The sequence below is a fragment of the Cyprinus carpio genome, chromosome B19 (assembly GCF_018340385.1).
Source record: "Cyprinus carpio isolate SPL01 chromosome B19, ASM1834038v1, whole genome shotgun sequence".
Classification (NCBI taxonomy): domain Eukaryota; kingdom Metazoa; phylum Chordata; class Actinopteri; order Cypriniformes; family Cyprinidae; genus Cyprinus; species Cyprinus carpio.
The window spans coordinates 19489540-19551788 of record NC_056615.1 but is presented as its reverse complement, the minus strand read 5'-3'; the positions used below and the strand labels follow the sequence as shown (position 1 = coordinate 19551788).

The window sequence follows — 62249 nt, the reverse complement described above, 5'->3', positions numbered from 1 at the left end:
CACTAAATTCATTGATGAACTGTCTTTAACCGAACATTGAGTGTTTACTATTGTCATTTTGCATTATTGACACACTATTTTCCTATTTAATGCCATACAGTTGCTTTGACAAATCTGTATTGTTAAAAGTGCTATATAAATTAAGGTGACTTGACTATAATATATCATATAGTAAATGCAGCAGCTGGAGCACTGTATTGACTAATGAACATCTAAGCTTGGAACGACATCTTACTGTAAGCTATTTGTATTACTCTCATTTCTTTGCACATTTGGAAGACACTTGAACTGCAATACACGCATGTTTGTATTCTGAAGGCTTTGGTAATTTGTAAACTAACAGAGGATCAGTGCAATAATAATAATGTTAGTTTTCAGTCATTTATCAACTTACTGTAGCTGTTTTCCCCCCAGATATCTTTACTGTGTTCAAGAGTTGTCCAGGGGAAAACATGACTGAAACTCTTTAGGATATGTTGCAACCCTATGAAGTATTTAATTTGATTATGAATTTAGAATTCAAAACAATTATATGTATCACTAAATATAATTAAAATCACATAATGTTGACATAATCAGTTGTTTTTATTCATTTCATTGTAGAACAATTTATGATTTTCCCCCTTATAATTTCCTCTGGCACAAATACAATTAAATCAATAAGCTTTTTTTTTTTTTTTTTTTTTTTTTCCCCCAAAAAAAAAAAAAAGCTCCTACAGCTTAAGGCTAAATTTATCCTTTCTGGCATTTTTTCTACTTTTTAAAAATTATTTCATTAACCATTCATGTATTTTTAATCGTATTATTAAAATAAAATGTGAGACATCTCTATATAGGTAGGCTATATACAAATACTGCGACATCAATGGGCTATATATAAATATTTTTTAATAAAAAAACTTTTTCACACACCCTATTTTGGTGGAAAATAAGGGGCCCTTATAAGACACATAAGGGACCTCAGCCTTATCAAAGATTTTTGTTCTTCACAGGAAAGAAAACATCTCCTTCAGACTGTAAAACTGCCACACCTTGCTTCTTTTCGCCAAGTCTTACGTAATTGTTCTGTCAGTTCCTCTTGACTGCATCTGCAATATAAATGTGGGAGGGGTGGTTCACTGAGTGATCAGATAGACATCCAAGAATTTGATAGTTGTTTGAACATGTATGCCGTGATTATGAACATCTCTAATAAAAGAAAATGGCACATTGTGAAAGTGGTTTTAACACTTGAATCTATTGTCTCTCAAACCGCACTATGCATGAAATCACACATACATATTAACAGCCACACCTTTCACTTTGGCAGAGCTCTGCCTCTACAAAAATGATTACAAAATAATTTCCATAACACGCAAATAAAATAATGACAAGATAGTTGAAAAGGTCTGATTTCTGTTACTAATCCCCATAAATGCCTCAAAGATCTGTGCAGAAACTGCTTAGTCAGGACTAGTTAATAATGTTTATCAGAAACCAAAAAATTAATTTTTCATTAACCTAATAAGTCTAAACCATCCATGCCATCCATTCTTTTGAAACATGCAGTACTTTGCTTGCTCAATTTAATGTTCAGTCACTAATGTGTGACATTATTAATGAATGGTCTGACCATCTTAACCTAGAATTAACATTTTCTTTCTTTCTTCAAGACATGTTAAACCAAAAACCAAGAGCGACAGGTAGAGCAGGATCTCATTTTATTCTCACTGAAAGTGTCTCCACCAAGATTTAGAGATAAGACTTAGCATGCAGTCCAATGCAGTCTCCATCAACATACTCTAACAGTCAACATACCAAGCCTTCTTCACTGAAAGATGAGGAATTTAAAATACTTGAGAAGTCTGGAACAGCTACAACATGTTGCCTGTAATGGCTTCAACAACAGAAAGTGACAAGAGGAGGGGAGATGTGGGTTTGGCAGACATGCCCAGTGTTTACTTTCAAGGATTTCTGCTTAGCCTGTTCTGTCAAATCAGCAACATGAGCCTGTCTTTAATATGCAAATATTTTGCACGTTAAAGGCTAAAAGAGAAGTGTTAAGATAAAAGGTCAAGCTAAGATATTCATTTCTCAACCATGTCAGCAACATGGATTGGGAAACATGTAAGAGGGTTTTGGGAATTAACTCCTGCTTTTGAAGTTCAGCTGAAGTTTGGTTTAAAAAATAGGTCAGATAAAAAAATAAATAAATAAATAAAGTCCTTATGAAAGCTCTTTTATAAGCAACTAAGTAAAAAAAAAATAATTGTCAGCGTTCATATCTCAACTAAGGCATTAGCAAAAATTTTACTTCAGTAAAACAAAAAATGAATTGTCTTAATATACATACAGTACATAGATGTTTATATCAGTAATCCCATATTCATAATTGTGACTGCAAAGTTTAGTGTCTACTATTGTAACATGTTTACATCTACCAATGTCTGTAAAGTGTGTGCATATATATATATATATATATAGAGAGAGAGAGAGAGAGAGAGAGAGAGAGAGAGAGGGCATATCTAATATATACATAAACATACTGTACATCATACATATGGGCCATTCTGCAGAATTGGTGCAAACTGCTGTCTCACTGCTGATCTTAGATGTTTACTATGATCCTTCTATTATCTTTTGAAACCCACAATAATATTTAAAATATTAGTAAGCCAAATTTATATATATAATCATATTGGGTACTTTCAATTGGGGGGGTGGCTGTCCTGAACCCTAACCTATTGAAATAATTTTAGATTTTTTTTCCATTGTTGTTTTTAAAAGTCTCTTTTTGATTCTTATAAAAAGTCAAGTTAAAAATATATATATATATATATTTATTTTGTTTTTTTTTTGTGGATTTTGAAAACTTTGTTTGTATTTTAAATTGTGTCCCGCATTTTCATGTCACTACCGAAACAGTGTATGTTTTAGTCTATTGGCTGAGACTGATTACACTGGCTGAGAACTACACCCCTAAATTTATGATCAGGAAAAAAATCCTGTGTCCCCATCTCTTCCTAAGGTTAGAGTAGATAGGTCCCCTCATTTTGAGGTAAAAGTTTTTAAAAGCCTGAAAAATCTGTGTGTACCTTTAAGGAATGTCACTACCGATCACCTTTTTTTTGCAATTAAGTACACTTTTTGGGGAGTTATTCCATAACATTTAGTTTTTATATCTGTATCACTGTTCAGAACTGTGTTAGCTAACCATGTGCTGATTAGCATCTTTGAGCTGGGTTTAAAAGTATTTAAAATGGTCACTACCGAAACAGTCACAACCGAAACATGTAATCATTGTCTCGGTAGTGACAAAAGGGCAGTAGTGTGTTTATCCCCCACAAACACCCCAACCCCAATATATATATATATATATATATATATATATATATATATATATATATATATATATATATATATATATATATATATATATATATATATATATATATATATATATATATATATATATATAGTAGGGATGTCCCAATCAGGTTTTTTGTGCCCCCGATACTAGTCATTGAATATTGAGTATCTGCCAATACAATACTTGTATATTCCTATAGGAATATATGTTTGGTGCACACTTCAAGTACGTTAAAGTTATTAAATTCAATGTATACAGAGTTGTGCAGAGAATAAAAGAAATCTATGTATGTTTATGAATATATAAGATATACACTCTTTCTCTATGTATATATGCACACACTGTATACAGACATTAGTAGATGTAAACGTGTTACAATGGTAGACAGACACTTTAAACTTTGTGGTCACAATCATGAATATGGGACTAAACTTCTTGTAATTTATATGTACAATAAGCAGAAAAATTGCAACACTGGAATGACAGCTGATGTAAAGTTGAAAAAATGTTTGATCAGCCCAGATCATGATCCTTGAGACATCTCTTATATATATATATATATATATATATTTCAAATGATGTAAATTTATATATATATACATATTTAAATGGTAACACATTAAATTTATTTTTGTCAAATAACACTTTTCATTAAGCTACCCAAATGTCTTCAACATGTTTCTTAAGCAGCAAATCAGCATACTGGAGTGATTTCTGGAGGATCATGCAACACCAAGGCTGGAGTTACAGCTTTGTTATCACAGGAATAAATTGCATTTTAAAATATATTCAGATAGAAAACAGTTATTTTAAATTGTGATAATATTTCACAACAGTGCTATTTTTTTACTGTATTTTATCAAGCAAATGCAGCCTTTGTAAGTATAAGAGACTTTAAAAGAAAAAATAAATTCTTACATGAAATTTTGAATGGCAGTGGTTTTAAATCTATTCTACTTAAAACTGTTCTTTAAAATGGTACACTGAATAAGCAGTATATATAACAATATTGTCAAATACTGTAATACTGCTGCTACCCCTTCTTCAAGGACATTTGCACCACAAAACCTAAAGCTTCAGGTCGAGCAGGATGTGCCAACAGAGATAAGACATCACATGCAATATATTTACATCATTTGAAATGATTACCAGAAACTGTTCGCAAACTTAATAGAATACTAGTGAAATACAATGATGAAATCATTCATGAGAACTCGTTTTCATAAGATTGAACATGAGCGTGACACATTTCTCTACCACAGTCTGAAATGTCAGAGAGCAACTGTGAATGCACTGTGGGAAAAAAACTGGCAGTCAGTTCTTTCCCCCAATAACCCTATTTAAAGTAACATGCACAAAATTCATAGCGTTTGCATACGTAAAACATAAAACGTAAAACAAAAACAAAACAAAGGGTTAACATGAATTCAATTTTTAATCACAGCTACTATATATGCTTTGGGTTCCTGTGCATATTTCACAATAAGGAGAGAGCCATTCCTTTACTTGGCTGCAAGGTATTTGTCTTATCTCCACCGAGAGAGGGGAGTGCTCCTGAGGGTGGAGTTTGGTCCTGACTGATCAGTATATTAAACAGAAGAAAGAAAGGAAACATTCTCTTTCACTGGGTGTCCGCAGTGTTCTTGACCCACATTAACCCTTAGTAAGCAGAGAAAGACAGCCTTAACAGGACTCTAACTTGATCCTGACTGAAAGTTCTAGCAAAAACCACCAAAAGAGGTAAGAATGATTTCAGGTATTGTAAAACTTTTTGTGGTCTCAGATAACAATTTAAATATTGTTCTTTTAATTGTGTTGTCATTTAAAGCGGCATCAGCTATAACTCATTGTAGAGCAAGGATCTTCAGGTAACTGAATGCATGTGCCGTAATTCCTGCTTTTATGAATGTTATGTTTAACATATGCTCACTTATTTAACCACACCTCTTAGAAATAAAGAGCTAAAGTGCTTTATAAAATGGCCAATATTTGCAGACTCATTTGAACAGGGATGATTATATAAAGTAATGTAGGGTAGACCAGGTAGCCTACTTCTTACTTGGTTAAAGAACTGGTCAAAAATTTACATTATGTATTTAGACATTTTTTCAAAAGTGACTTTCAAATGAAGGAGACTAAAACATAAGCAAGGTGTTCCCAAATTACAACAGTGTTGCAATAAATAACTTTGCCTGGTACTTCATAGTTGTGGGGCAAGTAAACAAGCTATCCACAGAATTACAGAAGTACAATAAGGTTTTTTATATACTGTAAAATGCATTATGAAATGAATGTACACCAAATATGTTGTATGTTGTTATATATATATGAGAAGTATTCAGTTATATATAAAAAAATCTGTATAAAGTGTCAAAAAGTGTACTTGAAGTAGTGTTCACCTGAAGGCTCTTGAAGAAAGTGTCTGAAACCACAGAGTCTTGTGACTTTATGGTTTCAGAAGTCCTTATTTAGCCCTGACACTGTCTGCATCCAAGGAATTTGGACAGGAAGAGGCCATTAGCAGCCCTTCTTTATTGTGTAAGGGTTATTGTGTAACCCCCCACTTGCTAGGAGAATGCTATTCATGGCTGTCTGCAGCAGCGAGACTTCATAACTAAGATATAATTTAAAGCAAACATCCCTGCACGAAAATTTACATAAAACATTCAGTGTTTACATAAGGATGTTCCGTCCTTGTTATAAAATCATTAAAATAGTGACATATGAAAGTCAGTATAGTCAGGGCAGGATTACAAAAGGGCTAGGTGGGGCTGAAGCCCTAGGGCCCGAGCAATGATTGGTTGTGGAGGAAAGGAAAAGTAGGCGTAGATTGATTGTCCAGTGTCTGCTCTATTTCTCTCAAAAAGTTGAGAGCAATGCAATGTCTTTGTACTCATTTAATCTAGAGTTGCAGGTATCTTTTAATAACTTCAGCTTTACTGGAGTGCATAAGTAACAAACACCAAAACAGCACTACCTGATTAAACCAGGGTTGCCAACTCGCACACATTTGGTGTGAGATCTGCTTTTAGGCTCTGTCTCACGCTGTCACACTCCCCAAGTAAATCTTTTGCCAAATAAAAATGCCCAAGTGCTGTGCAGACCAAATCTCACGGTATTTTGAGGTCATACACCATTCGGTCTGCACAGCGCCACATTAAGTCGAACAAAGGTATTGAAGACCTGCTGCAACCTCTTAATTAGACCCCACCTGAGTGGCGTGAAACATAAGAATCTAATTTCTTCCCACATGGGGTTGGGCAATAAAACAATATCATTTTGAGTCATGATAAAATACATTTTTTATGATTACAATTACAATGGTTTATGATTTACGATTACGATGATAAGATCGGGACATTTTTAATCAATATGGATTAATGTAACAGCAGAAATAAATGCATCAACGGCCAGTGAGTGATTGTCGCTAATACGTAGGCTAATAGACTGTCCTGCGTCTCTCTGTGTAAATGAATGGCGTTTCATTTGAGAAAAACTACAATCACATTGAAAGTGAAAGTAAAACTGAAAGACCTTCAAGACAACCCGTCACAATAAAAGTCTGGTTTAACTTGAAGAAATTATGACAGAAATATGTTACTGCAGTAGGTCTACTAAAATGTAATTCTCAAGTAATGATAATATTTTAAGGAATATCATACAACTACAGTATTTTTTCATTAATTTACAGTTACACTGCTATTATGCAGCATGTTGTTTGACAAAAAATAAAAATGCAATGTTTAATGATAAATTATTTTTTTTTATTACAAATGAATTAATCTAATTAGACACCATTTGTTTATGATAGATTTGTATTAAATCATAAAACACAGAATCCATGAAAAAATAAAAGGGAAAACAAATTATCTTTACATTCATTCTCAAGGCTTGGCAAACATGTGGAAAGCACTTTCTTCACCATTTATGGTACAAACCCGATTCCAAAAAAGTTGGGACACTGTACAAATTGTGAATAAACACAGAATGCAATCATGTGGAAGTTTCAAATTTCAATATTTTATTCAGAATACAACATAGATGACATATCAAATGTTTAAACTGAGAAAATGTATCATTTTAAGGGAAAAATAAGTTGATTTTAAAATTTCATGGCATCAACACATCTCAAAAAAGTTGGGACAAGGCCATGTTTACCACTGTGTGGCATCCTTTTTTCTTTTTATAACAGTCTGCAAACGTCTGGGGACTGAGGAGACAAGTTGCTCAAGTTTAGGAATAGGAATGTTGTCCCATTCTTGTCTAATACAGGCTTCTAGTGTCTCAACTGTCTTAGGTCTTCTTTGTCGCATCTTCCTCTTTATGATGCTCCAAATGTTTTCTATGGGTGAAAGATCTGGACTCCAGGCTGGCCATTTCAGTACCCAGATCCTTCTTCTAAGCCATGATGTTGTAATTAATGCAGTATGTGGCCTGGCATTGTCATGCTGGAAAATGCAAGGTCTTCCCTGAAAGAGACGACGTCTGGATGGGAGCATATGTTGTTCTAGAACTTGGATATACCTTTCAGCATTGATGGTGCCTTTCCAGATGTGTAAGCTGCCCATGCCACACGCACTCATGCAACCCCCCCATACCATCAGAGATGCAGGCTTCTGAACTGAGCGCTGATAACAACTTGGGTTGTCCTTGTCCTCTTTAGTCCGGATGACATGGCATCCCAGTTTTCCAAAAAGAACTTCAAATTTTGATTAATCTGACCACAGAACAGTTTTCCACTTTGCCACAGTCCATTTTAAATTAGCCTTGGCCCAGAGAAAACACCTGCGCTTCTGGATCATGTTTAGATATGGCTTCTTTTTTGACCTATAGAGTTTTAGCCGGCAATGGCGAATGGCACGGTGGATTGTGTTCGCCGACAATGTTTTCTGGAAGTATTCCTGAGCCCATGTTGTGATTTCCATTACAGTAGCATTTCTGTATGTGATGCAGTGCCGTCTAGGGCCTGAAGATCACGGGCATCCAGTATGGTTTTCCACCCTTGACCCTTACGCACAGAGATTGTTCCAGATTCTCTGAATCTTTGGATGATATTATGCACTGTAGATGATGATAACTTCAAACTCTTTGCAATTTTTCTCTGAGAAACTTCTTTCTGATATTGCTCCACTTTTTTTCGCCTCAGCATTGGGGGAATTGGTGATTCTCTGCCCATCTGGACTTCAGAGAGACACTGCCAATTGACCTAATAAGTTGCAAATTGGTCCTCTAGCTGTTCCTTATATGTACATTTAACTTTTTCAGCCTCTTATTGCTACCTGTCCCAACTTTTTTGGAATGTGTATCTCTCATGAAATCCAAAATGAGCCAATATTTGGCATGACATTTCAAATTGTCTCACTTTCAACATTTGATATGTTATCTATATTCCACTGTGAATAAAATATAAGTTTATGAGATTTGTAAATGATTCCATTCCTTTTTTACTCACAATTTGTACAGTGTCCCAACTTTTTTGGAATCGGGTTTGTAAATGAATATTGTAATAAAGATTGATATTACATAATATAGGAAAAAAATATTGTGATGAAATTTTGGCCATATAAGCCTGCTCTTCGCAGTGTCTACCAGTAAACAGAAAATGAAGAAACAGAGGTGAGACACGTTTGTCTTCCAAAAACACAAACCAGGACACAAAATGAACACTTACTCCAAGTGCTGTTTGGTTCTGTTTGGCTGCTCCATTATTGCAAGTGATAATTTCATTGTCAGTTGTGTATGTCAGTAACATCCCTTTCAGTAGTGTTTGTAGTGCAGTATTGAAATGGACACAAAAAATTAGACTAAAATATGCATTTTTATATACATTATTTTTATAAGCAGAGCCAGAAAAAATATATAACAGTTAATGTTTTTAGAGGAGTGTATATGTATGACATGTTAACATCTAGATTGCTTTTTTTTATTGTCTATAATTTAGTGATTTAAAACAGCCCTTCTTATTTACAGCTGTTGACAAGCAAGCTATTTGCAGTTTATTTTGTAACATTTATATACTATACACTTTTTGCCACTATAGACTTTTTCAGTAAAATTACCTTAGAAGTAATATTAGGCATCTAATAAGCATAGATATGAGGAAAGTTTCTAAAAAGTGTGTCTAGTACCACATTAATCATATGGTAATTTATAGTATTAAGATGAAATTAAAAATACAGTTTTGGTTCCATTGTTGCATACTAATATAAAATATTGGATAATATAAAGGCAAATCATAACATAGAGTTCATTTTAGTTCCCTCTCGAGAACGGTCAACGACATGGCGTTAACGCCTTGAGGACTCCCTTCCTTCCTAACCTACCTGAAATCTTATTGCACAATGCCAGTGAAGTTGCAACTCTCACTGGCCAATGCCAGCCAAGACAGAAATAGGGGTGGGGCAAATCGGCTCGCACTCACGCTGGCAGGTCGGAGATCTTCACTAAAGTCGACGTGGCGGAAGCCCGAGGATATACGTGCATTCTCCCCGTCAAGGAATCCATTGTATCTGCCCCTCTTCTGCCTCCCTGAAGACAGGTGCTACTACGCTGCTGTCAAGGCCCTGCTGCACACGATGGCAATGCTCCAAGTTTTTCAGGCACAGCTTGAAATCCCTGGACCAGGGTGGGGCAGATCCGTCTGAGATATTCTCAGGAAGTCCCCTTGGCAGTTGCAGTTGACTACGAGAATGTCTGTGTTGTGTATGTTCAAAATGCAAGTCTGTGACACCCTCACAAAAAGAGCTTTTTTCTCCTCCTCCAGTGATAACGGCTTTACACGCAGCCGTGAAACCGTCAATAGAGTCGGGCTCCCAGCTTCCAAGTGTATCTGGCAATGCTCACGCCCCGGTGTCAGGTGTTGGACCCCCGCAGCCCTCGACATCTCGCACATTTGTGTCGCTCAAAAATTCAGCAGAAGGCTGGCGCTCCCTGTTGATCAGCAGGCAAGACCCTCTTTAACATATAGCGCCCCCACTCATCCCATGAGCTTTCTGAATACGACCCCGGTACGCAGCAGCATTGTTCAGAATTCAGAGGTTGAGGCGCTTCACCCTCTGTGTCTTTTTGTGAGTGCATGGCGGTCCATTCCGGGCATTTCGGTTTGGTTGTGGAACATCATAGAGAATGGCTACATGCTTCAGTTTCGACGCAGACCACCCTGGTTCAATGGCGTGGTCATGTTGACAGTTATGGCACACAACGATCCGGATCTGAGGCAAGAAATTCTCAATCTCCAATAGAAGTGGTCCCGCCGAGCGAGAGAGAGCATGGGTTTTACAGCCGGTACATTGTCGTTCCAAAGAAAGATGCTGGTCTCCGTCCAGTCTTAGATCTGAGACCCATCAACCATGCGTTGTAGAACGCGCTTTCAGAATGACGACACTAAAGCAGATACTCGCGCAGATTCGACCCAGAGATTGGTTTGTTTCGGTGGACCTGAAGGACGCATATTTTCATATGCAGATCACCCCTCGTCACAGGCGCTTTCTGAGATTTGCTCTGTTACTTCACCTGGAGAGTTTGGGTCTCTGTGTGAACAAAAAAAAAGCGTGTTACGCCCCAGCCAGTCAGTAATGTATCTGGGGGTGCAGTTGGACTCGATCTCAGTGAAAGTGCATCTGAGCCGGGAGCGCATACTAGATTTAATGTCCGCTCTGAATGCATTCAGACTGGGTTGTCCTGTAGCAATCAGAGTCTCTTGGGACAGATGGCGGCAGCCGCAATGGTCTGTCACCTCGGTCTACTCTATATGCGCCCCCTCCAGATAAGGCTGAAAACACAAGTACCGAAAAGGGCGTGGAAAACGGGCCGTGCCCGCGTTGTGGTCACTCGCAGGTGCTTGAGCTTGCTGAAACCATGGCAGAACCCCGACTTGTACCAACGTGGTGCCCAGATGGGTCTGGTCCCGCGATGGAAAGTGGTCACAACGGATGCATCGATGATGGGCTGGGGAGCTCACTGCGACAGCGTAATGGCCTCGGGTTACTGGACAGAGTCGGAGGCGTTACCCCCTGCTGAAGATTTTGTCACAAGTGCTGCACAAAATCAGAGAGGAGAAGGCATCAGTGTTATTAGTCGCTCTGTTCTCAGTTGGAAGATTCTGAGTTTATGACGGCAATACGGCACATTATATAGTGTCGGTGCCCCGCCCCTATTCACCATCTTGGCTGGCATTGGCCAGTGAGAGTTGCAACTTCACTGGCGTTGTGCAATAAGATTTCAGGTAGGTTAGGAAGGAAGGGAGTCCTCAAGGCGCTAACACCATGTCTCGTTCCCGTCTCTCAGGGAACCGAGGTTACGATAGTAACCGGAGACGTTTTATATATTTAAGAAAATATAAAAAATATCTAGGCTTTAACCATAGCTAGAAGCTAATTGATGTTCGATCATACAGTAAACATTTTATTTAGGAGCTACATTTTCAGTCACTCACTCTAATCAGAGGCCATTCTTTTCCATACACATACCTGGGAGTGACTTCTGGCTTGAGTGAATGTCAGAAAATATCAATAATGCAACTGTGCAACAACAAAAAGGATGTTTATACATGCATAATATTCCACCTTTTGTACAATATGCCAAAAAGATTATGAGAAATATATTTGTGTTGTTGTTTTGCTAGTTACTGAGGGAGAGAGGGAGAGAGAGAAAGAGAGAGAGAGAGAGAGAGAGAGAGAGAGAGAGAGAGACCTCATACACTTTTGATGTATGACTGGGTAACTGACAAGTGATAAGCCTGTCTGGGTCATTGATTCTTTATCCTGACATTCTTCAAGAACACATCAGAATCCTGTATTTCCAGTTTTCCATTGCTTACAAGGTTCATGCTAAATAAAACACATGCACACTTTTCGAAGTGACGCAATGCTCAAGAAGTTTTTTCCTGTAAGGACAAGTCATAAAAGGGGTGAAGGGTGCTTTCGTTGTTAGCACAAACAAGTTTCAACAGGGTTCTGTGGTGTACAGTTTGCCTTTTCTACAGTAAACAATATATGGATAACTTAAATGATTAGGTTAGACTAGTTTTTTAAATGTGTGACTAATAATTATTCCTATGTAATCCACAGACTCTGGAGCAAGAAAATCCACAAAAAAAAAAAAAAAAATGCCAGCTCAGGAAAATTGCGGTTCTCGGGGTTCAGTAGCTGGAGTGTTCCTTGAACACTCAAATGAAACCCTTACAATATACCAAGTCTTCAAGAAGCGCTTGCTGAAGCCAGCAACATGTCTGGCACTGTTAGAAGCTCAAGCTGCAACAGGAGGGATCATCGACCCCATCAAAAACTGGACATGGTCTGTAGATGATGCAGTAAAGGAAGGCATTGTGGGACATGAAATGAAAGAGAAACTTCAATTAGCTGAGAGAGCAATCACAGGCTACACAGACCCATACAACAACCAACAAATCTCACTCTTTCAGGCCATGCAGAAAGATGTAATCCCAAAAGAATATGGCATTAGATTACTTGAGGCACAAATCTCTGCCAAAGGGATCTATGACCCTATTGAAAAATGCTATCTAACAGAAAAACAAGCCTATGGGAAGGGTCACTATGACAAAGATATTTTTAGAGAGCAAGTGGATGCTCTAAAAGTATTCTATGACCCAAACTCTCAAGAAAACCTGACCTATGCATCACTGATAAAGAAATGCACAGTAGCCCCAGAAACAGGTTTGCTGCTGTTCCCCATCTACATCACATTTAAAGGCCTCCGCAGAGGCGTAACCTCCGCTGAGCTTCTGGCATCAAAAATTATTGATCAACAGACATTTGAAAATCTGCATAAAGGTAAAACCACCACCCAGGATGTGATGTTAATGGAAACAGTGAAAGAATATCTAGAAGGTAAAAAGAGCATTGGGGGAGTAGCTGTACTCTCCACAAACAAGAGAATGAGCATCTATCAGGCAATGAGACAAGGTATAATCATGCCTGGATCCGCTTTGATTCTGCTGGAAGCCCAGGCTGCAACTGGATTCATGATTGACCCTGTTGAAAACAAGACATACAGTGTAGATGAAGCCATTAAACAAAAACTTGTAGGGCCAGAGTACCACGCAAAATTGCTTGCAGCAGAACGTGCAGTAACTGGTTACAATGATCCATACACTGGTGAAACCATATCTCTTTTTCAAGCTCTGAAGAAGGAACTGATTGTAAAGGAACATGGGATCCGATTGCTCGAGGCACAGATTGCAACTGGTGGAATTATTGATCCAATAAACAGTCACAGAGTTCCTGTGGATGTAGCATACAAGCGTGGCTTCTTCGATGAGGAAATGAATGCCATCCTTGAAGATCCTGGAGATGACACTAAAGGTTTCTTTGACCCAAACACAAACGATAATCTGACATATCTGCAACTGCTGGAACGTTGTGTCATCGACCCCTCTACAGGACTCACGTTATTACCCATTCACGATCCATCCAGTAGTCTGAATAACACATTCATTGGCTATGACATCAAAAAAGTCTTCAAGGGTGTCATGGTAAAGGTGACATGTGGAAAATACATGGGAATGACTGTTTCGCTCTGGGAATTACTTATGTCTGAATATTTCACTGAACAGCAAAGGCAAGCTTTCATCGAGCAATACAGAAACAAAACACTCACAATTGAAATTATAGTCACCAAAGTCCTGGAGATCATTGAACATTCAGTGAAAACAGCTAATGTTTTTTTTGAAGGTATAAGAGAAAAAGTAACTGCAAACCAGCTCGCTGAAGCTGACATCATCACTGAGAATGATCTAGCAGATCTCAGAGAAGGAAAAAAGACAGTAAAAGATGTTACAGAGAATGAATCTGTGCAAACATACCTACAAGGTAAACCAAGCATTGCTGGTGTGCTGCTTCCTGACTCCCAAATAATGTCAATCTACCAAGCCCGACAAAAAGGTATTCTGAGGCCAGGAACATCACTTGTTCTTCTTGAAGCCCAGGCTGCAACAGGATTCATAATTGACCCAATTGCTAATCAAAAGTTTTCTGTAGATGATGCAGTGAAGGCACGAGTTATAGGGGCTGATCTTCATGCAAAATTAAGCTCAGCAGAGAAGGCAGTGACAGGTTACCAAGATCCTTACACTGGCAAGAAAATCTCATTGTTCCAAGCAATGCAGAAAGATTTAATTGTGAAAGACCATGGCATACGTCTGCTAGAGGCCCAGATTGCCACAGGGGGCATCATTGATCCTGTAAATAGCCATCGCATTCCTGTTCATATTGCTTATAAACTAGGATATTTTGATACAGAAATGAATCAGATCCTTTGTGATCCAACTGATGACACAAAAGGATTCTTTGACCCAAACACTCATGAAAACCTTACTTATATGCAGCTGATGTCCAGATGTGTCATTGACCAAAGCACAGACCTTTGCCTCTTGACAATCAAAGGAAATGACAAAAGAGTCAAAATAGGGGGCAGTGCCAAAGAGGTATTCCAAACAACGTATGTCTCTGTGAGATACGGCAGATTCAGCAACAAGAAAGTGACACTCTGGGATCTCATCAACTCTGAATATTTGTCTGAGGAGAAAAGGCAGGAGCTGTTAAAGCGCTACAAGTCCAAAATAATCACGACAGAAGAAATCATAACAATTATTTTAGAGATCATTGAGAGCAAGGAAGTACAAAGAAATGCTGACCTCAGTGTAAATGGTCTTAGGGGAAAAGTCTCTATTTTGGAGCTGCTGAATACGGCAATAATAGATGAAAAAACATACAAAAATGTGCTTGAGGGGAAGCTAACAATCAAAGATCTCACTGAGATGGGCACTGTAAGAAACTTCCTTAGTGGAACAAGCTGTTTAGCAGGTGTAATATTGCAAAAGTCAAATCAGAAAATGAGCATCTACCAAGCCAAAAAAGAGGGCTATCTTACCCCTGGCACTGCCTTGTGTCTTCTTGAAGCACAGGCTGCCACTGGTTTTATTATTGATCCAATTCAAAACAAGAAACTCACTGTTGAGGAGGCCTTGAAGCAGAAAGTCCTTGTTCCAGAGTTGTACGAAAAACTCTTGGCTGCTGAGAAAGCGGTGACTGGTTACAAAGACCCATACACTGGCAAGACAATATCACTTTTTGAAGCCATCAAGAAAGACCTTATTGTAAAGCAGCATGGCATACGTCTACTTGAAGCCCAGATTGCTACAGGTGGCATCATTGATCCTTTAACAGGTTTGCATTTACCACTTGAAGTTGCTTTCAAAAAGGGTTATTTTGATGCTGACTTAAACAAGATTCTTGCTGATCAAAGTGATGACACTAAAGGATTTTTTGATCCCACCACAAAAGAAAATCTGACCTACATGGAGATGTTGGCACGATGCATCAAGGATCCTGATACTGGTCTTTTCCTTCTTCCAGTCACTGAAAAAGGGAAAACACAAGAAAAATCTAAAAATATTCTCTCAGATGCTGAGATCAAGGAAGAATTTGAGAAAAACAGTGTTATTGTTCCTGTTGGCCATTTCTCTGGAAAATCACTGTCTCTTTGGGAAGTAATTCATTCTGTATACTTCACAGATGAACAGAGGCAGCAGTACTTTGAACAATATCGTCTGGGCAAGATAAACATCAAGGATGTTGTCACCACAGTTACCAAAACTATTCAAACAATAGAACAGAAAGAAGCAACTTCTCAAACAACTATGGGCCTGAGAAAACCTGTTTCGATGCAACAGCTGCATGACTCTGGGATCATTGACACCAAAACGTACAAAAAGCTGCAACATTGTAAGGAGACACTTGAAAATGTGGTTAAACTTGAATCTGTTCAAAGGTACTTGAAAGGCACTGGAAGTATTGCTGGAGTAAAGCTTCATCCATCAGGAAAAGTGTTAAGTTTATACATGGCAAAGACTGAAGGTGTACTCACTTCCGATGCAGCACTCTTGTTGCTTGAGGCTCAGGCAGCAACTGGATATGTTATCGATCCAATCCAAAACACGCATCACACAGTCATGGAGGCTGTCAGAGCTCAAATTATTGGACCAGAGATATTGGAGCACTTACTATTGGCTGAACGTGCTGTCACTGGCTTCAAAGACCCATACACAGATGAGCAAATATGCTTATTTGAAGCAATGCAAAAGGGTCTCATCCCTCGAAAACATGGATTGAACCTCTTAGATGCACAGCTTGCCACAGGGGGAATTATTGATCCAATTGGCAGCTACAGGCTGCCTGTTCAAAAGGCAATAATGAAAGGATGCGTGAATAATGAGACCAGTGATCTTTTGGCAAATCCTATAAATAGTGAAAAGGGGTTTTCTGACCCAGAAACTAAAGAACCTCTTACTTACCAACAACTCGTGAAGAAATGTGAAAGGAATTCAACCACCGGCCTGCTGCTTCTCCCAGTAACTGAAAATAGTTCTGAAATCTCAACCTACAGTGACAAACAAATAATAAAGGTCTTCAAAGAAAAATCAGTGATCATCAATGCTGGTAAGTTTGCAGATAAACGTGTATCACTTTGGGATGTGCTACACTCAGAGTATGTCTCTACAGAGAAAAGGAAAGAATTTCTTGACCAATTCAAACAAAAGAAACTGTCATTAGAGGAAATAACAGAAATGGTGACAGCAATGATAATTGAAGTAACAACAAAAAAGCATTCATTTAAAGGTCTGAGAAAACAAGTGTCAGCAAGTGATCTATTTAGGGCAAAAATCATCTCAAAAGAAATGATGTGTAAGCTTATCAATGAGGAAGTAGATGATGACGATATCAACCAAATGGAATCTATTCAAAAATACCTTGGAGCAACAAACTGTATTTCTGGTGTGTATGTCCAGTCTACAAAACAGACCATGAGCATCTTTAATGCCAAAAATAAGGGACTTCTGACACCTGGAACATCTCTGGTTTTGCTTGAGGCCCAAGCAGCCACTGGCTTTATGATTGACCCAGTGAACAACAAAAAGCTTTCAGTAGACCAGGCTGTGGCTGAAGGCGTTGTAGGGATGGAATGGAAAAGTAAACTGCTCTCTGCAGAACGAGCAGTCACTGGTTACAAAGACCCCTACACAGGCAAAACTATCTCTTTGTTCCAGGCCTTGAAAAAAGATCTAATCGTCAAAGACCATGGTATTCGTCTGTTAGAAGCTCAGATAGCCACTGGAGGCATCATTGATCCTGTGCACAGCCATCGTGTTCCTGTGGAGGTGGCTTACCAAAGAGGGTACTTTGATGAGGAGATGAACAAAATCCTCGCTGATCCAGATGATGATACCAAAGGGTTCTTTGATCCCAACACACAGGAGAACCTCACATACTTGCAACTTCTGGAACGGTGTGTTAGAGACCCCAACACTGGCCTGAGCCTCCTTGTGATTGTGAAAAAGGGTGAGCACTACTTCTTCATTGATGAACATACAAAGAATATTCTTAAGTCTACAACCACAAAGAATGCAGGAGGTAAATTCCAAGGACAGCTGGTCACTCTTTGGGATCTGCTGTACTCAAATTACATTTCTGAGGAAAAGCGGAGAGAACTGGTCCAGCAGTTTAAATCAGGTACAATAACTATAGAACAGTTCCTAGAAATAGTCCTGACATTGATGTCACAGAAATCAGGAACAAGCACCCAAACCATTACAACAATAACAACAACAACAACAGAGACAACCCAAAAACAAAATTTTCAAGGTATCAGAAAGGATGTGAGTGCTGATGAGTTGCTGAAATCCAAAGTCATTGATGAGAAAATTTACAAAGACCTAACTTCCGGAAAAGTAACCGTTGATCACGTAAGTGAAATGGACTCTGTGCGAAAATACCTGAAAGGAACAAATAGCATCGCTTGTGTGTTTGTGCAGTCTACCAAACAAACCATGAGCATCTTCAATGCCAAAAATAAGGGACTTCTGACACCTGGAACATCACTAGTTTTGCTTGAGGCTCAGGCTGCTACTGGCTTTATGATTGACCCAGTGAAGAATAAAAAGCTGTCAGTAGAGCAGGCGGTGACTGAAGGACTTGTTGGGACAGAATGGAAAAACAAACTTCTCTCTGCAGAACGGGCAGTCACTGGTTACACAGATCCCAACACAGGAAACATAATCTCCTTGTTTCAGGCCTTGAAAAAAGATTTGATTGTCAAGGACCATGGTATTCGTCTGTTAGAAGCTCAGATCGCCACTGGAGGCATCATTGATCCTGTGCACAGCCATCGTGTTCCTGTGGAGGTGGCTTACCAAAGAGGGTACTTTGATGAAGAGATGAACAAGATCCTCTCTGATCCAGATGATGACACCAAAGGATTCTTTGATCCCAACACTCAGGAGAACCTCACATACTTGCAACTTGTGGAGCGGTGCGTTAGAGACCCCAACACTGGCCTGAGCCTCCTTGTGATTGTGAAAAAGGGTGAGCACTACTTCTTCATTGATGAACATACAAAGACTATTCTTAAGTCTACAACCACAAGGAATGCAGGAGGTAAATTCCAAGGACAGCTGGTCACTCTTTGGGATCTGCTGTACTCAAATTACATTTCTGAGGAAAAGCGGAGAGAACTGGTCCAACAGTTTAAATCAGGTACAATAACTATAGAACAGTTCCTAGAAATAGTCCTGACATATATATCACAGAAATCAGGAACAAGCACCCAAACCATTACAAGCATAACAACAACAGAGACAACCCAAAAACAAAATTTTCAAGGTATCAGAAAGGATGTGAGTGCTGATGAGTTGCTGAAATCCAAAGTCATTGATGAGAAAATTTACAAAGACCTAACTTCCGGAAAAGTAACCGTTAATCACGTAAGTGAAATGGACTCTGTGCGAAAATACCTGAAAGGAACAAATAGCATCGATGGTGTGTTTGTGCAGTCTACCAAACAAACCATGAGCATCTTCAATGCCAAAAATAAGGGACTTCTGACACCTGGAACATCTCTAGTTTTGCTGGAGGCTCAGGCTGCCACTGGCTTTATGATTGACCCAGTAAAGAATAAAAAGCTGTCAGTAGAGCAGGCGGTGACTGAAGGACTTGTTTGGACAGAATGGAAAAACAAACTGCTCTCTGCAGAACGGGCAGTCACTGGTTACACAGACCCCGCCACAGGGAGCATAATCTCCTTGTTCCAGGCCTTGAAAAAAGATTTGATCGTCAAGGACCATGGTATTCGTCTGTTAGAAGCTCAGATCGCCACTGGAGGCATCATTGATCCTGTGCACAGCCACCGTGTTCCTGTGGAGGTGGCTTACCAAAGAGGGTACTTTGATGAGGAGATGAACAAGATCCTCTCTGATCCAGATGATGACACCAAAGGATTCTTTGATCCCAACACTCAGGAGAACCTCACATACTTGCAACTTGTGGAGCGGTGCGTTAGAGACCCCAACACTGGCCTGAGCCTCCTTGTGATTGTGAAAAAGGGTGAGCACTACTTCTTCATTGATGAACATACAAAGAATATTCTTAAGTCTACAACCACAAGAATGCAGGAGGTAAATTCCAAGGACAGCTGGTCACTCTTTGGGATCTGCTGTACTCAAATTACATTTCTGAGGAAAAGAGGACAGAACTGGTCCAGCAGTTTAAATCAGGTACAATAACTATAGACCAGTTCCTAGAAATAGTCCTGACATATATATCACAGAAATCAGGAACAAGCACCCAAACCATTACAAGCATAACAACAACAGACAACCAAAAAAAACAAAATTTTCAAGGTATCAGAAAGGATGTGAGTGCAGATGAGTTGCTGAAATCCAAAGTCATTGATAGAAATTTACAAAGACCTAACTTCCGGAAAAGTAACCGTTAATCACGTAAGTGAAATGGACTCTGTGCGAAAATACCTGAAAGGAACAAATAGCATCGCTGGTGTGTTTGTGCAGTCTACCAAACAAACCATGAGCATCTTCAATGCCAAAAATAAGGGACTTCTGACACCTGGAACATCTCTAGTTTTGCTGGAGGCTCAGGCTGCCACTGGCTTTATGATTGACCCAGTAAAGAATAAAAAGCTGTCAGTAGAGCAGGCGGTGACTGAAGGACTTGTTGGGACAGAATGGAAAAACAAACTGCTCTCTGCAGAACGGGCAGTCACTGGTTACACAGACCCCGCCACAGGGAGCATAATCTCCTTGTTCCAGGCCTTGAAAAAAGATTTGATGGTCAAGGACCATGGTATTCGTCTGTTAGAAGCTCAGATCGCCACTGGAGGCATCATTGATCCTGTGCACAGCCACCGTGTTCCTGTGGAGGTGGCTTACCAAAGAGGGTACTTTGATGAGGAGATGAACAAGATCCTCTCTGATCCAGATGATGACACCAAAGGATTCTTTGATCCCAACACTCAGGAGAACCTCACATACTTGCAACTTGTGGAGCGGTGCGTTAGAGAGCCCAACACTGGCCTGAGCCTCCTTGTGATTGTGAAAAAGGGTGAGCACTACTTCTTCATTGATGAACATACAAAGAATATTCTTAAGTCTACAACCACAAAGAATGCAGGAGGTAAATTCCAAGGACAGCTGGTCACTCTTTGGGATCTGCTGTACTCAAATTACATTTCTGAGGAAAAGAGGACAGAACTGGTCCAGCAGTTTAAATCAGGTACAATAACTATAGAACAGTTCCTAGAAATAGTCCTGACATATATATCACAGAAATCAGGAACAAGCACCCAACCATTACAAGCATAACAACAACAGAGACAACCCAAAAACAAAATTTTCAAGGTATCAGAAAGGATGTGAGTGCAGATGAGTTGCTGAAATCCAAAGTCATTGATGAGAAAATTTACAAAGACCTAACTTCCGGAAAAGTAACCGTTAATCACGTAAGTGAAATGGACTCTGTGCGAAAATACCTGAAAGGAACAAATAGCATCGCTGGTGTGTTTGTGCAGTCTACCAAACAAACCATGAGCATCTTCAATGCCAAAAATAAGGGACTTCTGACACCTGGAACATCTCTAGTTTTGCTGGAGGCTCAGGCTGCCACTGGCTTTATGATTGACCCAGTAAAGAATAAAAAGCTGTCAGTAGAGCAGGCGGTGACTGAAGGACTTGTTGGGACAGAATGGAAAAACAAACTGCTCTCTGCAGAACGGGCAGTCACTGGTTACACAGACCCCGCCACAGGGAGCATAATCTCCTTGTTCCAGGCCTTGAAAAAAGATTTGATTGTCAAGGACCATGGTATTCGTCTGTTAGAAGCTCAGATCGCCACTGGAGGCATCATTGATCCTGTGCACAGCCACCGTGTTCCTGTGGAGGTGGCTTACCAAAGAGGGTACTTTGATGAGGAGATGAACAAGATCCTCTCTGATCCAGATGATGACACCAAAGGGTTCTTTGATCCCAACACTCAGGAGCACCTCACATACTTGCAACTTGTGGAGCGGTGCGTTAGAGACCCCAACACTGGCCTGAGCCTCCTTGTGATTGTGAAAAAGGGTGAGCACTACTTCTTCATTGATGAACATACAAAGAATATTCTTAAGTCTACAACCACAAAGAATGCAGGAGGTAAATTCCAAGGACAGCTGGTCACTCTTTGGGATCTGCTGTACTCAAATACATTTCTGAGGAAAAGAGGACAGAACTGGTCCAGCAGTTTAAATCAGGTACAATAACTATAGAACAGTTCCTAGAAATAGTCCTGACATTGATATCACAGAAATCAGGAACAAGCACCCAAACCATTACAACAATAACAACAACAGAGACAACCCAAAACAAAAATTTCAAGGTATCAGAAAGGATGTGAGTGCAGATGAGTTGCTGAAATCCAAAGTCATTGATGAGAAAATTTACAAAGACCTAACTTCCGGAAAAGTAACCGTTAATCACGTAAGTGAAATGGACTCTGTGCGAAAATACCTGAAAGGAACAAATAGCATCGCTGGTGTGTTTGTGCAGTCTACCAAACAAACCATGAGCATCTTCAATGCCAAAAATAAGGGACTTCTGACACCTGGAACATCTCTAGTTTTGCTTGAGGCTCAGGCTGCCACTGGCTTTATGATTGACCCAGTAAAGAATAAAAAGCTGTCAGTAGAGCAGGCGGTGACTGAAGGACTTGTTGGGACAGAATGGAAAAACAAACTGCTCTCTGCAGAACGGGCAGTCACTGGTTACACAGACCCCGCCACAGGGAGCATAATCTCCTTGTTCCAGGCCTTGAAAAAAGATTTGATCGTCAAGGACCATGGTATTCGTCTGTTAGAAGCTCAGATCGCCACTGGAGGCATCATTGATCCTGTGCATAGCCATCGTGTTCCTGTGGAGGTGGCTTACCAAAGAGGGTACTTTGATGAGGAGATGAACAAGATCCTCTCTGATCCAGATGATGACACCAAAGGGGTTCTTTGATCCCAACACTCATGGCAATCTCCATGTCCTTCTTCTGAAAATGGCTGGTTGGCCAAATCAAGTTCCCTGAGGGTGCTGCTCCATTGTGTGGGCAAGTCACAATGTGTAATGCCTTTCTTGTGATGCTACCATGGTACATGCTGTTGAAGTACAGGCACCCAATACAGACACTCCAGTCCACACACAAGACAAGACAGCAAAATTACAGAAAAGATCAAAGCAGTCATATGTGTAGATCAGATCCTTCTTGCACTATAAACTATAAGAATAAAATGAGGGGGAAAGTCCATCAAACCATGTGAGTTCATCATGCGTGTGTGGTTACATACATCTTTCACTACTGTGTGAGGCCACATCAGAGTTCACTTTCTTCTTATTTCAACAAATCAAGACTTACTCTCACAAGGCTCGAGCATAGACGGCCAGTGGCTGTGATGCGAGAGCCACCACGTAGGTCCAGCCAACGCAGGGGGGGAGCCATGGTAGCAGCATTGCTTCAGGTCACCGTCAGTCATGAAAAGAGTGAGAGGAAGTGGCAATACACAGCTCCGCTAACATGGCGGAAAACCAGATGTTGAACTCGGTGTGTTGCGGATTTTTAGGAAACTGGAGTGACATTCATCAACCTAAAAGTCTGAATTGCAAAATAATTAAAAGAAAAGAAAAAATAGGATGTAGTAGTTTTTGTAGTACCACAGTTTATAAATTCTCATTCTGGAACATGTTTACCATTTTAAGAGTGTGTGCAAATATTTTTTTGAATTTCAAATATTATAACCTCAACTGAAAAAAGACAGCTATGCATAACTGCACACTATTTTTCTTGGTCCAAAATAAGGTTTTTAATTAATGATATGTCAATTAATTAATGAAACTAAAGGCACATTCAATTTTTAAAAATATAAGGGGTGATTAATAGGTTTGGTTTGTGTACATGACGATCACGGCACATTTTAGGTTAATACCTGAAGTTTAGGGGCATCCAATCTGCAAAGCTCCCTGACATACAGATGGGAAGCTGGCAGTATCCTCCATCTAATTTAGTATTGATCTCCAGCAGCATGAGCTCAGGACAGCAACCTTTCTTTAATTTCAGAGACATTTGCATCATCAGAAACAGACATAAAGTTTACAAATTCACATTTTTATAGAATAAAAGAATTTTATAATTATTTCAAAGTGTACATCATCTTTAAATGGCAGAGGAAGTAAACATATAAAAGTAAATAGTAAAAATATCAACTTACAAGACAAAGCACTGAGTAGTTTGTCACTCTTGGTGCTGGTGTGAGAAGTAAATTTTCTTTATTTGGTTGCCGTATGCTTCAAGGAAGGACACCAGACCATCAACATTAAACTATATTTAAAAAAAATAAAAATAATTAACAATACAAAATACTTATAATTCTTAAAGTAAAAGTTGACATAAAAAAAGAAAATGCAGTCATCATTTACTTCTCATGTCATTCCAATAATTGTTACCCCATGGTTTTAATATATGTGACTATAAACTGACTATACTGGTGACTCTTTTCCAGGCACCGTGAACCGAATCTTTTCAGAAACCCACAAAAATATAATCAAGTAAATAATATGAAAATTTCATTTGTAAGTCCATCTAAATTTCTTCTTTCCTATTCCACAGCCATACAGGTTTGGAATGACATAAAGGTGAATAAAACTTAATTTTCATTTTTAGGTAACTGTCCTTTCAGAATCTAAGCAAACAGTTTGCATACAAACCTCTGAGTGTTGCAAATTTATATTCTCTAATGATCGACATTGAGCACCAAGGTTTTGGAAAGCTGTTTTCTGTCATTCCCGTGCAGTAAGACAGCTTGAGAGAATGAAGATTGGTTGCATGATTGTGAAACTTTCTAGAAGAAAAACAGAGCACCAGAGATTATCAGAAAACACGATTCAGAAGCGCAGTCCAAAAATTTCACAGCAGATGGATTATTATTACCTGAATCACATAATCAACATGTTTTTTCCAGTGGCAAAGCACGGAGAACTCTCTCAACTGAGACAACTGTGAGAAACAGACATAACAAAACTTAGCTCTTTTGCATAGATGGAGCTCATTCTATGCATTATCCTAAAATTGAAAAGATTTGTAAGTACTCAAGTTCTTCTTGTTTGGTTCAATCACTGACCTGTTTTCAGCTAGCCAGTCTATAGTGTTCCTAATCTTCTGTTCTGTCCCTGGTAATTGACTCTTACCGGGTTCAATCCAGCAGTAGCCAACTGACACACTACGCCACAGGATTGGAGAGGATGCAGCTCCATTCCATAGACGGCAAACTCTGCCAACCCTTTAAAGACAGCAAACAAATGAACTTTAGACATAAAGCAAATATAGTATCTGTATCAAGACTGGACAGAAACTGAATATCACAAATACAGATTACATGCCTCACCTGCACAGAAATGGTACGGCTCCATCCTGGAGAACTGCGAACTGAAAGATTTTCACCAAGACCTCTATTGGCAAACTTTGACCCCAGCGATCAAAGCCATCAGCATTAACACTCTCCAAATCAACATTTTTATCAATAGCTTGCTCTATGGACTTTTGGGGGTTTTCGCTTTTACTGGTCTTTTTTTTCGTTTTGTTAGCAGAGGTTTTACTCTTGCCTTTTGCGTGTATCTCCTTTTTCTTACATCCCTTCCGCTTGGGCTTCCATATGCTGTCACTACTGTTTATATTGATATAATCAAAAGCAATGTCTTCTCCCTCCTGGACGGTTTGTAATTTGGTCTTATAGTTCGTTTTTACGGTTGTTTTTTTTTCCTTTTCTTTTTGCCTTTGTTTCCGTAACGGAATCCCGCTTTTTCTTTTCAAAAGTCTTTTTCGATTTGCAGGTGCAGACTGGGACGTCCCAGCTGTGCTGGATTGACTGGTTGACATTTCTCCAGAAGAAGCCTGGAGTGACTCGGGTGCTGTGTTTGAGTTGGATACCTCCATTATTGTGCTTTCCATGCCTTACTGTTGGTCCCTAAAAATCTCCTCGCTGAAAAACGTCGTTTATGAGGTTGTAAACAAAATATATAAAATTGGCGAAAGCACGACTTAGATAGCTGACTGAAAAAATAGCTCCTTTTTATGCATTGCTGCAAACAGATTCAGCAGCAGTTTGTCGGGTCTTTGCTAAAAATCTGGACAGTCGTGCAAATTAATTTAGAGTTTGTAGCACCATTACTAAAATATAACTGCACGACAGTACTTCATACTCCTTTGTTGTTGTTATCCGAGCGCCATGATGCGCTTTCTTTGGTCAACGAATGTCGTCATATCCGCTTTCGTACACAGCGACGAGAGATCTGCCCAGCCTACCCATTGTTTTTTGAGACCTTAACTCTTTTGCAAAAGATTTTTAGTTACATTTCTTTTTCCATTCAGAAACGCTTTAGTCCAAAGCGACTAATATTAAGGAGGCAATAACACACAACACACAGTATAGCTCTTCATAAAATAATAAACGATCATAGCAAATATTTCTGCATGTTGATGCGGACAGGAAACGTTGTCGGTTTTTTAAAGTAATATACATTGTTTGTTTGATATCTGATTACAAATGTTAAAGACGTCAGATTCGTCAGCAAAAAAAATTTTGAGGTCTAATCGATTGGTTTGCAAATGATGTCTGAATCTTACGATTCTGAATGAACGATTCATTCACAACTCGGACTGAATCGGTCCGATGGGTTCGCCCGAGACAACAACATTGTCCAATAATTTTTCTTTCTTTTTTTGCATTTCTATTAATTTTAATAAGGTTTATTTAAAATTGTAGAACTAGATTTACGTTAAATTTGACTTTTGAGCGGACTGCTGCAACAAAACCGGGACATGTGAAGGTGAAGTTAACCAAACACTTTATTAAAGGAAGTTCATAGAAAAGAAACTTAGGAAACAAGAAGTACCTACATATTGCTTTATTGGAACAGTTCGGACAGATTATTTTTTGCACAAACATTTTTACATTTACAATCATGCCGGAGTGTATAAGAATGAATTAGTTGGCCAGGATAAGGGTAGATGTGATGACGCAATTACGTAATGACGCAAAAGAAAAATCACTGAACCGACTCTTTGTAAACTGATTCGCTGAAGCAAAGTGTACTAGCCTAGCCTTTTTAAACGATAAAAGAAAGAATGCATGGAAAATGTCCAACCAAAGACTTTTCAGATGCACACGTGACTCGACAGGGAAGTCCATGATATAGAGTGGATGCTCCTTCGTTTTATGGAAATTATTGCTGAATCGGAATCCCAGACTCTACACACTGCAAAGGGTCCAAAGAGAGAAGCACGCTTCACAGCACAACTATATCTACTACAAAGCAAATAATACTACAGCCGAACAATAAGTCGGTGAGTACATTTCGAGATTTCGCACTTAAACATGATCCTTGATGTAACGTAAATACAATGAATACATTACGTTTTTTTTTTTCTGAATGCTTATTTAACTTTTAAACATGTTTGCTACATAACATTGCTTAAACGTCTTATTAATGGTAATCTCCCACTTCCCCACAGTAATAGCAATGAAACACAGACAGCATGTTTTCAAACTTCTCGAGACATGCATTGACGCATCCTCGCGCGCTAGAGAGAACAAACAAACCACGAAGAATGAAAACGTATGTTCTCGTTTTCAGCCCTAGTAACGTTACTTGAGATTTCAAACAGTAAAACCAAAACAAGCAAAAATAGATATTTAGTCAATAATAGCAGAAAGTCGATAATACAACACCTTTCTTACAAAATCAGCCGCGTGCGCGAATGAGGTGGTGAACATTTTGTTTCCCCTGATTACTCCAGGATAACTAATAACTAACTTGGCCCAGTTGACAGAATATGTGACCTTGATTTATGTTGTAAAGCTAGCAGTGATGCAAACTGACCTTTTGCACAATTCCTTCAGTGTTATTTTTTTAGTCCCATGAATTCTATTCATTCAGTTTATTGTGATTTTGTGTGACATGCGCAACAAGTAATCATAACACTTATATAATTCATAACCCTTACGATATATTACCCAAGGAACAGACAGATAACATTACTGGAAATATTATCACGACTGTAAAATTAAGGTAATTTATTAATATGGGATGTCCTTTAAAATGTGTAGGAAAGGTGTTATTGTACTTAATTTCTGATGGCAGCATTGGCTAATGCCAAGCTACAGTTATTATATAGAGCATTGTATTTACTATTTATATTTAGAATCATTTTGTTATATTTTGCCATAAGCTTACCATGGTGTATTTTTAAGGAAACAAACTTAATAATGTAATTAATATTAAAGGATGTGTCTTGTAAATATATAGATGGAAAAATAAGTGATTTATTTTTATGTTGAAAATTATTATAAACCTGTATCCCAATAGGAAAACTACAGTATTAGGCAGGTACACCTGTTGTAACATGATTAAAAATAAATAACCTGAAGGATAATCTTTGTTGCACGGTTAAGATCAGCTGTGGACTATCATTCTCTGGTCGTTATTACTAAAACATTTATCTGGCCTTTATTTGGAAGCGTGCTCCCACCAGATGGTTTAAAAAACAAGACAAGCCACTTTGATGTTCAACCTATGGAGGACCTGCAAGACTTTGGTTCCTCTAGTGCGAGTGCTAAGACCATTGCTGCTGAGCTCAGTGAGTACTACTTTTTGTTTTGTATTCAATGACTTAATATCAAAACAAACAACTTTTTTTTTTTTTATCTGCTCATTTACATTTGAAAACTATGTCTTGCAGAGGATGATTTTTACTCCAAGCTTGTTGATGACTTCCTTGGTGCTCATTACGGAGAGCTGTTGGAGCTGGATGAAAAACCCTGGAAAATCCGCATGTTGGTTCGATTGGACTGATGAGAGAGGAGCAAGATATTTCATGGGTTGATTTAATTCAGTGGCTTCAAAAGATTGTCCCAATGTTTCAGTCAGCTGATTTCCGAAGCTTGATTGAGAGAAACACCACGACAGCTTTGAGCTTAACTGGAGAAGCCAGGCAGAACTTTCTTGAGTCAGATGTCAACTTTGAATTTGTTGGACCTATCTGTGATAGTATCGGAATCGGGAGAAGAGATTTACTTGAAATGTCTGACTTTTCTGATCGTGCAAAATTAACTGGTCTCACAAACGGTCTCATTCTTGAATTGACTAATTTTATTTCACGAGAGAAATTAGACCCGGTTGTCTTGGTGTCCTGGATTCGTAACTTTGAGCCTTTATTTTGTTGTGATGGCAAGATCCAAAGAGCCTATAGGCTCCTACGGTCAAGTCTCAAGAATTTCAGATAATACAGTACCGCAACAATCAGAGGAGCCGAAAAGAGGAGCCGCGGATTTCTGGAGGAGTTTCTTCAGAGTCCATTTGATCTTGCTCCTGAAGCCGATGCTGATGACATTGAATACAGGAGGGTGGCAATGATCAAAGCACATCTGAGGAAGAAGCGCCGCATTTCTAGGCATAAACCTACCTCTTTGGTCAAGGAGGAAGATGAGCCCTTTTGTGTTTCGCAGACAGATGTGTGACTGTGAAAAACTCATCATGAAACCCAAGCAAACGGGCCCATTTATTCGGTGTTAAAAGGGAACAGGGATCACAGAGCCATCAAACACCAATACGGTCACTGAAAGATGTGGAAGAAGACCCAAGAACCGACACGGGCGACAATGTAACACTTCTTGATATTTCTGTGCTGTCTTGGCAAAAGATTGCAGACATGAATGGAGGAAAGAACGGAGCTGCTAAGGTGGTTTCACTGGATCTGCTTCAAAATCACTTCTCGGCAATGCTAAAGGAAGATGCTAACCTAAGAACCCTCGATGACAAAGTCAAAGGAAGCACCCATCCACTAGTGCCACACGTTGAATTTCCTGCGTTATATGTGCCAGTTCCTTTTCGAACTCATTGATGTAATTGAACAGCAAATGATGTCATTTGAAAAAGATATAGTGAACACCACAGGCGAGAAATTCGGACGCGACAAGCACCCCAGATTTCAGAGTTTTGTCAGCTTCGATGAGAGTGCAGTGACCCGTTACATTCACATGGCTTCGGAATTGTTATGTCCAAGCGAAGAGGACCAACCCAAACTACCGCAGGCACTGGCTTGCTTTTTGCCTCGAAAGGAAAAACCCTTCCAAGCTGCCTATTTATAGGTCAAATCGTATCATTAACTACTTTGAAGCAGCCGCTGGACTCATTCACCATCATGAAGATGTTGCTCTCTTTGTATCTGATCTACAGCTCCTGAATGACGACTCAAATATCCTGTTGGAGAGCGTCAATGCTGACGCAAACGACGAGGCCTTGCAGGCATTGGTTTGTGTGGTTGCTGTTGTCTACCTTAAAGTCTTGGGACCCTTTTGGCAGCTTCTGAAGAGCGATGGAGAATATCCTCTTTTCAGTAGATACATCCTGTGCCTGTATGAAAAGCTGCTGGAATGGTCGCAAGATGCGAGTTGCCTTTTGCAACCAGAAGCTTTTGTGAATGTATTCTTGCAGGTTCCAATGCAAGAGAAGACTTTCGAAGGAGTGTTCAGATTTTGCCATGATAATGCGGAGAACCAGTTTGGTACTCTGATAAAAGCTTGCTTACAGAGGATGATGAAAGCCCTCGCAGCTGTACTCGAGGACAATCTTAAAGATTTCTTACCTGGCGGCGAACACTGTAAAGATCTTCCTACGGATATAGCCATTCAAATGGCAAACTGCACATTTTCACAGCTGATGGGCGAGTACCCCTTTGGTCATGCGTACCCTTATGAGAAGAACAGGCCCGATAAACTCTTTGTCGGACCGAGGGTTCAGTTTCCGAAAATGCAGAACAAGAACCTGCTTCCCGAGAGACAGCAGGTGAACCTACATCAGCAGCAGTCACACATTGTCCCCTGCCAAAACCATTCAAAAACGCTACTCCATCTTTGACGGAGCAAATCTCAATGCCGCAAAAAAAAATGAAAGTGTCTAGACTAAAGCAAAAAGCTCAGGATCACATTTATAGGAAAATGATTGTTGGAGCAGTTTCAAAATATGGTGGTCCATGTAAAAGCAAGCAAGATGTTGAAAGATTGCTCACAAAACTAGAAGGGGCAAGCCATGCACATATACGTGAGGTCATTCGCTGTGAGCTTAACTACCAAAAAGAGCATCTTGGGTTCCAGAGACAAAAAGCTAAATCACATAGGGTTCTCTTTGAATGACATGGTTTCTACACTGAAGGACGTCCTGCCAATGAGAGAGTTATAGTTACATCACCAACTGAGAATGTGCATGGTTTTCGAGAGACCCCAACTGAAACATCATCCTCAGACCCCCAAAGCACAGCCACTGGTCAGCAAACTCAACAAAGGCGTAGTATTGATATAAAGAAAACACATGTTTTTGGCCCTTGTTACAGGGAGAACTTTGAGTTTCTCTGATTGTGTTTAAAACGTGATAAAAATGTTGAATGCATGCTTCTTGCATTATTTTCTTTTGTTTTTACATATGGTAAACAAATCTTTGTTTTCAGATGTTCTGTTACTAAAAAGCATGTTCTTTAACTGGAATACTAGACATTATTAGTATATACAGTTAACAGTTAATTAGTTCATTGTTTTTTATATTTGTTTTTTATAGAAGTTGCAATTACAAAATAAAATACTTGTAGCAAAATACTTGTCCTGACTTTTATTTTAAAAAACATTCTACTAGTACTACCAATAATAATAATACATATTTATATAATGTTATGTATATGCATATAATCTTTATAATATATATATATATATATATATATATATATATATATATATATATATATATACACACATACACACATTTTCTGAATCACTATGAAATTGATGTTGTTTTGATTAAAAAAAAAATCACTGTTATTCATTAAAGATGCATTCATTTGAGAAAAAGTAAAGTAAAGCATTTATTGTTTTATGTGTATTTTTTATTTTGTGGTGTGGTGTGTTTTTGTTTTTTAAAGATCTCCACTTTAAGCAATTAAAATGTTACAGACTTTAGATTCATCCATCCATACTGTTTTTATTATTATAATTTACCATCCAAATATATATATTTTTTCATTTCACCCTTTTTAGCCAGTGTTACATGTGGCTTTTTCTTTATAACATTTCAAAAGGCATTTTGCACACATTTGAGTACTATTCATTTAAGCAGAGTATATTTTTTAAAAAAAAGAAATAATTATTTTTGCATGTATGTGTATACATTTAGCAGATTTTTATGTTTTTATATTTTAAATTTACTTCTGGTATACTGTATATAAGTGAACACTGATATTTTAGCACTGACAGTTGAACAAGCATTTCAGTGAAAGCAAGAAGTCATAAACGTTTATAAGTTTTAATTCAATCCATATCAAATGACATAGTTTAGCATGAGGAAAGCAATTTACTTGGACTATTCTATTCTTTCAAATACAGTCATGAGAAATAGGTGTATTATGTACAATTAAAAACATGGATGCTCTAACTTACTTGTGCCCTTTTCCTAGACATATAAATGGCAGATACATAGTGGAATCATGCCATCGTTGCACATATTCTGGTGGCCCTGTTTGGAATGGGCTCATGGATCTCTGTGAACTCATTATGGGTTGAGTTGCCAGTTGTTGTAGGTGTTCTACCTGAAGGTAAATAGTGTTTTAATAAAACTTCAACGTGCCACAGCTGTACCTAATAGATGCTGTATTTATCCAGGTAATTGTAGAACTTCAAACATGTCATTTCATTTACAGAGTGGAACTTGCCAGCCTATCTTTCAGTGCTGATTTGCATTTGGGAATTTTGGGTCCAGTGGCTGTGACTTTAACCCACCACATTGCTCCAGGGTGGCTGAATGAACGCTTGGTCATCCACATCATACAAGTGCTAGGGGTGGTTGCAGCTGCATTTCTTGCTCTCTTTTGGTCCCAGGTAGTCATAGTCGCTGGAGAGCCAAGATCAGTCCCATTCCTGCTGCTTACTTTTATCCTGTCATTTGTCTGCTGCACTTCAAACGTCACATTCTTACCATTCATGTTCCGTTACCCCCCAATACATCCGGACGTTCTTTGTTGGACAGGGTCTTTGCGCACTCTTTCCCTGTGTGGTTGCTTTGGGTCAGGGTGTAGGGAAACTGGAGTGCGTTGAGACACCCAACGGCACAGAGCCCCACTATCTCAAAGAAAACTTCCCTGCCCAAAACTTCTTCTGGTTCTTGTCTGTGATGCTGGCAATTTCGGCCCTCAGTTTTTTTGCTCTGACATACAGAGTGGTCATCCCGACTGCAGCAGAGGAAATTCCAAAGACTGAACAGGAAACAGTGAAAATGGAGGAAGAGACACATCCTTTACAAAATGGAGGTTCCCCAGTTTCTGAGGAACAAGTTGAAGTTGAAAAACAGGCACCTGTTGTGGCCTTCTGGACGTCACGCAATATATACCTGCTCATGTTGCTGGGAATATCCAATGCTTTGACCAATGGTGTGCTGCCGTCCGTGCAGAGTTTCTCCTGTCTGCCTTATGGCACCATGACCTTTCACCTCTCTGTCGTCTTGGGCAACATTGCAAACCCTCTGGCCTGCTTTGTGGCCATGTTTTGTCCTACTTAGGTAAGTGTATTAAAGTTCTTGATGTCTCTCTTATGTGCATAACAGTGGTTAGTGGGCCCTGTTAATTTAAATCAGAGGTGTCCAGTCCTGTTCCTGGAAGGCCACTGTCCAGGAGAGTTTAGCTCCAACCCTAATTATGCACACCTGATCAAGCTAATCTAGGCTTTACTAGGCATATTGGAAACTTCCAGGCAGTTGTGTTGAGGCAAGTTGTAGCTAAACTCTGCTGGGCAGTTTGCCCTGATTTAAATTCAGCTCATGTACAATTTGTCAAATCATTGTTTGGTGTAAGTGTTATTAATTTAGTTGAATTTTTAGAATGGATGGTTTCATTATAGGTCCAGCATTGGTCTTGGAATGATGTCACTTGGAGGCTGTATTTTGCTGCCTATCTCATGGCCTTGGCTGCACTGAGTCCCTGTCCACCACTTTTAGGAAGTCAGTCTGGAGTTGCTGTAGTGGTTAGTAACTGTATGTCATTACTGAGTGGGAAGAGGAACTAAGAACGAAATCTCTCGAAATGTTAAAAGTGTTGTTTACTACACCACTGAACTACCATGTGCAAAAGTGGTGCAACTGTTTAGCGATTTCGCCCCACTCTGTTTCATTATTGTATCATCTCTAAAGATTTGATAAAGTATGAGTAAGATAATTAAGATGCTTAAAAAATAATTGTTGTGAAAAAGGGTCATTATAGCAATATTTCAAAGAAAAAAAAAATCAGTTGGAGTCAAAATTCTCTTATTTTAATAGTTGTGTACAGTGGAAGTCTATGGGGCAACAGTTGTAAAATTATACTTGCATTATTAATGCATTAAACATTTAATATAATAATTAATTATACTTAGAAATATTAACTTTATTATAATATTTATTATTATTTATATTTTAAAATATTTTCTAGGGTAAATGACCATGCCACAGATGCTCAATAGACTTTAACCTCTATTTTACTTTATTATTGATTTACATTTCAAAAATAATTAATGAAAATAAGTCACCACACATAGTACACACATTATCTGTAATACAGTATAAAAATAATGCTAGATAATAAAGCCTGTAATTCTTTCTTCATTCAGATCATATCCTGGATCATCTTCATTGGCTTGTTCTCTTACCTGAAGGTTGTAGTTGGGACTCTGCTTCACGAAGCAGGTCATGCAGCTTTGCTTTGGTGTGGGGTCTTCATCCAGGCTGGCTCTCTCATTGGAGCTCTCACGATGTTCCCTTTAGTCAGTGTGTACCAGGTCTTCCAGCGAGCCCAGGACTGCACAGACAATTGCAGTTAAAGGGTTACTCCACCGCAAAATTAAAATTTTGTCATTAATCGCTACCCCAATGTCGTTCCAAACCCGTAAAAGCTTCATTCATCTTCGGAACACAATTTAAGATTTTTTGGATGAAAATCGGGAGGCTTGAGACTGTCCCAGAGACTGCCAAATAATAACAGGTGTCAAGGTCCATAAAAGATATGAAAGTCGTCGTCATAATACTCCATTTGCCATCAGTGATTCAACCGTAACGTTATGAAGCGACAAGAATACTTTTTGTACACAAAGAAAACAAAAATAATGACTTTATTCAACAATTCCTCTTCTCGGTGTCTCTCCAAATCAGCGTAACGCCATTTTGGTAAATCTGAGCAGTACGCAGATGGCGTATGCTCTTCTGTGTCAGCAGCGCTGCGCTGATGCACTGTTTGCTTTCAAACCAAAGTGTAAATACACGTAAAAAAACGTATCCTTGTGGTGCAGCTGATATTTTGGGTTGTAAGAGGGAGGCTTGAGACTGTCCCATGTCAAAATGGCACTACGCTGATTTGGAGAGATACAGAGGAGAGGAATTGTTGAATAAAGTAGTTATTTTTGTTTTCTTGATGTAAAAAAAGTAATGTCGTCGCTTCATAACGTTACGGTTGAATCACTGATGGCAGATGGACTATTCTGACGATGCTTTTCATACTTTACTGGACCTTGACACTGTTATTTATTTGGCAGTCTATCGGGGACAGTCTCAAGCCGCCAGGTTTTCATCCAAAATATCTTAAACTGTGGTTCCAAAGACGAACGAAGATTTTTACGGTTTGGAACGACATGGAGGTAAGTGAATAATTACAACATTTTCATTTTGGGATGGAGTATCCCTTTAATATTACAGGACTTGATTTTACTCTCACCCTATGCCTTTATACAACAGGAATCACTTCTAGTCTAACATGGAAAAAGATGGTAAACCTGATGCCTTCACAGGACATTTCAAGTTAATGGCAATGCAAAAAAGAGCTGCACTTGATCACATTGCTTATCTTTGTGTTTACCCATGGCACATTGAGAATGTAAAGAATATGTGGTTGACACATTTCAGTCACTTTAAAAGTGTGTGTGAACACCCTGACCTTGATCTAGATTAAGTGAGAAGTTTTTTTTATACACCAAGACCAAGACATCTTTGTTTGGATATCAGAGCCAGTTTGATTTCATAATGGAAAACCTTGGTATCAGCATGTCAGCAATTGTTTAGACCAGAAATCATAAGTCAGCAATCTATAACTACAATATACACTATCCAGTGAGTAGACTTGTACTGTCTATAGTAGTATTATGCACAGTATTTTGTTTATTCCCAACAGCAAGCTGGTCATTGTTGATGAATACAAATCAGGTAAGTTTATATTGTTCCTAACTGGAAAAATTTTGCTTTCTATGACTTGTGTTTTAACGACCACAAGTAAAAAATGTGTATCATCACATTTCCATTATTTCCCTTTATATTTAGACACTCAACACTGTCTGCTGAATATCGGGTCTTAAGTATAAATTTTTAGTTTTAATGTACATATAGAGTCTAAATGTACTATCGGAAAATATGTCTAACCTGTCGTATCTGCCATGTGTGATGCTGCCATGGTTTTACCTTTTTTGATTTTGAATATCTTTTAGATGCGAGGCCAGTATTTTAATGAAGGTTAACTCTGGATTTTGCAGCTGCTGTTATCTTGCACTTAATTTTGGTATATGTGTGTCATTTTTGGCATTAAACACTACTTATTCTTTGGCACTAATTGAATAAATTCTAAATAAAAAGGGGGTTTAAATCATATTTGGGTTTTTTATGAGAGCTGGAGATTTGTTGTTGTGCACTAACTGCATTCCTGGACATCTCTAATTAAAGCCTTTATTTAAACTCTGTTAATTAACTGTGGACCAGTATTAACATGTTGTTGATACTTTGTGCAATGAAGATGTGAGGGGAAAAAAGCCATGAAGCTTAAAATAATATGGTGTCACAGAATTATTATATTCTGTTTTGAATAGTTCACATGTTCTTATTGCCTTGTGCTGTTGTGTATAAGATCTTCAGAGCTTTTGTAGTAAATAAATGGTTCATTTGACAAAGAAATGAGAGTGTGGTATGAAAATGTGTGGGTCCTTATTCTAAGAACAAACAAAAATAAAAACCTAAAATGATCTATAAACTACAGAAATATAAAACTACTTTCACACGCTTTTTTTTTATATTATTATTTTAAGTCATCAGCGCGGTTATAAGTCACTTTGTTTACTACATTCTTATAATACATAATGGTTATAGATAAACATTTACTGAAGCTGTGATTGTTCTGCTTAGCTAACTTTTTGTTAATTTCCCTGCCAGAATGTATGCAAAAAAACACGCTCTCATTGCTTACTGATTGATTTTTTTTTTTTGTCCCCCCAAATACGAATGTTAATATTGCCATTTTTAATACATGTATAATTAAAGTTGTTTCTGACCTACCATACTAGCATTATAATAAATGATTACAAATTGATACATTATTTTTTTTCCCCCTTTATAAAACATCAACAGACAGGTGTCATGGTTTGGCTAGAATAGACCCACCCACTCATTTCAGAGGATATAAGACATTTCTCTCATAGTACAGGAATTTGTCTTCATATGACTAAGCGTCAGATCATGTGAGTATATCTGTCAGTTTGACATGTATCAATCTTTTTTACATTTTTTGTTTTTGTAAATTAAAAAAAATGCATTTGTCAAATGTTGCATGCTAGGTAGTTGTGTATGATTCAGTAAGTTTGTTGCTTATGATAAAAAATAATCGCAATTAGGGTTTGTATAAACTGCACTATACTTTCATAAAACGCTGTTTACTATGACGTGGGAAACAAAAAGTAAATGCAGAATTTAATACTATGAGCACGCGATGATAATGATTTTAATATATGCGAGTAACTTTTATTGTTCTGCATACTGGAACTAGGATTATCATATCCCATTAACTTTTCAGACAGACACAGACCTTATCATTTAACAGTTAAACATCAATGAAGGTGACAACCAAAAACAGCATACTGTAAGTATAACCTGAGGCTTTCAGTGGTGACCGGAAGACAAATAACTAAGAGTAAACAAATACAACAACGCAGCTGAAACAGTGCAAACAATAAAAAGTAATACATAAGCTATATTATTTATTCATGTCGCGGAGGAGCATTGCTGTGATGTTATCATCCACAGATTACACACATATGGTAAAATTCATCAGAATACGGAACTGATGATGAGAAATGTTTAATTGCTTTCTTTTTTTTAAATTTCTTACTGGTGTTGGATGCATTTATTTATTTATTTTTTTGGGCTGGTAGAAGCATCACTTTTCATACGTCTTGTCACGGTTTGACAAAATTTAATTTGAGAAAAATACGCAGAAAATAATTTTTTTTCCCCTATTTTCTCGAGAGGTTTGTGTGTGTGTATAATAATAATAATAATCTTCACTTCGCCGTACCTCATTTTAACTTGTTTTAAAAATTTTATTACACTAAATTTTTTATAGTTGCATTATAGTTTACATGAAATTGCAAAAAATTACAAAAACAATGTAAATATATGGAATATAGTTTATTGCTATGACAGTTTTACACCAGTTGGGCCCATTTTCATGATCTCAACTTTCACTACAAACCCCCTGCTAACTACACTCTGAGCTTTACTTTGATAGGCTTTCTGCAAATAAGCAAAAACTTCCTGACTTTGTTCTAAAAAATACATTGGCACGACATCAAAGTATTAGTAAGACAATGTTCCATTTACTGCAGATGTTACTGAATAACTTCATATTAGCAGATGTGTCTTATCCAAAGAGAGCGTGCACTGACTGAAGAGTCAAATCCCCTGGAGCGCATCCTGGATTAAATGTCCTTGCTCAAGGACATAATGCTGAGTCTTCTCGGATATTACAGCTGAATAAATAAACTTCACTGCACCAATTTGGAATTTAAAGATAAAGTGTCATTTGTACGTCATAGTGGCTCCAAGCAGAAATGCAAAAATAATGTCTGCCATCGAATGAAATTCTCTTGGGTACTAACTGTACACATCGTTTTTTCTTTTCTGAAGACATTAAGGTTACTAAGTCTGATCTAAATCAGCATGGCCACATCTATCACTCAACTCATATTTTGGCTGGCCTGTTTGGCATGGGCTCCTGGGTCACACCATCTGTGGTCTGTGGGTGGAGTTGCCTCTCATCGTTCCACAGGTTCCTGAGGTTGGTATACTTCCCTCCTACATCTCCGTTATTGTCCCCCCCCAACTGGCCAACATCTGGACCTCTGTTTGTCACATTAATGCACCGCTTCCTAGCCCAGGAATGTCTCAGCGAAACTTCAGTTATCTATTTTATTGTTGGTTTCGGGATACTGGCAAGCCTTTTTGCCTGGCTTTCTTCTGGATTGAGACGGTAGTGGTGCAAGGCAGTACGAGCGCAGCGTTCCTCCTGCTGCTCCTCATCTTCTTTCATCTCATTAGTGGACTGTACCTCTTCGGTGACGTTTCCTTCCCTTCATAGACACAGCTCAGGGCGGACGTATCTCATGACTTATTATGTAGGCGAAGGCTGAGTGGTCTTTGTCCCAGCTTTTAGTGGCGTTGGTTCAAGGTGTAGGTGTAAGGGAATGTGGTCAATGCATCTCAAATCCTCAGATCCAATGAAACCATCTTTAAACGGCTCTGAAAGAGACTCTACCTACCTTGGTGCCTCACTACCAACCAGCTAACTTTTCAGTTGAAGCCTATTTTTTCTTCCTGGCGGCTATGATGGTGGTTTGTTTTGGCCCTGGGAGTTTCTTACTTTTGAATACCATCCAGCTGTGGCCCCGAGAGCATCCCAATAAACATAAATGGAAATGAAGATCCCATATCCGCTGTGGACAAAACCCACAAGAAATCCCATGAAACAGAAACCAATGATGCGTTCCTCAAAAGGCTAGGTCAGAAACCCCAAGAGCACGTTTGGGACTGGGGACGCACACATGGATACAAGTCCTCTATCATCTACATGCCCTACAATGATAGCCCCCCCTAGCATGGGTGACCCGCTCTGACTTAATACCGGTTTGCCGTCAGTGCAGTCGTACTCATGTTTCCATATGAGACCAGGCCTATCACTGGTCAGCAACTATGGCAAATCATTGCCCATCATAGCTTGTTTCATCAGCATGTGGTTTTACACTCAAAAGGTGAGCTACGTCATGAACACACAATAGCAATTAATGCACTGATTTAATGCCATTTAATGATTTTTGTATGTAGCTGAATGTAAATGAACAATATCTACATCTACTTTACACAGCTTCTACCAAACAAATAAGTAGTTGTGGAATTAAATACCGATGTGAGTTTGAAAAAAGATTTAGTCACCATTTGTAGTAAACTTGTGTGGAAAGTGTATGAAAGATGCATTCAAGTGTACTACAAGTGGTAACTAAACACCTTTTTATATAAAGAGATATTATGATAAAACGCGCATATTAATGTATATTCATGGTTGTCCCAAAATAGCACAGTTGAGTACACTTAGATGATCTTCAGTTATCTTAAGAAGTATTAAAGAATCATTTTTAGTATATGTAAGTTAAAAAATTAATGCACGAAAATAGAGCACTTAAGTATATTGTGCACTTTTTTCACCTAGATAGATAGATAGATAGATAGATAGATAGATAGAGAGAGAGATAGAAATGGCTATAAACATACTAATTATCACACTTTGTTGCAATTCTAAACAGGTCCCTTATTGTTGATGGGGAGTTCTCACTTCTGTTGGAGCTCTTATTGGATTTTACATTATGGGCATGGCTGTGTTTGAGTCCATGTCCACTGCTAGTTAATGACACCTCTGGAGCCGTCATTATTGTGAGTACGTGAGACCAGTTTGTGTTGATTTACAATATAAGAAGCATATTCATTTTTTTGCTTGATATCTGTGTTATGTTTCATTTTTGTATTTCACATCAGAGTAATCCTGTGTTTTCAGGTGTTGGCATGGTTCTTTTTCATCTTCATCCTATCTTATGTAAAAGTGATTGTTGCTGTCATCTTGCGAGATGAGGGCCACAGAGCCCTTGTGTGGTGTGTGGAGCTGTAGTGCAGTTGGGCTCAATGTTGGGTGCGGTGACTGTTTCCTTTGGTCATCTATATGACTTTTTCAACTCTGGGACCCCGTGTAACACTTACTGTCTATGAGACAAATGATCTGTAAATAATATTAAATGACTTATAATTTGATTTTATGAATTCCTACTTGCTGGATCGTAATTTGCTGTTTTAAAAAAAAAAAAAAAAAACTATTAGACTTTTTAGCCAGAAAAGGAAATTTTGTTTAAAAATAATATTAAACAATATTTTAATTTACATTTAAAGAAAATATATTTTGTATACTATGCAGATGTTTTATTACGTATGTTAACAATGTTTGTTAAGTGTTTTATGCTGATGTATTTAAAAAAATATATATTTTCTTTTTTTCTTTTTTCTTTTTTTTTTTTTTTTTTTTTTTTTTTTGCTTATCCATTTATATTGTTTTTAACATCCTAATCACTACTTGGTATTTTCAATGCCAGATATGCCAGAATTGTCAAATGTCCACTAGGCGGCGGTAACGATCTACAGTGAAATAGAACTCATTTAGATTGGTTCTCACACAGAAGCAGTTTTACGAGGGTGGCCTCACTAAACTTTTTTTCTTCTTTAAAGGATTTAAAGTTACGTATACCTATATAATATCATCAAAATCTGATAAAATGTGTAAGTGACATGCATTGGATTTCCTACTTATGGATAATAAGCAGAAAGGTTTAATTGTCCCCTCAACATCTGTCTAAAATGATCTGCAGTGTTCACTTTGGGAAATTCATGATAATCATTTGTTTGATGTTACCTTAAAAATAATAGCAGAGTTCAAAAAAGAAAAGAAAAATAAGGCTAATAATTCCTGCATGCAGAAGAAATAAGTTTTGCAGCAAGACAACAGCACTTATTTAGGTTTCTCACTTTAGAAAACATTAATGATCTACACAAGTATTTGACGCATATTTAACAGCCCTAGTTTCTGTTAAGTAAAAAAACAAATGACAAGCTTCAATTGTTTTAATCATCTATTCCAGAAGAAAAAAAAAAAATATTTTGCAGGGTGGCCTCTAATATTGGCTTTGACAATGAGCAGCCTTGAAGTTAGAAATCAGTAACTCAGTGGTGTTTGTGATAGATCTCTAAAACGTTGATATACTGTAGCCACATTTGGTCTACTACAAATAGAAACTCACATGGATGTGACTGCATAATCACAGATTATGTGAGTTAACGTCAATACAAAGAGTTCGTTGTTACAACCTACCCACACTGGGGGTGAGTTGTAACCGGCTGGGATAGATGTAGACACAGTGTGAGGGTCATTTGCTGAAATAAGACCCACACTTTCAATTTATGCAAGAACTTTTATCGAAGACAAAAAAAAAAAAAAAATCTGTTTTGAATAAAGTGAACCATTTTAAGTGACACAAAAGCATTATATTGTAATTCTTTTTAGGACTTTAGATTTAGCACAAAAAAACAATTGCTGTGTGAGTGTGTGTGTGTGTGGTGTGTGCTGTGTTCCTGTCACCTAAAGGTTTCAGTCACTAGCCGTTGTTGCCATCTACCTATTTTAAGTTGAATTTTGTAATGCTGAATGGAAATGTCAGGATGCACATAAATTCGAAAAATGTGCACAAAAAAAATCGTATGTGCTCACTTGAGCGAATAGTGTTTTTATAAAAAAAATAGATGTGCATACACTATGATGGCATATGCATTTTACATAAAATCCCTTGATGTGCAAAAAAAACATCACATGACTTTCCTTCAGTAGAGGATCTGATTCCATAACTGGACACATTGGAATCAACATAAGGAGTTGGTTGTGGTAACATTTTAAATGGACTGTTACAACTATACCACCCCAAGCAGCCAGAACATTGGGCATAGCTAACTGTTTTAGCATGTGGGTTTTAAGTTAGCATGAATGCAAAAGTTTCAAAATTAAACTAGAGAAACAGCTAGTTCAAAAGATTGTATCTATAACACAAATGATTGCTATGCAAAAAATAATCTTAATGAAAAATATTAACTTACTTTTCTTTCCTGAAAATCAGTTTTTTTTTTTTTTTTTTTCATAAAATCTACAACGTTGCTCACATTCACATGCCACTTCTCCTGTAACACTTAAAAATGTGAATGGAGTTTATGATTATTGATGACATCACCACAACGGCTTTTCTGACTTGTCAAACTGACAGTGTTACAAACTAACTAACTAACTTTCCAGCCTGTCTCATTGTTTATACGTAGGTATTAATACATAAAACAAAAACGTAACATTTTTGTACGTTTTTATTGATGCTAAAACGTACAATTTTAGACAATATTTCAATGTTAAAAACCATACAAATCGCTACATGATTTTTAGCTAAAAAAACGTAAAAATATTTACGTTACCCTTTATATCATTCAAGATATTCGTTATCAATGCATGTTTTTTATAATTTTATCAGTAAGCGATTTATGTTTTTAGACCCCTTAACCCTACCTACGGTGACCGTGATTTGACCAAGTACAACATTTTCCCGGATCAACATTCTTGTTGATCCTGGAACAACATTCCCAATCAAACAATCAGACACTGAGGGATAACTTTTCAGGAAATATCTGTTTTAGGTTTGGATCAGGGTTTGGTGATGCTACCAACCTTGTTAATCAGCTACCAATTCACACCGATTTTAGGGAGAAATTGTGGGTAGGGTTAGGTTTGGCCGGGTAGGGATTGGGTTTAGTCTATCTTTTTTGGACAGTAATGTAGATCCAGGATCAACATCCAAAAGATGTTGATCACGGAACATATATTACTTGCCCAAAATCATGGCGACCCTTAACCTACCCCAAACCTAAACCTACCCATTTATAGCCAAATATGCATTTTATATATTTTCTAAATAAGAACTTTAGATTTTTTAATCTTAAGCCTACCTCCAACCCTTAACCTAACGTTACCCATTTTATAGCGAATATGAATATAAAAAGCAAATTGATCGAAGTATGTTGGAAAATAACCCATTTTAGTAACAATATAGCATTAAAAATATTTTTATAGTCACTAACCCCACTCCTACCTCTAAAACCTAAACATAAACTATTTCTGTACAGTACAAGAAAAACATGACAGACCAGATAAATTGCAATTGCAATTCATTTTATTTATTGCAAAAAATATCAAAGCAGTAACATTACCAAAAGTAATCCAAATGATGAGGCTTGCAGCTGCAGTCTTCTCTGGCGAAATATACAGTAGTTCTGTGAGGTGCAAAATCAGAATGAATTTGTTCAATCACTGAAAATATATCCAGATTATTTTCCAGATTCACTCTGTGAACTTGTGAAGGCATGCCACACATCATTCAAACACACTCTACCGCGAGAGCCGATGTGTGTTTGATTATCTTGTGTAAAACCTGTCGTTTTGAAGCAGGCAACATTGAAATTGTAAATAGCGCGTTAGTCAGCGCTGACTTTGCTGTTATGGTCACTGGACTTGTGCTCGGGGGATGGAGATAGGGTTTGGATTTGAGTCAATTCCTGTGGAGCAGTATATGGAAGATTTGGATACAGTGCACAAATAAAAATTGTTTCATTTCGCAATTTTATGTGTGTTTTGGTTGTATTTTCATAGTTCTGGTGTCAGTCACAGCATGGTTGGAGAAAATGCCTTTTGTGGCCCATAGCAAACAAAGGAAACATTACATGACAAGTAAAGGTTAAAGGGTGGGGTAAGCGATTTCTGGTAAGCCAATGTCTGACATTTGAAATCATAACCAAAACAAACACGCCCCTAGCCCAAAATGATCTTGCCCCTATTTTTATAACTCTGCATCCACCATATACATACACAACCCAGCAACAAAAAAGATTAGTTCTGTGCAAAACAAAGCAAAACCAATGTACACCGTGTCTCACTGAACGTGAGTGATGCGGCGTGACCAAAAACTATAGAACTCATTATAATCAGTGATGCTCTCTACACCATAGATTTATATATACATATCTATGGTCTACACTGGATGCGGCACGCGGCACGACATGACAAAATCCCCGACAGAAAAACTGCTGCTGCATTCTTTTTTTGACGTATTGACACAAATTTTAAAATGATTTCAATGGGCGCTTTGTCGCGTCAGAGTAATACTAGACAGGACTGTAGCTGTGCGGTGCAGACACAGTGTTACTCACCTATCAAGAAAGCAAGGCCCTTCCGCTCCTTGACTTCTCAGTGCTGGAAAAGCTGATCTGATATTTACAATAGTGATGGACGATTGATACATAGGCTCCGATGCTCCAATGTCGTTTGAAGCTTCGAAAGTCATACAGTATCGGAAGGTCGGGACAGTGGTTTGAAAAAAATTGGCGATTCGCATGATCTGTGTTTGACTTTACATTGACTTGGTTTTGGTGTGTGTGTACACTTATTGGGATTCAGTAGAATAGTTTTAGAATAACCTCAACACCAGACAGAATCTGAATGCACGTCACACCTCTGTTGCAGTTTATCATGTTTAGCTGGGGTCACAGAGACCCCGAACAGCTCACCCAAAATATTTTTGCTACTACTCACGTCAGTTATTAATTATAATCACACACTTGTATAATTTGTATAATTGATCAATATGTGAATCCATTAACCGGACTACGCATGACACAATTTGACACAGATTAAAAACTTTTTCAAACATTCTCTGCGTCCACAATGTTTCATTAGATAGGCTGGAGAAGCTGAGTCTGACCACCAGATGTTCGCTAATGTGCACTGTATTTAAAAAGCTTCGAGTAATGAACCGTTTTTCAGCACGATCTGATCTTGAAAGCCTCAAACATTTCAGAAAGCCTTTGGTTTACCACCACTAAAATATGCACGGGTCCTACTTGCATTATTGCCTTAAGCATTATTTGTTCCACAGATGTTTTCCTCTTTTGTTTTTTATCCGCCATCTCTAGCTTTCTGTCGCTCGGCTTGGCTAATGTCCATCCTGTGCACTGAACGCTCTCTCTTCCACATCATGAGTAGGGACACGCCCCATACTGCTGATTGGCTACAAGTTTGTTTTGCTACTTGGCCTGAATCAGTTTTCTAAAGCGACTGCAGAAATGTTATTTATTTAATTTTATTATTATGTTATATTATTATTATGTTATTTATAGCATACACTATTCTGTGTCAGCCACGACACAAGGATACATGTATTTATGCTTTGATTTGAATGAAAACAGTGCATCTGTGCAGCGCGGCTGACACAGAAGAGCGTACGCAGTTTGCGTCCAGCGGATATTCTGCAGAATAGCTCTACAGTGATGAAGAGAGACACAGAGGAGACGAATTGTTGAATAAAGTCGTATTTTTTGTTTTCTTACCGTACAATACGTATTCTCGTCGCTTCACTAATGTTACGGTTGAATCGCTGATGGCAGGCGGACTATTCTGACGAAGCCTCCCGGTTTTCATCCAAAATATCTTAAATTATGTTCTGAAAATGAACAAAGCCTTTATGGGTTTGTAACGACATGGGGGTAAGTGATTAATGACAAAATTTTAATTTTGGAGTGGAGTATCCCTATAATTCTCCTCTGTTCTTAAAGGCGTGGTGATTGCGATTTCACTTTTTTTTATGTTAGTGTGTAATGTTGCTGTTTGAGCATAAATAATATCTACAAAGTTACGAAGCTGAAAGATCAATGCAAACGGAGATATCATCTTTTAAAATTATGGCAGTTTAATGCTTACAAAAATGGCTCATAGGGACTACAACGAGTTACTTCCGGGGTTTGGGACGTCACAAACCCTGACATTTACATAAACCCGCCCACAGGAACACATGCAATAAAGGGGGGGTGAGGCCCATACTGTGCTACTTTAGAGAAGAGGAAGAGTGGTTGTCATGCCATCAAAACTAGGGGGTGCATGAAAAATATATTCATATATATGAATCGTGATTCTGTCTTCTAAGGATTCTTGGATTCACAAGTTTTAAAATCAATGTTCTAAAGCAGCAGTTCTTAATCCTGTTCCTCGGTCGCCCTGTTTTCTCTCTCTGTCAGCTCATCAGCTCAGCTCCAACAATGAACTGTTCCAATTATACACTTTATGTGTATAGACAGACAGATAATTTCACATAGCTATGACGGATGTGCACGCAGTTGCCATGCTGTATTAAAGCTTTAATCAGGATAAAACCGTATTAAAAGCTAACATAAGCAAAAGCATTTACAAATAACAGCGTATCTAAAAGTATGAGGCAACAACAAACAAAAAACATACCATTAATTAGGAGCTGTGCAGCACAGGTTCTGCGTGATCCTCTTCACTAATATCCTCTGCATCTCATTCGGGCTCAAACTGATAAGCAATATTGACAACGCAGTTGTTTACAATACAACCGGAGCACATGCAGCTGAGGCCAGGGGCGTAACGTTTCGGTTCATACTGGCGGTTTAGCGAATGACAACAGCTAACCAATCTGAGCCCATCGTGTATTTCTGAGGGAGGGGCTTCATAAAAAACAGGAAATCATGAGAGCAGTGTAGAATAAAGGTAAATTGTGTGAAATATATATATATATATATATATATATATATATATATATATATATTTAAAAACAAAGCATTAACACATGTTAGACTGCACCCCGTTAAACACAATCAAGCCTAGAAAAAGAAAGCAGTCAACCACCTTTAACTGCTGATATTCTAATAAACGACTACAGATGAGAACAGTCTGGACAGAACAGCCACCATCTTGCTTTGATACAGCAATCACATTATCAAGGGAGAGAGGATAATGGGAGGACGACAGTTATATGTATTAGGATGTGGAGAGAGTTTTTTCACTCGCCAGGACAGTATTCACACAATGATAACTGAGACCATTACCGAAGGCCCCTCGTCTTGGCTCTCTAACAATCCTCACTCAGGCAGCCTACCAATAGAGTGGCTATTTCTGGGGCACTGGCTTTGATGATCCACCCACCCTGACTGTGCGTTGTCACCATGGCTGTGCGTGACGGGGGATTCAAACCCATGGAAAATATTCCTGTCTGCCTGGCAGGTGTCACAGGGTGCTTGGCTCAAAGCCTGGATACAACAGCTGCTTCTACTTTGATCCATTAGTTACTACTCTGGAAGTTCAGCTCTTCTGTGCACATGGGGAAGAGATCTTGCACATTTTTCATGATTCCGTTTCAGAGGATACTGCCGCATTTTTAATGAGCCATTGTGACTAGGGTTGAAACTAGATCTGTGAAACGGAACATTCGGACAGGGTTTTATACTCTTAAAAGTTTGGACAAAAGACTTGTCAAATAAATTATCTCTGTTTTTTATTCTCTATTATTTTTAGGACCAATAAGAAACATCTTGAAGTATTTTGTTAATTGATTTTGATTTAAAACGTCTGCTGTCACAATTAGAACTCAAAACTACTCTACACTGCTAAAAACTTGCCTTTGAATAGTCAGTGGCAAATAAGAAAACATACAGGTACATCTAAAAAAAATAGAATATCATGGAAAAGTTCTTTATTTTTTTATTTAATTCAAAAATTGACAAACTCTCTTATATAGCTAGTTGTCACACTTTTAATTTCAATGAATATTTCTCTTAGTGTGTAGTCAGTTTTGTGTTCACTTTATTTTGCAACATGAAAGTAAACTATCTTCTGTGAATGTGCAACACTTCAGATTCATTAGCCACTATATGTAAACAACAACAAAGTGTAAAATGGTAGCGCAACTATTTCCACTACAAACCAGTGTGTTTGTGATTACTTGATTAATTAAAATGATATGATAACTAATACCAGATTGCAATATCAATTAGCATTACAGGCCTTTTTTGTACAGCTAAAATAACTGGAATTGAATGACACTGGAAGCCTCGCACATTCAAGTTACAAATAGCTGCATGCAACCACTCTGACATTAAATGTGTCGTATGACGTTGCTAAAAAAGAACACTATTTCATGTATTTGGTGTAATGATATGATTTTATGTGGTTTAAGGTTCAAAAAACAATATTTTCCACATACTGTACATTATTGTTTCTCCTCTATGCCCGGCCTTTCTGAAAGACTTCGATTTTACAAAGCTCATCATTCTGAAAAGCGAGGTGTATACTGATTGGCCAGATATCCAGTGCATTGTGATTGGCTGAATACCTCAAGTGTGTGATGGAAATGTTACGCCCCTTATCATATTGTGATGCCGTGTCCAGGTCCAACGAGACAAAACCAATAAAACTTATAACAAACAAGGCATTTGTTGCATCCAGTGGGGACATAATTACTGATTATAATGACTTATACTGTCTTTTTACGCATTGCGTTGCATCATGCAGTGTAAACATAAAACCATGTCTGCATTTGTGATCAGAGAAATGACAAACAACAAGCGCTACTCTACACTGCTAAAAACTTGCGTTTGAATAGTCAGTGGCAAATTCTTTTAATATGAAAACATACATACTTACAGGCTGAAAGTCAGAACAGCCGGCACTGTAGGCTACTCTCCCAGGTTCAGAAAACAGTCCTCCATAAAATACACTGCACACATCTGCATATTTGGGTTGAACTGTTCTGGAACAGTGTTGTAAACACAACTTAACCACTGATTTCTAGTTGTGTCCTCTTTTGGAAGGCCAAAACAAAGTATTTTCACATTTACAACGAAACACAACATCTCTATAACATGGCGGCGGCGGCAGCAACAATACTACAGCGAGAATCAAAGTTATGCCTTCTTTCTTTGCGTATACATTTGGGCGGTGCTATGCAAATCTTCCCACACAGTGTCGTAGACATGTGGGGGCATGTTTAAACGAGGCATTTTAGGAGGCCTTGGATGCGTCTTAACTTTTATAAAGAATATCTCTTTGGGTTTGAGACTTCAGTCTTTACAACTTTAGAAATCTTATCTATCTGTAACACTCCAAAGAGAAAGGAAAACATACATTGAAGCAGGAGTGTTTAATCAAGTTCCAGGAAGGACAGTACAATACAGGATTCAGGTACAAACCTAATTAAACACACCTGAACCACCCCAATAAAGCTCTTCAGAATTACTAGACATGTGCCTTGGAGAAGTTTGGATCTCTGCAAAAAGGGATTTGATAATCATGCCTTAACTACTTAACTACAAAAAAAAAAAAAAATGAATTGCCCATGAAAAAAAATAATTTATCAACATTATGTTTTGTGACAACATTCCCCACTGGTGGCCAATATATGAAGTTTGTCACATTAGAACCTGTCATTAAACAGGCTTTAAACGGTTGTCAGCATCACAATGTAGTTTAGTGTGCGAATATGGAGCCACCTACAGTTGAGTGAGAGAAATTTACTGACATAAATAATTACAGTGGATTGCGGTAGCCATGTCCCAAAGTGAAGTGCACACACTTCGAAGGCAACGCCTCTGAAGTGCATGAGGGATGCTCGGCCTTAGCAGGATATCCTAAATCTGAGGCCAGGGGTTCCCGATTAGCGCTCTGTCCGTAGCAACGGTGCAAGAGGACAACTGAGGAGAGGACAATCCTGCCAGGATAGGTGGAGCCAGAATTGCTCAATTTTTGTTTTTTGTTTTATGTCATAATAGAGGAGACGGTAATGTACCTCAGGCTTAGCCAAGAAAGACCATGGCCAGGTAAATTTGCTGGGTCCTTAATTGTTTGGATTACAACTGTAAATGCAGGTATTGGCTTGGAGCTTACTTAAATAATGTAATCAATGGAATGCGCACTTCGGAGGGTGCATCCTGAATTGGGACAGCTTACGTTGTGACGCTGGGATGCAGTCACACTTCAAATGCGCACTCTGGAGTCCGAGCACTTCACTTTGGGACACAGCTTATATGTGCATTTGCTGTTGCTGCAAAGCAATCCGCCCTTCTCGAAGAATTTTCCACCTTATTAAAATAGTTTAATGCACAGCTAACCATGCATTACCCCTTACATAATTAAATGGACTACAGTCAAAAATATAAGATTTTTTTTTTTCAAACTTTTAGATTGGAGGATTCACTGTAATTTAAAAGGTTTTTTGAACTAGTTATCATATAAATACCTTATATCAATTTGTATGCATATTTTACACCATTCAACACCACACCTCTAAAAGAGCCAACAAAGCATGAATTTATTGTGCATATTTTGGTACTGAAATGTAAATGCACCATAGAAATGTGACTAGCATGGGTAAATTGAATACATATATTTGCAAAAAAAAAAAAAACAATCTGTTGTTGTTATTGATACCTTGCAGAAGAATATATCATGTTAGATCTGGTTGGCAAGAACAAACAACAACAACAACGAAAAACAATGTGGTATTTCTGAGATCCCAGTACAGAAAAATACAAATTAAAGTGCATACATTATCTAACAACCTACAGACAGGATACAATGTACAGGTAGTAACAACCCCTGTACGAAAATCTCATTATATGCTGAGAAACATGCATTACGTTTATAATTAGAGAGGACAAATACATATAAAAGTATTCCTGCTTGATAAACACTTTAAGGCACAGGTGCAGTAAACCATCAGGTCATAGAGGCAGTTATAGTGTAACATATTCAGCTGTTCAAAGGCAGTTTGAGAGAGCGTAGCCTAAGTGTGAAACCATTATCTTGCCCTTGAAAAATTGCTAGAATAATATTGGATGGTTGACAAATGCCAGTCCAGTCAATCTCTGGTCACAAAGTTGCTACCAAACGTGACCGTAAAGGGAATAAGATTGCTATACTTCCCTTATGGCTTGTGTTTGATTAATTCCAGCTCACTCCAAATAAATAATTCTATTCTATTCTATTCTATTCTATTCTATTCTATTCTATTCATAAAAATTCCAGTTAACAAGTACATATCATACCTGATATTACAAAAGCTATAAACAATGGAATGGCTATTCAGACATAAGCACAGACATCTGCTGTCAAATGATGAACAAAACAACAATTTGGCATAAGCCTAAGGCAAATCAATAAGGCCGTTCGGGCTTACAAACAGGTCAAGGCTTCAAAAAGATATCCAAACAAACGTCTCCACAACAGCAATCAGTCATCAATGTTTTCTTCTTCATGAGGAACAGATACTTCATTTAACCACATGTATTTGTGCCATTGGATGATGAAATGTAACAAAAACACAAATAGACAAAAGCGAGCGTTCAGACGTGCACACCTGCATTCACATATGCATGCATCCAAAGCAAAAAAAATGTAAAAAAGGTTTAGGTTATAATTTAGAACTGTGCATGCATCAACTGCACGTCTGGTTTTCGGCCTGCAAAGTTACTGATTTGTAACCAGACTCAAATGTTCTTTTTAGAAATATACATGGTTGTGTACAGAGAAAAGATGTCAAACTGCACTTACGGTAATAATTTAAAAAGCTACACTGAGTACAAGAGAGTAAAATAGGAAAGCAAAAGAGACAACTTGGTCCACAACAGCACACACTCCGGCCAGGCAGGATGTGCTGATAAATTCTGAAATGAAGTGCACTTGTTTTTTTCTGTGCTTTTAGGCTGGTTTCCCCCCCAAACAAACAAGCAAGCAAGGTTCGGTGAGTTCTGATGGCCTCGTATGAAGTGGAACTCTGAGTGCATAAGGTTTGTTTGTTGAACTGGTGTTATCAGAGTCAGGTCTTGCTGATTCGGATCTTCTTTCAGAAATTTGGTATGCTGAAGAGTTCATGATTGCCGTGGTGTCTTCTCAGAGGGACCTTAGGCTGCTATGCGTGGCTGTGAACGGAGATGCTGGGAGAGATCGTTCCTGATGATTTCGTTAACTGTGAAAACAAGTGGAAATCATGTTACTTTTAGGCTACACCCAAAACAAACAATTCATCTGCAGTAGACATTGCATCACCACAGGAAAATATGGCTAAATGCACTTTTACAATATGTTTAAACTATTGTCACAGACATTTATTATATGTGGACGATTTATATGGACGACGTATTGTTTACCTGCAACACTGCACTAAAAAGTTCTCTGTTGCAGATACAGATGTTTTGCAACACATTGAATACAGGTGTCTGGTTTTTTTTTTTTTTTTTCAAGTATCTCTCTTATGCTCACCGAGGCTGCATTTATTGATCAAAAATACAGTAGAAAAACAATAATATGAAAAAATTGCTACAATAACATTTTTAAAAAAAATATTTAAAAATAAAATGTATTCCTGTGATGGCAATGCTGAATTTTCAGAAGCCTTCATGGTCACATGATCCTTCAGAAATCATTCTAATATGCTTATTTGCTGCTCAAGATAGATTTCTTAGTATTATCAATGTTGAAAACAGTTGTGCAGATTAATATATATATATTTTTTTTTGTGGAAATGGTAATCAATGTTTTTTTTTTTTCAGGTTTCTTTCATAAATAAAAAGTTGAAAAGAACAGCATTTATTTGAAATATAAATCTTTTGTAACACATTACATACAAAAGTATGTCTTTTACTGTCACTTTTGATCAATTTAATGCATCCTTTCTAAAATATATTAATTTCTTGACCAAACATTCTTTCTAATCTCATATTTTTGAACAGTAGTTTATGTGAACTAATTTGGTGGTTGATATGACTAGAGTATTCAAAATATAATGAGTCAGTATGAAACTCTTTTTACTTCGTAATGTGACTAAATTTCAATTGAAAAATATTTAATGAGAATTTTTTTTTGTATTTTTTCCTAATCCTGAGACCTGATTAACAAAATGTCAATGTTATCAGTTTTGATTAGGTCCAAGGTAGAAAAAGGAATTTAATTTCAAATGTCCTATTATAATTCCCACATATATAGCGTCTACAACCCCAAACAAACAGTCAAAATAACTAACATGAATAAAAGTAAATCAAATTTCTCTGAGTGACTTCCCTGATACTGAGAAGATCTCATGCCCTCTTACAGAGGAGCTTGCAACTCCAGCTGTCTGCTGTCTTCTTGCCCTCTATCTGTCATTGCTTTTTCCCACACACTAGGACCCTGGCTCCTTCTGTCAGCTGTGTTCTTTGGCCCGAGCATGGGAAGTGACTTAGCATGGCTTCAGGCTATACAAACAGCCTGGCACTCACTTGCTGTGTGATAGCAGGGGAAACCGGATGAGGCTGCCTCTTAAAGTTAGCATGTTAGCATATTAGCGGCAGACGTATCATCTTACTCTCAGGCCCACAGGGAGCATTGTATGACCAACACACAGCACATTACCCTTCCCTAAATGTCTGTATTTCAGTTTTCAAGCCTTCAGCGGTTTATTGCAAAACATTTGAGCCTTTTAGCTCTGAGAAGAGTGATTCGCTTTCACATTTCTTTGCTAACGGCTCTCAAACCTCTGAGGGACGTAGACAGGCAAACATATCGGTTGCTCTATCTGTTTCAAAACAACACATTCCTCTTCCCTTACGATCACAGCCCAGACCGCTTTAGCTGGCCTTTGAATTCTTAAGGATGGACGTAAGCACCTGCAGGAAGCATTTGATAACTATTAGACAAGCTGTGTGTGTTTTTCTCATTTGTGGTGAGGAATATCATCCTCAAAGAAGAATTCAGCATTTTTTTTCAATGGCATCAAACATTTTAGAGTCGTAGTTTCTTGACCGCAAATTTAATGGCAATCTATACATAAATAACCGGGTTCTGTGTTTTGCATTGTTTATATTAGTGATAAGCCAATTAATTGCCATATTTTTGGTTATTTTGAGATTATTAGCACTGAAAGTCTTGTGACAGTTACAAAATCTAACAGCGAAAATATCCTTTTTTTCAGGCCTAATTTTTGTGTATTTGGTGTATATGGTTTTTCATTAAAAAAAATAATTAATTTATGCCTTTATGTTTGCTATTCTTAAATTGAATTATTTATAACATATCAGCATTATCGCCATCTTGTTTTCTAGATATTTAAATTTTGCATAGAAAATACACTGTTTTTGAAAAACGTCTCCTGTGCTCAACAAGACTGCATTTGTTTTGTGTATTTTTTTATTTTTGAGTCTCAACAAGACTCTATTTCTAATATTTCTATTTTACTGCATCTTAACATGTAATTTATTTCTGTGATGGCAAAGCATCCTTTCTTCAGTGTCACATCAGAAATCATTCTGATATGCTGATTTGCTGCTCAAGAAACATTTCTTCTTATTATCAGTTTTGAAAACTGCTGTGCTGATAATATGTTGTGGGAACTGTGATACTTTTTTCGAGATCCACTGATGAATTCAAACGATAGATTGGAAAATCCATTTCGGTTGACCACTAGTTTGTTTCACAAGTTCTTATACAACCTCTAAAAAAGTCACATGAGGTTTAAAATCCCCAAAATCGAAAGGCTGTGAGAGAGAGAGAGAGAGAGAGAGAGATAGAGTGAGTTCGAGCAGACACATGTGGGCTGAAGGCGGTGGATTTCCTCCACTCATGTGTCGCTCTCGGCCAAGACCAGGAAGCCTGCTGAGGAATTCCCTGCAAATGAACCATGGCCTTCACGCTCCAACTGCAAAACTGCCTAAGGGACGGAGAAGCCGTCCGGAATGCTGACGTTCCCTTTAAACAATGAATTTGAATCTGTCTTTCATCTCTTCATGAGGCGCGGCGCACCCAGCCTACCTGACCTCGGCCTGACACGGCCTCTTCCCAGGCTCCTGGTTTCACTTTATCTCCTGGATCTAAAAGAGCTATTATTCGGAAACACCTTACACCATCAACAACATGCCTAATAAAAATTGGGAACAGTCAGCTGACAAAACATCGCAAACTGCACTTAAATTTACCCCCAAAATACCAGAACTCGAACCACTGATATGCTTAAAGTTGGAGGAATATTTTTCACAGACTTATAAATATTAAAATCCCTTAAGATTTCATATTCGCTTTCATAAGCCCATATGATACGCTACTGCCAGTAGCATTCTGATTGAGTAGCACTAATATGTGAACAGGAAATGAATCAATAAGATTGGCTGAATTATGGGGAGAAAGTCACACATGGACGTGCCATACAAACACCACTCCATGCTGAAACAATTAGGGACCTTTGACAGTTGGGAGTAAATTACGCCAATACGTCTTCTTGAAAAATTTGGCGAGCATTGACAACTGCCATGGGAGTTTGGACATTAAAACGCAGGTCTCTTGAATCACTAGGTTCCCAACTGTCAAAACAGAGGAGGTTTGGAAAGAAATACCGGCACGACTGCACACATGCAATCAAATTTTATTTGCATGATTTATGGTTAGCTGGACATTAAAGAAAGCATCTTTTTGAGTCTAAAAAACTACAGAATGGGCTGAAAGGACAGACACTTTGCAGTGGAAAAAGATCTAAGAATAAAAATGTAAAACCCAAAGCACTACAAACCAAATAAATATTAAATGCAAAATAAAATTTCAAACACATCAATCACTACATAATCACTAAAATCACACCAACACCATTAATTGGTAAGATTTGTTTGTTTTGGAAAGAAATCAAAATACAGTAAAAAAAAGTTAAAAAGTAATATTGTGAAATATTACAAAATTTGTAAAAATAACTATTTTCTATAGTATTATATTTTAAAATAAAAATGATTCCTAGGATGGCAAAGCTAAATTATATGAAACAGAAATATTATATGAATTTATAAGAAAGAAATATTTGTTACTGTCACTTTTGATCAATTTAATACATTCTAAAAGCATTAATTAAAAGCATTAATTCTAAAATAAGGTCTTGCTGACACCAAACCTTTGAACTATATATATTCTTCAAATTTCATGCACTATAGGCATAAAATGAAGTAACCTACTCTTTAGATGCACTATTTTCTCTGAGCAACATACCGTTGTTATATTTCACTGCTGAATGAATCAGCGTTTTTGAATTGAATCAGCTGAATTAATTTCGTGAACAATCATAAAGACAGCTGTGGCCAGTGTAAAATGAATCAGTGTTTTGGATCATTCGGTTAAATAAATGATTCAGTGATTCTTCACTGACCCTTTCTGTTTGAGTGAGTAAAACCCTACCACTAATGCAGACTAACAGTCTGTCTGGAAACAAACACAGACAAGTGGAGTGATGCAAGCAGTGAGACGATATTCTGCCAGGTCAGAACTTAGAATAGAAGTAAATAGATAATAGGTTGTTCTGTGATTAATACAACTATGTGAGAGCTGGTTAACTATGACCTATGTGTGTCGTGGTCCAAATACCCCTTTCTGTGATGATGAAGCGTTCTACTAACACTTTCAGCATTCGCCACGTGTTTGAACTGAACCAGATTCATTGCAAGCAGCATAACTCTGACTATATTCACAGTTCCCTTGAGGTTTCACCTTACACTGACCTGATCACCCAAATCCATTTGAACGGCGTGAATAACAGGAAACACAGTTTTCTTGTGAAGTCATGCTTAAGAGAGCATCCCACAAAGAAAGAGTACAAAAAGAAATGTGAACATATCCAAAGCAATCAAGATATTTGTGTTGAGCAGTGAGACTCTAAGGACTCTGTTATTTTGACCTAAGATGAAAACTTACATTTGAAGAGGTTTTGTCTTGTACAGAGTGCTTCATGGTAAATAAAGACGGCCTCAGTAGGTGTTGACACATGCACTAGCAGACTTTTGAAAAAGACCAAGGAAACTTTGAGATTGTTTTCAAGTCTCTGTTGGTCAACAATTTTGGTTTGGGGTTTTGGCTAAGGATAGCAGTTAGTGACTCATGTACTGCGATGTTGCTTTAGACTGTTGGCTTGAAAAGAAATCTGTTGGCAGTTGCCATAGGATACATCTCAATTTGCTGCCACATTTCGAATGAGGAGTCTAATGAAAGGGCTTCAACAAGTGATAAGTGACTGGATACACAATAATAGCTGAAATATGAGACACTGCTTAGGGCTTCATACCAAACTAACAAGCGTTTTTGACTTCAGCCTGGTGCCGTTTGAATTGGCACCAGAGAACAGTCAGGACTTACCCTTCATAACCAGATTAAGCTTAGCATGACTCAAGAGGTATTTCAGCACGTGATAAAATGATTCAGAATGATGAGGATGCATGGACAGAGTTTATCGAGTGGTGGCAGAGATGGTGTTCATGAATCAATGCATTAGCCAGATAGTTTTTATTAGCCCTCTGCTTGGAAAAAGATATCTAAATGTTGGATGCCATTTTCAATTCAATAACACATTAAAAAGTCTACACCATTTAGCACATTAAAAACAATAGCATCTCCAACAATTGAGGATGCTGCTAACGGAGCCAAGACCATAGGTTCAGTTCCTAGGGAATGCATGAAACATTGTTATTATTGTTAACTAAAACAATTTTTGTTAAATGAAATAAAGCTGAAATAGAAATAAATATAAATATCAGACCTTAAAGCTTAAAACTAAATGAAAATTAGAAATTTTGGTTTTGCATCTGAAATAAGTGTAAGTACTAAAATTAGTAACTGGACCTAAAAAACTAAAACTGAACTACAACATATTGAAATAAATTAATCCTAAACAGTAATGTAAAAAAAAAAAAAAAGGATAATTGGGACACAACAAAATGATTAAAAATATAAAAACTGAATGTCAAATGAAGACTCAAAAGTATAAAAGAGCCAATAAAAATCATTCTAAAAGTATGGTAAGCTGAAATAACACTAGCACGCTTTGAAAAAAAATGCATACAGAATCTTTCCACTCGAAATCAAAATACGTAACTTGGGATAAACGGCATGTGCCAAGTTGCATGAAGGTTAATGTCTGAAACCAAAAATTTCATTTCAGAACCCACTTAGGAAAGCATGGCCATGAGTCGATTCCATGTATCCAGTCCATTCAATGAATTCCGACATTTAACTAACAAGCTCCGAATTCCTTCTGGAGTACCGCCCCAAGACCATTTTAGTAACAAACTAAGAAATTAAGGAAATGAAGGCCTTCCATTGGTTCATAAAAAACTGAATATTTTTTAGATTGTTTCGTATATACATACCATTTATTTTGACAAATGCACCTCTTAAAAACGTTGATATAAAGGTCTCGTATCTCCGGGATTGAGTGTTGTGACTCTGACTGGGAAGTGAATATGTGGATGTTATGTAATCCAAGAACCTGCTTCCTGCTGGACCTCATGAAAGAGGCAGCTGGATCAGTGTGATAATGCCCGGAGACCTGGCCGCGCGCTCTACATTCATGAAACCATGGTCGAACAAGGAACTACCAAACATTATCCCACCAGCACTGTTAGCGTCATTAAGGGGTCTGAAAGCGCACAAAACTCCCAGCAGAGAGTCCATTGGTTTTAATCAGAAAGAAGGACAAGGAAAAACGTCCCCTGGTTCATGATCAACCATCCTACTGGGATTTTTCATCTTACTGCAATGACCAAGCACATAATTTGGTCACAAGGGTATATCTTACTCAAAAAAAAAATATGTTAGCTTGACCAAGTAACCAGAAACAAAAGCTGTTTTTGGCCTTTGCTTCAATATTAGCAAAATAACGCTCCGTTAGTCACAACTTGGAGGGTTGACTAACAAACGTCTAGCCAAGCGTGTATACTCACAAACACTTTTTGTAAGGCACCCAAAAAACCAGAGATTTTGTACAGAGAGGTTTCGTTCACCTACAATAGAGTTCATTCATTTACTTTGGTGACACATTTAAAGTCCAGAAGAAGAACCATTGCAGAGAGGTTTTAATTTATTCAATGGCATTGAAAGGCATTTGGGTCCCGTGCTGTTTTGCACCCCAGTGACTGTCACTGTATTAGCTGTATTGGCTTCACAAACAAAATGAAAGTCATACATGAAAAACACCTTAATATTTTTAAGAAACAGAACTACAGTTGATAGTCCTTTGCAGGTTTTAAAAAACACTCCCACTATTTGTAGTCATAAATTAACTGTGTATTCTAAATTCCCCATGTTTGCATAAATAATATTTCACAAGGTCCTTTACGTGCTCAATTATCTGAATGTCCAACCGGAGCACACCACTCCTACATGCATTTCTTAACAGCCCCACAGGCTAAATTGGAAAAAGTTGTTGTGGTTTCTTATGGGTAACCCAGCTTTTGGGGCACTTGGCTTGTGAGCGTTTCCCGTTAGTGACCACTTCCTTTACTGCAGGGATCTAACTGCTTTTGGCTCGGGCAGAGCTGGATTGAGTCTTCCTTGCAGCACTCAAGCAACCGGCTTGCGTCGGCAGACGGCCAAGTCAGTGTTCTTTATTTGCAGTGAGGCCCCTCAAAGCTTATGGCTGGTGAAGGCCCAGGAGCCAGGCTCACAGCCAGCTTTTGTAAGAGTTTCCATGAGTAAAAGGGTTTGTAACCCCTCCTCAAGAAAGCAAAGGAAAAACACAGGAAGGAGCGTATCAGAGGAAACAGTGAGCATTAATGAAGCACGAAGTAATGGTTAAGCAGTTGGTGGGGAAATGTTGCAAGTACCTTCATCAACCACCCGACAGCTTATTCACGCATATTTACAAGAAGTAAGCAACACTCTTCAAATGATAATAAGACAGTTAAAGCATCAGAAAACCGAATACTAGAATACACTGAAAAAAATAGCCATGCATGACAGGCGATGAATTTTGTGGCCTGTAGAAAAGGGCCTTCTGTTTCAAATCAAATTATGTAGAGTGGTGTGACAAGTCAGCGAATGCAACACCTGACAGCGTCCATTATAGCTGCAATCCTAGAAGAAAAGCAATCCGAATTTATAATGACAATGGGAAGCCGTGTTAGCGCTTGGTTAAAAACGTGTTATACTTTTGCCAGGGGAGAACTGACAGGTAATAATTTTGACAAGCCAACCCATAAAAAAATCCCGCTCTCACTCCATGCATAACTACTTGTCCATGTTTCCGCCTTAGTTTGAGCGGTATGGAACTTATATTTCAACTGCTCAACGTATGAAGACTTAAGCCTTGTCTGGAACCTAAGGAAACCCACTATGGTATCTGTAATCCGCTATCCGGACATCTTCTTTAAACTCCAAGAAAAGATCTTAGATTGCTAGGACAGACAATTTGCCGCTCATTAAATTAGCATATAAGTGTTTTATGTTCTCACAAAGTGTTCTTAGGGGCTGTAGAAACACTGATGGCCCATCATTGTTCTATCGTGTTGAAAAGCTGCAGGCTGGAAAGGTTGTGTCCAGACTATGATTTGTATATCCCCTGATACAACTTTATGACATTGCTGAAAGGTGACCTTCTGTTGGGCTTGAAGCCCATGGTATGTTTTAGCAGATCTTTTCATTATCAATTAGGTTTTGGGTGCTCTGCTAATACACTAGAGAGCCATTTAGTCTCAGTGTCAGTACAAACCCACAAAACCAGCCAGGGATTGACCTGATGCATTACTAACATACAAAACTGGACAGTGCTTTCTCAGTTTGGCAAGTTCTAATCTGATTGGCTGACATTACAGTGAACTTCCCTGTGCCAGGGCACACAAGGGTTTGTTTAATCAGTAGGCCGGAAAAAGAAAAAGTTGTGTTTACAAGGTTAAAATATTCACTGGATTTGCCAGGGTTCAATAAGTATGCAAAGGGGTGCTATCTTGGGTATTGTGTGTGTTGAACTTACTGGTGCACCTTTGGATAAGGGACATTGGCTAAGAGAGATTTTTAGATTTTTTTTTTTAAAGGGGTCATATGATGCGATTTCAAGTTTTCCTTTCTCTTTGGAGTGTTACAAGCTCTTGGTGCATAAAGAAGATCTGTAAAGTTGCAAAGACTAAAGTCTCAAACCCAAAGAGATATTCTTTATAAAAGTTTAGACTCCTCCACACCCTCCTAAAATGCCTTGTTTAAAACACGCCCCCCACATGTCTACAACACGATGTGGGAAGATTTGCATAAACGCCGCCCAAATGTTCATGCACAGATAGATGTAACCTTTGATTCTCGCTGTTGCTGCTGGCACCATGTGGTGGAGACGCTGTGTTTCGTTGTGAAAGTGAAAATACTTTGTTTGGCCTTCCAAAAGAGGTCTCAACTAAAAATTAGTGGGTAATTTGTATTTACAGACACTGTTCCCGAAACATTTTATTGAAGGACTGTGTTTCCCCTGATTCTGGGAGAGAGACTACCATGCCAGCTGTTCTGACTCACAGTCTATAAGTATGTTTACAAATGTAAAGGATTTTGCCACGGATGATTTAAACTACTCTTTGAGCAGTGTAGAGGCAGCGGTTCTCAATTGCATTCCTCACGCTCCCCGCCTTGCACATTTGGTACGTTTCTCTTATGGTTCAGAAGTTTGTTCTATTTGAACGTAAGTGCCCTGCGAATTGGACGTCACAGGAAATTCCGCCATGATTCCAGTTCGAAGTGAACGTATATGTTTCCATTCAAAGTGCATTGAAGTGTGTGCAAGAAGTGATTTTAAATTGTTTTATTTACAGAGGTATATGATGTCACTTGTCCGTGTGTGAAGGCGGTTGCACAGTGCAAATCCGTGAATCAATGTTCCGTAAGGTGAAGTAAACTTCAACAGATTTCCCCTGCTCAGTGAGTAGGGA

At 38.1% G+C, this 62249-nt stretch overlaps 2 protein-coding genes and 4 pseudogenes across 2 annotated transcripts; 5 read left to right on the top strand and 1 right to left on the bottom strand.

The window, feature by feature from the left end:
- The first annotated feature begins 4975 nt into the window (after positions 1-4975).
- LOC122140625 (epiplakin-like) lies at positions 4976-22062 on the top strand. Its single transcript, XM_042744954.1, is given in 5 exon segments — positions 4976-5105; positions 12418-19919; positions 19922-20094; positions 20096-21006; positions 21009-22062. Coding segments are annotated over 5 exon segments (9543 nt in total). The 5' UTR covers positions 4976-5095; the 3' UTR covers positions 21956-22062.
- Positions 22063-22181: 119 nt separating this feature from the next.
- LOC122140828 (desmoplakin-like) lies at positions 22182-22694 on the top strand. Its single transcript, XM_042745980.1, has one exon. The coding sequence runs from the start codon at positions 22182-22184 to the stop codon at positions 22692-22694; it is 513 nt and encodes a 170-aa protein (XP_042601914.1).
- On the bottom strand, positions 22693-26059 carry LOC122140827 (annotated as a pseudogene).
- A 2242-nt stretch (positions 26060-28301) lies between these two features.
- Positions 28302-30855, top strand: LOC122140622 (annotated as a pseudogene).
- A 964-nt stretch (positions 30856-31819) lies between these two features.
- Positions 31820-34630, top strand: LOC122140626 (annotated as a pseudogene).
- Positions 34631-35541: 911 nt separating this feature from the next.
- Positions 35542-39505, top strand: LOC122140826 (annotated as a pseudogene).
- The last annotated feature ends 22744 nt before the right edge of the window (positions 39506-62249 follow it).

Coding starts and splice junctions, on each gene's coding strand:
- LOC122140828 (XM_042745980.1), top strand. CDS start 22,182: ATGGACTCTGTGCGAAAATACCTGAAAGGAACAAATAGCATCGCTGGT.